Source organism: Battus philenor, unplaced genomic scaffold, assembly GCF_028537555.1.
Source record: "Battus philenor isolate CCGP_79_NKW_IND1 unplaced genomic scaffold, ilBatPhil1.0.hap1 SCAF_28, whole genome shotgun sequence".
Lineage (NCBI taxonomy): Eukaryota > Metazoa > Arthropoda > Insecta > Lepidoptera > Papilionidae > Battus > Battus philenor.
The window spans coordinates 9,766,297-9,828,711 of NW_027181691.1; the positions used below are offsets into that span (position 1 = coordinate 9,766,297).

General features: G+C 34.7%; 1 protein-coding gene across 1 annotated transcript; it reads right to left on the minus strand.

The window, feature by feature from the left end:
• Positions 1-29,068: 29,068 nt before the first annotated feature.
• Positions 29,069-60,736, minus strand: LOC137926028 (uncharacterized). Its single transcript, XM_068769553.1, has 5 exons — positions 60,521-60,736; positions 32,631-33,031; positions 30,951-31,118; positions 29,857-29,992; positions 29,069-29,383 (listed from the first exon to the last, which is right to left on the minus strand). The coding sequence occupies exons 2-5, from the start codon at positions 32,857-32,859 to the stop codon at positions 29,248-29,250; spliced, it is 669 nt and encodes a 222-aa protein (XP_068625654.1). The 5' UTR covers positions 32,860-33,031; positions 60,521-60,736; the 3' UTR covers positions 29,069-29,247.
• Between the last annotated feature and the right edge of the window lie 1,679 nt (positions 60,737-62,415).

Below are 62,415 nucleotides of genomic sequence, written 5' to 3' on the forward strand. Positions count from 1 at the left end.
ATAAAGCTCATTTGTTAGCCAATATCTTTAAAGCTATTTTTATAGACGTAAAGTCTATTTCCTATTAACTTTTATAAAATTATCACTCTGAAATATGTTGTATATTATTTGTTTCTTTATTGCAATGCTACAGGCCAGTAACTTCTGGCAGTACAAAATCTGCAGAGTCAAATAGTAAACAATGATTAATTTTAATATGTAGTAATACGAATTATAAAAATCCTTTTTCTTGTTATATTATTATTACGTTATTTGCCTTAAAGCTTTTGCAGTTATAATCAATCAACTATATATAGTTTACTAGTACCAGTAAATTGTTACGATTAACTATCATATTATTAAGTAGTTAAACATTTTTCTATTATAAAAGTAAGTATAGGTTGCAGAACAGAAGAATGTTTTATAAGTATTAAAGTCGTAATTTCGTTGCTGATCTAAATAAACTTCCATGACATTTTTATAAAGCCTTACAATTTCATAAATTCAATTAAAACTTTCAAACACACAACACAACAAAAAAATTAACTTGACAGAAATATTTTCTACGTGTTCTTCCAATTACGAATTCGTTTGTTGAATTTACTTTGATTTGTTATTATGTACCTTTTTTATAATCTGTCGGCGCATGAAATTGTTTTATTGTTAGAAAATAATGTTCTGACATGGACATCGCGGACTGACAAACACAGTGTAGCACTGAGTAAGAAAAGGACCAATATTTAGCCACTTCCGCACATGCAGTGGTCAGACACAGAGTCTGTGTTTGACACTAATCGGTGTAACATAACTCCTGAAGATGCCCCTTGGAGGGTTGAAACACGTGTTAAGTGAATTAACGGTGACAGTTGTGTAATTCGCATTGTTTGCCGCATACGCATTTATCAGCGGGCTGGCGGGCGGTGCACTTTGTTGCACGACTACCACTGCATGTGCGGAAGTGGTTAAATATTGGTCCTTTTCTTACTTAGGATGCACTTCCGCAAGATAACGCCTGATTCCATTAAATACAGTGTAGCACATCCATCCATGAGCTTGACATATGACCCCGTTAGATTCACTGGAAGACTCTGTCTGTCTGCTTCTTACTGGTCCTATTTAATGACCCTTTGTATTAGGGACCTTTCATTCACCTTTATCTTGGGACTTTATTTTTGAATTTAATATTTTTTCAATGAAACAAGTTCAATTTCTTTTCTTTCTTCCATACATCACCTCACTCTCTTCTCAACAATTTCCATAGACAGAATTATTTCTTATTCTGTAATTTTTGGTCTATTTTGTATGTCACTTTGTTTTAGAATTTTAATCATTTTTGGTATATTCTATTAAATTATTACATTCATTTCACTTATATTCTGACTAGCCATGTAGTTCTTACTGTATCACATTTATTTCTATTTATATACTCCTTGATATATCACTGTGACATCAGAGAAATGCGGGGCGATGTTCTACGTCGATCATTAAAGATGCGATATTGCCGACTTAAATCTTTCTCTCTGTTCCAATTTCGAGAACTTTCCCGTGACTTTCGAATGCAGAAAAGCCGGTGACCAGGTCCACCACAGATCATAAAATTACGAGGAACTCTTCTTGGGTTTAAACCGAAGAAGGTACTCCGGGAATCCCCCGTGCCTCGTAATCCAGCTTGACATGGCGAAGCAAACGATATGGAAAAGGAAGTACAGTACCCGGCGATAAATATGACACATCGACCTTTGCAAAGAGACAATCGGATAATTACGGCTTCGTATAGCGTTATCTCTGTCGCACAACTGACAAAACGTCACAGAGATTTCCAGTTAAAAATTGTCTGGCATACCTCATAAACTATATATTCACAAAAAGTGTTGATTTCAGTTCATATCTAACGAGATATATGTTGTTATCCTACATGATGTACCACAAATTATTTGAAAACTAATAATATATACATTCATCAATTTATACGATAACTAAATTCTGTTGAATCCCCAACGTCCGTACGCCTGGCCCTACTGTGTATATATATATATATACACTCCTAAATGAATTACATGGCAAACTAGTTCGGAGGAAAGCCGAGTGCCATATATCGAATTTGGGTCACGTATGATTATTACCTCGACAAAAATATCATGAAATATCTTATAAATATTTCCTCTTATTTACGTTATTTTTATACAGTCTGCTCGACTAGTCACGTTCGGAAATTGATCTATTTTTGGAAATAATTCCAAATGGATGCACGTATGTGAATGTAACATATGAACTGCTTACAAAATACTTATATCATCCCTACATAAGGAAAAGAACAAAAAAATATTATATCTCCAGTAAAAACAGAGTAATTTGAAAGCGGAATTTCCGATAATAATTCCGATAATATATCACTAGAATTATCTCCGGATATTCCATCCGATAACTTCTAATGATCGCTTCATTAATTTTCACGAAGATATCGGTCGTTGGACAGAATTCCGGTTACACTAATTGAAAAGTATAGTCATCTGGCTACACTTTTAGCATAATTACATGTGATTGCGTGGATTAAATTTTTTTGATGCTTACTCAGAAGCTAATTATGGTTCAGCACCCTTTATATAACTATCTTTTCTAAAGAACAACTGTTCAGTTTCTCTTTGGCTTTTCTGCGCAGAACTGCCTTTGGAGCCGGTGGCAGCGTATAGTAGGAAAAACAATGCCAACATTTAATTGACGATTTAAAAGTGCTCGTAATAGCGTATTCGAATAAAGAATATTTTGATTTTTAAATAATAATATTAACACGCAAACACACACGTTGTCTTGTGGTTATGTTTTGATTCTAGATTGAGCATTTATAATGCGATGGTTAGGTATATATATTAGATTCAATACACCATCATTTCAACTCCAAGACGTCTACTGTTGGATATAGCTCTCTTTTATAGAGATCCAATATGACCAGATGGTAGCGGCCTGTATGCTAAATCACCTTCCAACGACCTTACAAGGTACTGCTCTTGTAGGCCATTGGTCACCGCTCCAGAAACAGCAGTCATCTGTTTTATCTAATAGATTCAGGCGTTACCTCGCGGAAGTCCATCCTAATTAAGAAAGGGACTAATACATAGCTACTTCCGCTATGCAGCAGTAGTCGTGCAATGAAGTGCACCGCCCGCCAGCCCGCTGATAAATGCGCGTGCGGTATACAATGCGAAACACAACTAACACCGTTAATCTACTTTACACGTGTTTTACCCCTCCACGGAGCATCCTCAGATGTTAGATCTCCTGATTTCATCTAGTAGAGCTCTCTCCATGGCCGATGTATTGCTATATTGATGACCGCTCAAATATCTGAAACTAAAACAGATCGTCGGGAACATAGGGCGAATTTCACAAACGAGCTCATCGGGGCTGACGGCGCGACATAAAAAAGGACACAGGTGGTGTAGTTAAGACAATAAAGTTATTACTCCGCTATTGTGCGTCTCTCGCTGTGTTGCATCTATCACTGCAGCTGGAAGCGATGAGATGATATATGGTACAGACTACAATAAAGGCTCGTCCTTCAGGTGGATCTGTTTTTTCTTTACTTCACTTCCCAACCCGGTGTTGAACCATCTAGAAATACCAGCATGTGGTATTTAAGACTAAGAAAGCGGTTTATCATCTCACATCTCGTCAGTGATGCGAAGTTATAATAAAGCGAAAGTCTGCACCTAATCAGAAGTTTAAGCGAGAAGTGTTCGCAAAGTTACGAAATTGTCCGCGAATAGTCAATATTTATTGCTATGTTTAACTTCGGTGTAATGAAATAAAATGTTCTAAGTACAAGTGGCATTTTAATTAACCTCCGACCCGACACATAACAGTATTATATTATTGCTGAAACATGTACATCATGAAACATCACAATTACAAAATTTCTGCTAAATAATATATTGTAGAGGCAATATTACGTCATAATCAGCGGCGCATCAAAAAGGGGAATTCCACAGAAATACAATTAATCATTTATATTGGCATAAATACGGGCAAAGTTCAAATGAATATACACACTACTTCGGACTTCGTATTGTTACCACATTAAAAACTACCGGCCCTAGGCAGAATCACACAGTATCAAATTGAATTTGGTTTTTCTTGATACTTCTATTTTTCTAACAATGTTTGTAACAGATGGTGCAAAAGTATACTATTGCTTATTTATAAAAAATTCTTTATATATTTACATTATACTTTTCAAACTACGGTCAGATTTGATGCCATTTGTAAAAATTAAGGCATATTCACAATATGACATTAAATTTGCGCCACCTGACACATTATTTGAGGTGGTAGCTAAAATACTGAGTTGCTACATCACAATATTAATAACTACTTCATATAGCGAATAACTTTGTTAAGGTTCTGACGGAGTGCCTTCATGGAGGCTCTAACTTAATTTCTTAGGCAACGCAATATGTAACAAATTATATCATATGCTAAAAATAAACATAGAATGTAAAAAGGGATACATTTCGTATGTTTATTTTCGTAAATAATATCGAAATCAAAAAAGTGGACACAAAAAGCTGTCTTAATTTGTCTGCTTTTCACAGATCAAGGCGTGTTTTGATTCGTACCTTTAATTTGATTCAAGTTTCTTTTAAAAATATTTTTGTGACGCATATATAATCAGTGTAAATACCACTCTGAATTACACGCATCTTTTAACCCGGAATTTAAATAAATTCACACCACGTTATTCACTATGATATACATACCACATCGGGCTCCAGGAGTGCTGGTCACCACGCGTTCAAACTAGGGTAGATATGAGGGACAAGCTCTCATCCTTCACCGCCTAGAGTTCCCTAACTTCGCATCGTTTATTAGACTTCGTTCATTACACTATTCACCTACACAAGTAATATCCCTCTTCGTGCAAACGTCATGATATACACAGTAATAGATTCAAATAGACTTGAATATGAATAAAAAAGTAAAGCAAACACTAAAATATAGAAATAAAATAAATAAAGTAGTACCAAAAATAGTGCAATAAACAGTATAATATAATATCATCATTATAAAGAAAATATGCGTTAAATGTATGGACAATAAATGTAATGTTGCAAAATAAAATAGTAAGGAAACCTATAATGTAGTGGTTGAGGATGGATGTATGGCTAATGGAATGAAAGAAAAAGACTGGGAAAATTGTAGAACGAAAGAAACAGTACGACAGATAATATGATACATGAAAGAGGAGAATGATAATAATTAAAAAATTATATGAACAAATTATTAGAAATAAAAAGTCCCTGTCACACACGAGATAGGAGAGACGAGAGGTCCCCAATAAAGGGGACCACAAAAAAAAAATCGTCATGATGTAAACTGAATAAAATCGTTCAGAATTTTTTTAGTTTTCGGATCGCAGTTCCACAAGCTCGATTTTTATGAAGCCTAACAGCTAACAGCCAAAAACTTCAACACAAAATTACTGTTGTTAATCCTGTTATTAATCTCATGTGGATAATAATATAAATAAATAAATAAAAACAGCCTTCAACTTTCAAATTCCTTAAACTTCTTTACTTTAATGTTCTTTTATAAAAGTCCATGTTAAAATCTGCTATAAAATTCTGTGAATATTCAAACTGTACTTAAAGATAAATTTAAACAGCTTCGAGTAAAAGTTTCCTTCTTACTTAGCAATAAAGGTGCATAACTTAAATGAGCAACAGGTGTTTTTGGTTAACTTGACTTATGAAAATCGTTGAAACTTTGTATTAATAACGCCTATTAAGTATCGAGTGCATAATTTCAAAGTTAGGAATGGAGAATCGAACGCTCTGAACAATTATTTATTTGATACGACATGACTTATCTACCCGATGAATCTCACATCATATCATTCTAATGATAATTAGTTCAGCTGTAAGATGCTCACTGTTGGAATTGACCCCATAGATTTTCAATGGGACCTCTTGAAAGCGGCCTGCATTCAGGGGCTAACAACCTCTGTCCTCTGTCTTTATTGTGAAACATTATTACATTTATGTACAGTCAGACCCACGAAGGATTATTAAATTTTTTGTATCATTTATTCCTATGTCCCCAAGATGTGGCAGAGGGCGTCCACAGTACGTCGCCATCCCGAGCGGTCTTGAGCCTCGCGCTTTACTTTACTCCACGTCAATCCAACTACCTTCACTTCATCGTCCGCCGCCAGGCTTGCTTTGGGCGGCCACGTCTTTGCTCTCCTTAAGGATTCCATTCTAGTGCTTGCCTCGGTATGTAATCACTTGCAGCGTTTGATATGCTAAACGAAAATCTGTGGAAAAGATTTTTCTATAACGAGTTTATTTTTGTTTTTATTTCTTTCGCCATTATAACACCGTAACGAATTTTTTAAGTTGCCGCCATTTTGTGAAAGTAAGTGACAGTTCCATTTTCGAATTTCTATTTTTTAAAAATCATTTAAAAGCTGCCAGTTTTAAAAAATTACTGTGTAAGCAATGTATAAGCAAGCGACGATAAAATCAATAGTGGGCGGTATTTCGAGCGCCTCTGTCTATGTTTATTTCTGTAACGAGGGAGCATACAACAGACTGGCCATGGCTACGTTTAGAATGACAACGAAAATATATACTCGAATTTAATTATATATTTAGATACTAAGAAGTTCTTATTTAGCCCTGGGCATGATTTCTGACAAAATTTACAAATGTATTCGCGTCTCTTCACTTTTATAACTAGCCAAGTATAGTTTAGTTAGACCAGTGATTCCCAAAGTAGTCTATATCGACCCCTGGGGGTCTATGACAACCTGCAAGTGGTCTACGTCAGCGAAAAAAAAATTGGGGGTTCATGAAATGAAAATGGGGGTCCACGATAATGGATCTCAACACATACACTGATAGTACCCATTTACTTACATCATACTATCTTATAATATCAAAACATTTACATTATTTTTAAAAGTACCTATGAAGTAGAAAATTATTAATATGTTACGTATATTTTACATAACAGATACAAAATTTATATTTTGAGTAGTTTTAATTTAAATTCAATTAATTAATGTTTAAATTAACATGTGTTTTTACTTTAAGTTTTTAACACTAAACTTCACTACAGTTACAAATATACAGGAAATCAATATCAGGTAAGAAGAGGGGCCTATCCAACACGGAAAAACATGGCAAGGGGTCTACGACACAAAAAAGTTTGGGGAACTATGGTTTAGGCGAATGAACTGGCGAAAAGTCCATCATTTTAAACAGTGACTGGTCCAGATATTCACGGGTCACAGGGGATTCTCTGAGTACCTATATAGACCCAAGCTCAAGAAAAATCCCTCGTGCATCTGCGACCTGGAGGTGAACCAGACTGTGGTGCGCATCATTGTCAATTGTCCTGTATTTAGAGGGCTCCGAGGTCGAGATGAGCAGAAAGATAGAGGGAGCAGGCATCGCCTTCCTGATGGGCGACGACAATCGGCACCTTACATTCCTTTAGTTTTTTTTAAAGGTGGTGCAGATCACAATAAATAGTAATAAGATATCTAATAGATTCAAGCGTTACTTTTCGAAATCCATCCTAAGTAAGAAAAGGACTAATACACAGCTACTTTCGCTATGCAGCAGTAGTCGTGCAATAAAATGCACCGTCCGCCAGCTCGCTTATAAATGCGCATGTGGCAAACAATGCGAATTACACAACTACCACTGTTAAATCACTCAACACGTGTTTCACCCATCCACAGAGCATCCTCAGGAGTAATGTTACACCGACCAGTGCCAAATACATAGTGCTAGTAGCTATATATTAGTCCTTTTTTTACATAGTAATGCAACTTAACCCTAGATATTAAGTGTCAATAAGACACACACGAAATAAACAAGAGTGATAATAAAAATCATATAAAAAGAAATACCGGTAAAATAATGATTAAAAAAATAATAGTTTTAACTATAATTGTAAAAATATAAATAAAGTGTATTATGTAAAAATAAGTCATAAAAATCTGTTATAGGTAATGTAAAATTGTGATCAGGGAATTTAGACGAAGAAAGTCGATGTATGAAAGAAGATTTGCAAATGAGGAAAAATAGAATATGTGAAACACAAAAGGAAAGCATAAAAGATATCGTGAAGGTAGGAAATAAAAATTAAAAGCCCCAAAAATCTAATTTATCTGAAATGTAATTTCCTTGCCAACCAAATTGTAGAGGGAATGAACTAATAAATAAAAAATCTACCAGTGATCGTGGAATTGAGAAGCGTTTTGAATGTCATGCATTCGATATCTCAATACTTTATGGTGTTAATAAAACTTCTTCAGTAAGAAAAGGACCAATATTTAGCCTGATAGCCCGGTGGCAGTTGTATAATTCGCATTGTTTGCCGCATACGCATTTATCAGCGGGCTGGCGGGCGGTGCACTTTGTTGCACGACTACCACTGCATGTGCGGAAGTGGCTAAGTATTGGTCCTTTTCTTACTTAGGATAGACTTCCGCAAGATAACCCTTGAATCCATTACATATTTTGAAACTTCTTCAACAAATAACTCACCTTATTCAAAGTAATCGATCTTTCTGTCAGACTGTGGACGGAAAGATCTATTACACTGAACATCTGTTTACACCTGTCACAGGTGACCGCTATTAATGTTCTTGTGTATTATTGTGTATATCCGTTTCGAAAATCGTTTCGAATTTTATTGGACACTTAACTGCTTTTGTAGTATTATAATTAAAACGCTATAGACGGTTTGCAATCAACTAAGTACTTTTATTATTAAAAGGTTTTATTTAGTTCGACCCGTACGGAATTTGTTTATTTGGGTCAAAATTAGAAATTGAAATTTAAGCACCTTCCCGTTGTCAGATTGATCTGAAATTTGGTACACACATTTAATTTAGATGACAATACAATATAATAAAATCAATAACATTATAAATCTAAGATGGCTACAGATACAAAATGACGGATTACATATTTTTCCTTAACCCCCTCAATATGGGTATCAAATGAAAGGGCTACACTAGTAAAACACGATGATTATGTCAAAATTTAAAATTCAAGATGGACGCCGTTCCAATATGGCGGACTAGCTACATATTTTTTCACAACCACCACAACATGGGTATCAAAAAACCGTTTAACTTAAAAGTTTTTTAAAAGTATTTATTACAGATTATACATACATCGTTAGTTCACAACTAAGACACTAGATGACGCTAGTGGTAAATAAATATCATTATGTTGTATTTATTTAACAATTATTCCCGATTTTAATTGTTAAACAGTAATCATTGTATGTAGGTAAATAGGGTAATGTAATATTAGGATCACATATTCTGTAAACAATACACGTATCAGCCAAGTTCAGCGGTAGAAGACAACGATTTTTGATCGTGCGTTACACGTTTCATTCCCAGAGTACGTTGTTGTATAACTCACACTGTTTGTTAATTATAAAGGATTGTTACTGCTCACAAACAAGTTTTCAGAGGATGGGCAGCAGCGTCCTCTGGGTAACGTAATACCAAACTGCGATCGACTAACTCGTCTTCTTTTTGGTTTACCTTTCTTTTTTTTGCCGTCAAATTGTATCCACTCTATGAGTTTCCCGGCCCGCCACTTATGATTTATTATTTTAATATGTATATCATTCACTTGTGTTTTCTTTCTTATAATCTTGTTTTCTTCTAATTTATCTAATTGTTTATGAGATACTAACTTGTCATCTCATCACCATCACTCATCACCTATAAGTCGAACAGCATGCTGTCTTACCGAGTTCACAGCTTCAAGCTGATAATTAGATAAGCCAAGGAAAAGGTGGCAAGTATCAAAATGGTTCGAAATATTGTCATCAGCTCTTATCATAAAGCGTCCTTAGAATACACTGTACCGTGAATATAAATTTTTGCGTCTTAATTCGTTGTAAAACTCTGATAAAACGAAATAGAAATGTAATCCCTTGCAAGTACTCTCAAAGCAACTTAATACGGGAACACCCGTCGGATCCCAGTGCCGTTGACAATAAGGATTACTCGTTGGCTTTTAAAGATTAACTGTTTTGCATGTTTGAACTGCCACCCACACGCCATAAGAGGACTTCCCCTGTTATACGCACGATTTTCTTTTGTGTTCGATTTTCAAATTTTCTGTGGCGTTATGTTGGTACTCATGTCCTTCACCTATGCCGTAGTTTGACTATTTTGAATGTTTAGTTTATTTTGGACAGCCATTTTGCTTGGACTTGTTTTGGTTTGTCTTCGTCATTATTTTAAACGCCCACAGCTGGACATAGGCCTCTTTCGTATATTTCCAGCGGTACCGTTCGAAAGCAGTTTTTTGGCGTTTTCATTTTTACTCCTGGCGAAATCTTGCAAAGGATACCCCTCCTCTGCAGAGGCACCGAAAGGATAACGCCGGTCTTAAACGCCTTTTGTCAAAACTACGGAAATGCCTTCGCACACTACCGTAGTTTCCACGGCGGTGACCTAGTACCTCAACTCCTTACTTGCTGCGGATCACCCCGACTCCGTCGCCGAGGTCATGGTAAGGCATTTGGAGAAAGATCCAGACAAAGTCGTCTGTCCTTTTGTTTCGTCTTCGAATTTGCTCATTTTAGAAAATGGACAATAGTTATACCAAGTATTATTCCAAACATTATTTGTTCTAATATTATTTTAATTTCTATTAATAGAATATATTCCAAATTTGCTTGTTACAAATATTATTTTTGCACACATTTTTATAGAATTTAACTTACTAAAACACAGATACATTAGTAAGAAAAGGATTAATATTTAGCCACTTCCGCACATGCAGTTACACCGATTATTGCCAAACACAGAGTGAGAGTGAGAGTTAAGGTGTGATTGAGGTGAGATGCCCCATGAAGGGGTGAAACACGTGTTAAGTGGTTTAACGGTGGCAGTTGTGTAATTCGCATTGTTTGCCGCATACGCATTTATCAGCGGGCTGGCGGGCGGTGCACTTTGTTGCACGACTACCACTGCATGTGCGGAAGTGGCTAAATATTGGTCCTTTTCTTACTTATGTATCTGTGTTTTCATAAGTTAAATTATTGTTATTATTATGTGCTATAAATATTTATTATTATTATAATTATATTATTTTTTAGTACAATAAAGTTACAATGACTTGCAAGTCCCTTGCCTCCTAATTTTAATTCGCCAATTACGCGCTATGAATATATAATAGATTTCTTGAATAATTTAACGACTTTTCGAATCTATTTTAACTAGATTAAAGAGGGTCCGGAATATTATTACAGTATATTGTTACAGGCTTTAGGTTTGAAGCGATGCTCTAGTTTTATCTCAACAGGCATGATTTTCTAAGGTACTTGGTCCATCGATGCTTACCCAAATGGCATTTGAAAATTGAGCGGATTGCTGGCGGCAGGATTACTACAGTTTCTGTTGAAGCAGCTGCTGTTAGCCTGGAGGCTTTTACAGCTACATCTTCAGCTTCATGAATTGAATCACTGGGCACCCATACCCCAGTTGCACGATGACGTTCCCACGAAGGTGGCAGTTTACCACGCGTAAAGATGTGTAATATAGTGTTGTCGGCAGCTTGAGACGGCAGCATAAACCACTCAGCAATCTAAGGGAGGATCCGGATCCTCCCACTGATCGCCGATTGTGCGGGCCGCCACCACGGATCGTGGGGTGTGGTGAGTAATATTTCATTCTATTGTGACGAACACGGTATAACGTGCGATGTATAGCAGGTGCAGTGGCTGTTGATGTTGTCGGAGCGGCGCTTGCAGAGTGTAATGTGGCGGATTTTTCGTGGGAACCATGTGGTTGTAGTGACATGGACGTCTTTGGGACGCCTCTTGATCTTGAAGGAGTTGCAAGGAGAGTAGCTTGATGCGCTCGAAGTAGGCCATTTCCTATCGTTTGCTCGTAGGGTGGTGAGTGACACTGTTAATAGAAACAAAACAGTATAGATAAGTAAGTACCAAATAAACTGCACATAAAATAAATAGTCAATTAATAATAGGAAAAATAAACTAAAAATAGAAGAAGAAAAGTGTAGTAATGTATTAAGAAAGCACAACCCAAAGAAAACTGTGATAAAAAAATACGTAAGTAATAAAATAAAGAATAAAAGAAATTGAGAAGTATGACAGTGAGTGAAGAATAAAGATGAAAAATCTGAAAAACCTATTTGTAAACGAAGACCCTGATTCCAACTAATTAGGGGTACGAGAGGCCTCCAATAGCGGGGGCCATTAAAAAAAGGTAGGTCATTAGGCGGCAGCGCGCAGAGGGCACCTGGCCTAAGACTTCTTTTAAGGTTGCAAAGCTCGTAAAGTCCCGGAGCAGCCTCGGCTTGTTCCACTACAGACTACTATTTCATCGGACTAAGAACATCTCCGAGCTCTTATATCACTTCGGGGATTCTCCATTAAGTGACAAAGTACGAGGGATCCTTGGCTTCTTCTGTGTCTCGTCGATAATGCATTCAAAGGGTAACTCGACGCAAATCTCATAAGTTTACACGTTTACCACACTGGTATCACTCATTCTTTCTACCAGGTTCGCTTCGTCTTAATAGACTGCGTGCTTTGGAATAATATTCGACTTATATACCCTGCGGGACCTGTTCTAGAATATATAGACGATTTAAATTTTATTTGTATTTTTTTTAACTTTCCGTCAAGTTTTGTGTCTTTTTTTGTACCAGAATTTTCTAGTAATTTAAATGAAAGCTTGAGATATGCTTTAATCTTCAATAGTCCAGAATTTTAATTATATAGTTAGAAAATAAATTAAAGAAATTGAGGATAAAATATTAAAAACAAAATACTTTTTATTAATATACAAATAACAGAATAATTTAAAACACATGTATCTCGTTGTAAAACGTCAGGAATCCATCGAAAACAAAACCAGCCATCACAGAATGTAATCAAACAAAGAATATTGTGATAGAATGAAATAGAAAAGTTATTTTTGTCAGTATGAACTGCGATATATCAATAACTTTTGTAATCTGTCGTTGCAAAGAATTTTTAATAAAAGTTCTATATTTACAGAGAAACACAATTACGTCTATGATACATATATATATACACACATACACATACACATACACACATACATATATGTATATGTATATATACATACATATATATATATATATATATAGAGTTTGCGGACGAATAGTTTTCTCTCCGAAAATAATTCGCGTGTAAATATTTATTTACCTATTCCATTTTTTCGGAACAAACTATTTCTAGCTTGAATTGAAGAAGCTATCGTGACAGTAAATATACATATAGTATTGTAGTTAGACTTATAATTCTTGCATTAAAGTGCTCGTGTATTAACAGAATCTTGTATATGTACTCGCGTCTCAACAGAATATCCTGTATATGATATAAAATTTATTAAGTAACTGTCTTCTATGCAGGATTATGATTCCTTTGCACTTCCTTGCAATGTGAATAATGCTAAATGTATAAGTCACCTATTCTATTGTAACTAGTTTTTAAGTACCCTCAACAAGTAATTAAAAATAATGTTCGTCTATACTTTAGACAAAGCTTATGCTGCGTGATGGTGACTTGAAAATTCGAGAGGAAATATCCAAGAGTTTGTAGTCTCATCAGATTGTCGGACCAAATCCGTTCGTCACTCGTCACCAAACTTCATTCTGTGCTCAACGATGCCAAAGATAAGTAACAGATGGTACAAATGCAGACGAACATTACTCCGTATCCAGAGTATCGTGACCCTAAACATAAATTCAATGCGTGAAGCATGTAAAACATCACTGACTACATAACTATGCATTATAAAATTCTTTTTTCGTATCAATCGCCAACCTTAGACATGCTTATGCAAGATGGCCGCCAGAAAGAAGGAACCTTCAACACCGTGAACTACAAAAGTAACAAAAATAATGTCAATTGCTGCAGAACGAAGTCGGCTCTCCCCAACACCACCCGGAGGTTGAAGTGGGAGAAATTTAAATTTTAGCTCATAGATCTCCTTTCACCGATGAATCTGTAACACAAGACTAACAGCGCCCACAACCCTGTATTAAATAACAAATCTTTTCAAATTCACAGGTTCATTAATTCGTTCATAATCAATAAACGCCTACTACAAGGCAGAAATAAGGAAACTTCTACTAACTAAAAGTAACCAAAATAACGTCAATTGCTGCAGGACGAAGTCTGCTCTCCCGGAGGTAGAAGTGGGAGAAATTTAAATTTTAGCTCAGAGATCTGTGACTGATGAAGCTGTAACCCAAGACCAACAGTGCCCACAACCCTGTATTAAATAACAAATCTTTTCCTATCCAAAGGTCCATTCATTCGTTTCTAACCAATAAACGCCCAATACAAGTCAGAAATAAAGAAATTTCCACACCGAGACCTACAAAAGTAACCAAAATAACGTCAATTGCTGCAAAATAAGGTGTGCTCCCCCCAACACCACCCGGAGGTTGAAGTGGGAGAAATTTAAATTTTAGCTCAAAGATCTCCTTTGACCCATGAAGCTGTAACGCAAGACTAACAGCGCCCACGACCCTGTATTAAATAACAAATCTTTTTAAATCCACAGGTTCATTAATTCCTTCATAATCAATAAACGCTTACTACAAGGCAGAAACAAGGAAACTTTCACACCGTGAGCTACAAAAGTAACAAAAATAACGGCAATTGCTGCAGAACGAGGACTGCTCCCTCTAACACCACCCGGAGGTAGAAGTGGGAGAAATTTAAATTTTAGCTCAAAGATCTCCCTTGACCCATGAAGCTGTAACGCAAGACTAACAGCGCCCACGACCCTGTATTAAATAACAAATCTTTTCCAATAGAAAAGTTCATTCATTCGTTCATAGCCAATAAACGCCCAATACAAGTCAGAAATAAAGAAATTTCCACACCGAGACCTACAAAAGTAACCAAAATAACGTCAATTGCTGCAAAATAAGGTGTGCTCCCCCCAACACCACCCGGAGGTTGAAGTGGGAGAAATTTAAATTTTAGCTCAAAGATCTCCTTTGACCCATGAAGCTGTAACGCAAGACTAACAGCGCCCACGACCCTGTATTAAATAACAAATCTTTTTAAATCCACAGGTTCATTAATTCCTTCATAATCAATAAACGCTTACTACAAGGCAGAAACAAGGAAACTTTCACACCGTGAGCTACAAAAGTAACAAAAATAACGGCAATTGCTGCAGAACGAGGACTGCTCCCTCTAACACCACCCGGAGGTAGAAGTGGGAGAAATTTAAATTTTAGCTCAAAGATCTCCCTTGACCCATGAAGCTGTAACGCAAGACTAACAGCGCCCACGACCCTGTATTAAATAACAAATCTTTTCCAATAGAAAAGTTCATTCATTCGTTCATAGCCAATAAACGCCCAATACAAGTCAGAAATAAAGAAATTTCCACACCGAGACCTACAAAAGTAACCAAAATAACGTCAATTGCTGCAAAATAAGGTGTGCTCCCCCCAACACCACCCGGAGGTTGAAGTGGGAGAAATTTAAATTTTAGCTCAAAGATCTCCTTTGACCCATGAAGCTGTAACAAAAGACTAACAGCATCCACAACCCTGTATTAAATTACAAATCTTTTCCAATAGAAAAGTTCATTCATTCGTTCATAGCCAATAAAAGCCCACTACGTGGCATATGCTTCTCCTAAAGAGCCTTACTATACCATCGACCTACCTAGAGGGCGACCTCCCAACGCCGTATCCCTCATGGTCGCCATTTATAAGAAATAAATCTGTTTTTTTTTTATTAATTCTAATTTGTATCGCTAGTGTTTTTTCTTACAATATTTATTTTTCGCTTAAACTAAACGCAGACAGTTGGGAGAGGGTTGCCGCTATTTGATACAGATCTTTCTTCTCCCAGCTGCGAAGCACGAAATCGTTTTATAATTTTTTACAATTTTTCTTACACAATTTTCTCTTATTTGTTAATACAGCTAAAATTTATACATATTAACAATACAATTTGGAATACTCAAAAATAAATCCGTTGTAGTGATCTCACTAACACTAGTCACTTTATTTAAATTGTTATTTGCCAAAATTTTTATTTACATTTATTTTAATACAAAAGATTTTATTTACATAAACCTAAACACCTAAATTAATTTAAATTATATCTACTTGTAATTGTTTATGTGTATTCAATAAATAAATATTCTAGGGTCAAACTGACATTGTACGCAACATTTATTTTAGCAGTCTAGCTGCGACATTTGCTTGCCGGCCGGCTATGTAGGTCACGGCCCGCCGTCGCCCGCGCAAACCCCGCTAACTCAGTGCAGCGGCTGCGCCGGCGCGGAATCCAGTCTCGGTACGATTTTGACGCGGAGCGCATGTCAGTTTGCCCCTCAACTTTCTCGCAAAAATACGTTGGTTTTAGTATAAGTTTTCCCATTCTGCCCTCGCACCTTCTATTATTCTAAAAAGCTTGCTACGTACCCACGCACGCTCGCTTTAGTATTCCAAAAATTCTTTTTTTGAATTACGGTCATACAAAATTCAGGTATTTCTGATTAAAAACTTAAAATTCCACGCACGGTTTATCGAATACGGTCGGTCTCAACCCTTTTCGAAGTGTTTACCTCCCGGGATTAATTCATAAACGTACTTACTATGCATGCTCCAGTGAAAGCTCTATCGATTGGATCAGTGTCTTCGTGTCATCGTTGCTAATAAATTGCAAATGTAATGTTTAGATCTATCCTTTTGTGTTATTTAAATACTTTTATTATTTACTATACTTGAATAATAAACAACAATATAACAAAGATTGAAAATCAAAAGACACATGAAAGTTTCAAAAGCAGGTATGGCTGACTTCTTTATCTCCCAAAACGATCTCTATCCGAAGAGAGACCGTTCTGGAACTTGGATGGAGATGATATAAATAACAGTAGGGACTTTATAACGTATATAGTACGTAGTAGTAGAATATAGCATATATAGTAAATACTTACGTAAGTATACTTTCAAATAACAGATGGTGCAAAATTAATGTCATAATGTGAATGTTACTTAATTTTCACAAATAATGAAACTACAATAAATTCTTAATTTTTATTTTTGATCCTTATTTTATAATTTTTATTGAATTAAGTTTTATTTTGAATTCATTAACTTATACATTTCTGTATTACAATATTCATTCCGTTTTTTAGTTTATTCAAAATATTTATATCTCCTCCATTGACTTACGTCTTATTATTTTTTATTACTTTTCCGATTATCCTCTTGCAGTACTCCAAAAAGATCTGGCGCCCTCCTTTTTGGCTAACTAGAGTGGCGATGTAACTTTCCTATATCCTTTCCTGCACCTGAGCTCAAAACATTTCGGCGACAAAGTGATACAATCAATTATATATGGCTCAAAGATACATTTTCCATACATGCCTATGTCCATCAAAATATACAGGGTGATTAGTTATAGGCTAAAAATTTAAAAGGAGCGAATATATAGCTCATCTACTGTCAATTGATGTATAGTATGTACAATACTCAGCGATAAATATTGCACATCGACCATTGGAAAGAGACAATCGGCTAAATTCGGCCTCGTAGAGCATTATCACTGTCCCACACTACGTATGTTACGTTTTGTAAGTCGTGCGACAACGATAACGCTATGAAGCCGAAATTAGCCGATTGTCTCTTTCCAAAGGTCGATGTACAATATTTATCGCCGGGTATTGCAATGGCAGATTTGAAATTGATTTTTGAATTAAAGTTATCACATTTTATTATATTATTTCAGTATTATGCCCTAAAAGCCTTTATTGGGTTACACTGGTGATATCTATTCAATTTTATACTACAGAAATGAGCCGTGCCGAATAATATGAGAGAAAAACTTTTTAGAAAAAAAGTAAAAAAAAACTATTGTGAAAATACATAGTCCATATACAGGATGTAAACTCTTTAAAAGATTTGAGTACATAGGTCATTAGCTGTCAATTAATGTATGAATATAGAAATAATAAATAACAATATAAATATAGTAAGAAAAGTAGTTTTTAAAATTCGAGTTACTACGTATTGAAAGTAATTATTTATTATCTGTTCTACAGGTTTTATGAATAAAATTATTAGCATGTCGGTTTTGAATAGAAAAATGTAATATATTTTAGACTAATCATTTTACACAGATATTTAAAAATAGATATAAAAACTTTTTGCTGGCAAATGTGAATTGACAAATTTAAAATATGTACACGTATAATCAAACATCCTGTATTAACGTGTTCAAAAAGCGCCAGACGATAATTTTGTATTTCTTCAGTAGTTCTTAAACTAATAAAGTTACTCAATAAGTTCACTAAGTTAACCAGCAAAGCCTCCCAAAGCGGTTTCAGTTAATTCCACAGATGCTCAACAATCAACTGTAACTTGCTTAACGAAAACTAATTTAGAGTTATATATTCTTACAGATAAAGAAAATAAGTCGAATTATTGCCTGCCAGAACTGTTCTCTAGAGATATCTTCACCACACTAATATTTAACTTCGTTTGAAAGAAAACGATGAATGATTTTTTTATTCATTTATTGTCTAGTTCTTGTTTAATAAACATAAATTTATTTCACGACAAAGGAGAGATTTACACAATATTGTAATCGTATCGTATAACACAATACAAAATGAGTAAACACGTTCTTTATTTCTAATAAATTTTGTTTATTTATGTGTCTAGTAAATAGGTGATAAGTGGCTGAGATTGGAATTTAAAATTAATTTTTAATTATCTTCTTTTGGATCTATATACAGGCTCCTCCTTTTCACGTCGTTTTCCTCTCGAAGATCGTAATATGAAATATATTGTCGCTCATTGTATTACGCCTTCTATGCCGGACTTCGGTGGTATATTGTTTTAGCTGTTGTAACCAGCGCTGAAGTGTTGTGGTCTGCTACGGTGTCGTGATCGCCGTCCATTCACATTTCTGGTGACCAAAAGTTGTACAAAAACTAAAAATTGACAATTTCGGCAAAAAATAAATAGACGTATTAAATTATCTATCTTTCAATTATTAAATACATGGATAAATATGTAATTGTGTTTAATTTTTACATTTTATTTTATTAAAATAAAGAGACAACGACGAAACTTTTCACCAAAACAGTTCACAATTCATAATTACGGAACGCGGAAGCTATTATCGTGGCAGTTACAAAATGGCGGCAAATGTGGCGGATGTGCCGCCATTACCCTCGAGCGGCCATTTTGTGTTGTGCGAATAATTTTGTTAAAGGATCGTGAAATCGGCTTGTTGGCGTGCTATTTTGTAACTTGCTATTTTTTGAGTTGCTAAATTCTTTAGTATGTTAAATAACATTATCATCATATCAAACGACATTTAAATGTAAAGTGTAGCGAATAAGGTAGCGTTGCATGAGCTGAACACACGCAGTGGATGATAAATCATATACAAACAATAATAATCATGATCATCATCATTATTTCATCCTTACGATGCCCACCGCTGGACATGGTCCTCTCCCTTTGATTCCTAATAGGACCGGTTGGAAACAGTCTGCATCAAGTGTCTTCAGACCACTCTGATATGATAGTCTATCGACCTACATGAACATCCTTCACTGCGCTTGCCCATCAGTGGTATCTCTCACTGAATCTTAAGATTCTCTTGACCAGATGCTCAGAACAGATGTTCTGCGCGCCATATGACTTGCCTACTGCCATTTCAACTTGGCAATCCACGGTATTATATCGGTCTTTTTACTCATACACAATTTTTTTTTCTTACAGCATTTTATCATTTAAAATGATAGCTTTTTTAATTATGTTAAAGTTTTAGCAATTTAGCATCGTGGCTTAAAATAGCAACATATTTTAGCACTCGGGTGTTTGACTGTTATTATTTTTTATCTGTTACGAAGTGAGTTATATTACATCTGTTTATTTATTGCTAATTATTATTTGTTCGTGATAACGAAAAATTGTATATTAAACAATTTTATTATTTTATTCAAAATAACATTAAAAAAAACTAAATAAAGAGGCAAATATTAAAAAAAATTGGTTGTACTTAAAAAATATAAACCCTTTTTTGTTAATTATTCTCAGTAGAAGGCGCATTACGTTCTAAAGTTAACTTAATTTTAATCTGGTGATTAGAAATTATTAAAATAATATTATATTTTAAAGATATTTTGATGTTGAATTTAAAAAAAAATCTTTTAAATGCGTTCTTATTTCAAATATTTAAGAACCACAAATGGCATGTCAATAAAACGTGCATTGAAACGTGAAATCACATTTCTCAGATGTAAAACAAATGTCTACAAGATTTTTCCAGCGTCGCTTTCTTGATATATACGTTTAAAGTACTCCCGCGACTCGCGGTTTTAAAGAGATTCGTAAAATGAAATGGAAATCTTATCGTCTATCTACGCAATTCAGTTTAACCTTTCTTGTTCATTTACTTAATAAATGCAAACTTTTTTGATTTTTTTACAGCAAAAGAAATATAAAAAGAAATATCTAAAAATAAATTATTTAATTCAATGACGTTATCTTTTTACAACAAGCAAAGGCCTCTTTAGAAACAGAACGATATATGTATATATATATATATATATATATAAAAATATATATATATATATATTTATTTTTATATATATATATATATATATATATATATACACACAGTTCTTTGAACTTCAAAGAACAGACACCTTTGGTGGGGAAGTTCTATGCTACGCAGTGAGTTAGTGATGGGGTATGGGTTATCCTAGGTGGGATATGGTTGATCCTCCCATACCCCGCAGAGTGGCAGCCTCACGCGCGCTCCCATGGAACCTAATGTTCCTCAGCGAAGCGCAGTTCAATGAAGCTGTAAGAGCAAAAAAGGCTGACAGCGGCAATCACCAATCAATATAAGTCCTTGTGGGCAATCATCATACTAAACAAGAAAATAACCAATATTTAGCCACTTCCGCACATGCAGTGGTGGTCGTGCAACAAAGTGCACCGCCCGCCAGCCCGCTGATAAATGTGTATGCGGCAAACAATGCGAATTAACAACTGCCACCCTCAAATCACTCAACACGTGTTTCACCCCTCTCTGGACTCTGTGTTTGGCACTAATCGGTGTAACATGACTCCTGAAGATGCCCCGTGGAGAGGTGAAACACGTGTTGAGTGGTTTGACGGCGGCAGTTGTGTAGCATGCGCATTTGTCAGCATGCTGGCGGGCGGTGCACATTGTTGCACGACAACCACTGCATGTGCGGAAGTGGCTAAATATTGGTCCTTTTCTTACTTAGGATGGACTTCCATAAAATAACGCCTGATTCCATTTAACATCGGCTTTAATTTTGAACAAAAGAGGGAGCGTGTAGATCGCGTGATGTTATAAAAATTATTAAATGTGGGTGTCGGTAGGGACCTAGAGTAAACAACCCTGAACCTGGCAGCACTCGCACACGACGCGCATTATCAAACTGTAAACATATCAGAGTGTCTTTTGTGTTAATTGTTAAAAACAATTCACAATATGCACTAAATACCTTAAATTACTTTATGTACTTTGAACACCTCAGTCGTATTAACTTTAAAAGTAAAATTACTTAAGCGAGGGAAAGTAAAATCTTGAGTAATTGTAGACAAAGCTTAAAAATCTTAAAGAGAATCGATAGACTTTCACTTATTTGTGCCGGACAAAAGAAATAAATTCAGCTCGTTGATCGTACGCGACAAACACTTTTCATTGTCGTTCTAAATGGTTAGATCTAGTTCTGAACCCCTACCATTAGTTTTCGATTCAAATTTTTTTATTACTATTTATTTTTGGTATTGACCTTTTATTATTCACTAAAATAACAATATAATTACATCTAAAAGTAAATGTAATAAAAATAGGTAATTGTTAAGATTAAATAATTAATATAGAGGTGATACAACAGGTTTTTTTATGGCTCGAGGCGATCTCTACCAAACAACTTTTGGATGAAGATGTGGATTTGGATGATGAAGGAAAGGGCGGCTTAAAGTGCACATAAAAATATATTGCACCTTTCACAGTTTTATATATACTCGTGATTAAAAAAAAGTAAAATTAACTTTAAAAGCCGACGAGAACTTCGTTCAAAAATCAAGGATTTGGTGCTTGAAAATCCTCGATTGACAATAAGAGACCTCGCTGATATTGTTGTAACGTCTTGATAACTAGACCGCCATCCCTACATGAATTTAAATGTAAGTTGACTGCTAGTTTCAACCCTAACCGATCAGAAAAACCCAGCAAGAAACTCTTTAAAATTCTATAGGCGTTATTTTTATAAAGCTGTGCAAAAGAAGGTTTAACTGCTGATGACATTTACTAATCGTCATGAAAATATATCGCTGGATTCTTTTTATGACATATTCAAGTGGTCAGTGCAAATGATTCTATGTGGATGGTAAAATTATAAAAGAAACGAAGCTATTAAAGTTCTGTATAATAAAAATTAATATCAATATACTCCTGTATCATCTCTATATATATATATTTGTATCAGAATATAATAGATATAAAATAATAAGCTGAAAATTAATAATAAAACTTTATTTTCAATGACAAATGTTATGTCAATAAATATAATAAACTCGGAGTGTTTTTTTCTACAATTGAATATCTTACATCAACATTACAAAGAAGAATTGAACTTGTCACGCGGTTCATCAATACCGAGCACCGTGTTCAGCCTCTCTCGTTTCAAACCTACAAGACATAGGCCAAACTTTGAGCTGCCCGCAAGCAGAGACTTCCCGAGATCTTGATAATGTTGTCGGTACACCTAATGGCGAGCCTACAAGCCTACAAGGCATCTTGTTCAATAGATTTTGGTCCCTACGACTGTCGGTTGCAAAATGTAAAATAAAAAAAACTCTCTTTAATTTCGTTCGAGAACACTTAGTAATGCTTCACAAGCGGCATTCATTTAGATTTCCAAGCTCGCGCGCAGTTTACCTTCGGCTCGATTTATTCAGCAGCGCTCCCCTGAGACTGCAGACCTTTATGATAAAGGATATGACGTCCACAAGGCTTCAAGTAACAAATTCACAATCTAAAGATTTCAATCGAATCCCATCTACGTGACTAGATTTCAAATAAGGCAAAGCAAGTTTCGAGAATATTCCAGAATTCAAATAGAGAATACAAAATCATTTTTGATATTCAGTGTTCTTAATTCAAACATTTCGAATGTTACATTCCTTCTAATTCGCGTAGTTTTTTGGATAATCAACTCTCTTCAAAACTGCTGAGATTTACGTGCGTCTAATTATACAGGTTGATTAGTCAAAGGTGCAAAAGCTAAAATAATGAATATATAGTTCATCTTGTTATCAATTTATGTATCGTACAGCTTTTTCAAAAATCAATGGTTTCAGAGAAAATAAATCCCGTAATAATAAACTAGTAAAAAAATACGTTTTTAAAATTCGAATGAAAGATATGAGATATAATTATTTTTTTGAACTTTAGAACTTTAAACATGACTTATTGATCGTCAACTTTTTTTTTCTATTTTATTTTTGACTTTACTCTGTGTGCGCAGTATCTTTTAAAAAAAATAACAATATCGATTTATGCATACACATTTTGACAGATGCAGCCTAAATGAAATCAAAATAATTAATCTAATAATATTCTTTGCCAAAGATTCTTGTCTTTTACATATTCATTTATTGACTAATACGCGTTTACAAATTAATAAAGCGGAAATTTATTTAAAATAAAATGGATTCCGTTTATTTCTGACATCAGGCCTGAACAAATTCCAAGAAATTTTAATTATGTTATGCTCCATAAATTTAAAATTCGAATGGCACACACACATACACAGGTCCACTGTAGCACAAACGTGTATGGTGCGTGTATTTGCTTACACACACACTCTTTTCGGTTCTGGACAAATAGGCAATGTTTACATAATTTCTTTACTTTTTTAAACAGTGTTTATATTTATTTTTAATCTGTTTTTATTTACTTAGATTCGTTTAATTATTGTACGTAATTTATTATATATTTTGTGTTTACTTATTTAAATAATATTTTATTTCGTTCTGTTTTGTATTATTAAGATTTATTGCCTTTGAAAGACTTAAAGTTACTAGAACATAGGGACCTTTTGTAGACAGTTCGGAGTGTCGTTTTAGTGTTTTGATGACGTCACACATTATTACTTGGTCAGTTATACCAAATAAAGTGGAGACAATAGTAAACTTTTATTTTTTTAAATAACTTCTTACAACCAAAGCTTCCATAGCTCAATGAGGAGAATTCCATAATTCGTCTCCAAGAGTACGGGACCACATGTCACATATGGAATTCCATTATGAAGGTCATGTGAGAAATGTTCCGAAATATATTCATATCCTAGTTTTAGACTTCTGTAAATGCAGCGAAGCTCCATGACTCTCTGCGTAACCTCGGCTCAGGCCTGTACTACTATTTACTGAACTGGATCAGCAGATCTTCTGGTACAACCGCTGTGAAGTATATATGAGGAAAATGCTCACCAGCGAGAGTATAACGTCCCTCATGAGAGACGATAAGAATCTTCACGTTTTTGTGTGCAGTTTTGCAAAGTAGTGGTAGATGTAACAAGACTGAAAATAATATAGGCGAAAGCAACTATGATAAGTATAATAAGGAATAGTTTTAACTGTAAATAAATTTGTATTACACAAAAAACCTTTTAAACAATGGAACATTGTATAAAGAGCATAATAAAAATCAAAAAATACAAGAGTAAATGTAAAATTGCGAAAATTGTGGCGAAGGATGAAAGATGATGCATAAATGTCAAGAACGAAAGACGAAAAATGTCTTTGCCTTGCAGTGGGCGTTCATCAGCTGAAAATAAGACGCGCGTTAAGCTGCCAAAAGATCATTTTACCTTTATTTTAAGAACTCATTTGTTATAGTTGATTTAAATAAATATTATAATAGTGGCGCCAGTCCACGCGAACGCAGCACCAACCGTTTAAACGCGGCACAAAATGGCGCCACCGCGTGGAATGCAGCTGGCCAGCGGACCGCAGTAGGCGCGCGACCGCGGCACGCGTAACAGCCTGCATATGTGTATGCGCACACGCAGACCGCGTTATAAGTTCTATCTAGTTCTCGACTTATATACTTTAGTTATAACAAGTTTTCGTATTATAATATTCTATTTAAAATTAGTTTTAATTAATTGCAATAACTTATAGAACATAATTCTAATTAAAAAATACACGACCAAAAATTATTTTAGGTTAGTATTTTGGACAAGGCGTAAGACGCTCGCTCACGTGTGGACAAACAACCTTGTTGCCAGTAGACGCTGGATGCAGACCAGTACAAACAGGTAGTATTGAAAATTTATTGGGATGTATATGTCCAGCAGTGAACATCCCTTGAAATTATGATTTTGACCAAGGTTGGTCATCTGACAAATCGAAAGAATCCAAGCCATATTGGTATGATGATTTAAATAAAAATGCACATATAAAAAAATATTAATTTTTATTCCTTACAAAAAACAATACACGAGTTTGTATTAAAATATTTTGAATACTGTAACACACGAGATTTTCTGCGCAGTTCTAACCTAATGGCACTACTAAAAAAGAATACAAAATTAATATATAAAAGCTTTTTTCACTATTTGCAGCAATCTTACTAGAAGAAACAAAAAAGAAGACGAAGTTGAGATTCTTATCTCCTCCAGTCTTCTGAAGGAGTATCAGATGTGGAGATAAGAGAGGAGGTAAAGGAAGTAAAGCTAGAGACGGTAGTAGTAGGAAAAACGAAGATGATTGGTAAATCAGATAACAGAGAACAAATTATCTAAAAAAAGAAGTGAGAATTAAAAGCATTCTATTTCGTCTCTCTGATAATTGACAAGTTATTTTTTTTTATATTTGCAAAAACTTTTTAATATCTAATGGATTCAGGCGTTATTTTGCGGAAGTCCATTTTAACGATTTAAAAGATTTTACGGCAGTAATTGTGTAATTCGCATTTTTTGCCGCATGCGCATTTATCGGCGGGCGATGCACTTAATTGCACGACTACTGCTGCATGGCGGAAGTAGCTATACATTGGTCCTTTCTTACATTTTAATAACCTTCTTATATAAATAATTTCTTATATTTATTTGATCTAGCTAAAGTTTTCTGAAAATTATAAATAAATATACAATGGACGGAATAAAGATGTGGTAGGAAAGTAACATGAAAACGGGTGATAGTATAATTGTCATCATAAAGTTTTATTAGACAAAAGGGGGTGATAGGAAAGTGGGAGTAGGAAGTTGAAGGTGTGTAAAGGAGATAGAAATAGATGAGGAAGTGCAAGAGGTCAGAGAAGGACAAGCACACATGCTCTTTCAACTTACTTAAATTTCAAAGAACTACAGTTGAATATATACAATTCTGATGATGATATAATGGTGATCTAATTAGAGTATTTAAGTATTTGGAGTTAAAATTATATAACTTAAATTAATTAATAATGTATTAGTTTCAGTAATTTCAAAATGCAATAATACAAACGCTTGTGATGAACCATCACTAGACTTGTGATTTAAAGATGTTATCTGCGATATATTCATTTGAAGACGATCGTCACATGGAAATTTGGACGAATAGATAAAAAAAATTGACGTAATTCAAAAATTTGTAAAATCAACGTCATAAATTAAAAATATAAAAATTCATGTATTTTTAAAAATTAATACATTTAATTAGGTTAAAGGGAAAATTATATCGTATTTTAAATAGGAAGGTAATTTTTCTTTGTAAATAAAAAAAAAACATCTCAAATACCAACGAGCCGGTGGTAGCTTACTACATATATTTAATAGAATCAGCCGTTACCTTGCGGAAGTCCATCCTAAGTAAGAAAAGGACCAATATTTAGCCACTTCCGCACGTGCAGTGGTAGTCGTGCAACAAAGTGCACCGCCCGCCAGCTCGCTGATAAATGCGTAAGTGGCAAACAAATGCATGTGCGGTAATGGCTAAATATTGGTCCTTTTCTTACTTACTAAATATGTCAAAATAATCGACGATTCAAAAGCGCATGTAAATGCCTAATTAAATAAAGATATTCTGAATTTAATTGACAAGTGACCCTATCCTGCTGGAACCAAGTCTGGAAGGACCAACCAAACAAAAATAACATTTACTATGCCCCCCTTCACCTACTTTATAACAATTTTTAGTACCACATTTGAAACTGAAATTCTAGATTCGTCGAAACATAAAAATACATATGTGTATGTATACATATAAATATTAATCGGTCATAGTGATTGATTATTGACATAAAAGCGTTTAAGATGTGAAAATAAACTTCAAAGCTTCTTCTATCTATTTTCAATCATCATGTATAAAGTGATCCCAATGTTGCATTTTTTTTAAATGCGACAGGGCAATTACTTCTGGCAGTACAAAGACTGCAGGGTCAGACAGTAAACAATAATTGATTTTAATATTTAGTAATCTGAATTTAGAAAACGCTTTTTTCTTACTATATTAAAATTACGTTATCTATTATTTCTGAAACCATTGATTTTTAGATATGGTGTACACACTCTAGTAGACAGAAAAATAGCTATGCATACACTCAGTATAACCAAGGACGGAATAATTTTGAGTCATAGATATATTAGATTATCATCACAGATCGGATATTTTGTGCACATTCACCTAAAGAGTTTACTTATTTAGGAAAGCACTTCTATATTTGTACGTATAAAGAATCCATGATTTTTTAAAAATAAATCCTCATTAGGTATACAATTTAGTTCACACTGTTTGCTAATAGATGGCGCCAGTAGTAAATGTCGATACATTTTGTCATACACTAAGCGTCTTGCAACAAGCTCGGACGTATGTCAAATACGTTTGACAGGTGAGTATATTGTGACGTCATATGCTTTTATATGAATTGAAATGTCTAATTTTGTGCCAAATAATCGTCATTTGAATGAAATATTACTTTAAATGTCGCATCAGGAATAAGGAGATCCATAACCACAGATAACCACTGGAAGTGATCCATTTGTCGGAAGACACTCAGTGTGGACCGTTACTATTCGGTCCTATTGAAAATGTATAAACTGAAAATGTGTGAAGAAAGGTTCAACATTTTGAATAAAGGGTAAAAAAAATGTGAAAAATTTATTAAACAAGATAAGTGAGAGGTCCCTAAAAATGGGCTTAAGTCCACAAACCCATCAGCTCTGTGAACTCAACTCAGATGAAGCTGTGAAAGCCTTCGGGCTAACACAACACACTTTAACAGTGAATAAGGAAGTAAAAACGGGTGCCCATAAAAAATAAGGCTTAGAGACTTCCAAATGTGTTAGAGATATTTCTTTCTCGGAATAGAGGTGCTAACAATAATTTTAATAAAATTCTACCCGCAAGGGTTGAATAAAATTATGAAAGGGGTTAATTTTAATTATACAAGTGAAATAACGTGTTTCACTTTAGAAACTATTATTTCGACAGGCTGTTCGCGCGAAACGAGGTCCATGAGGTCAAAAAGGATTTTTTTATCCTTTACAGACGAAGCATTTAGCTTATATCTCGCCTGATCTTAAGCGATGACGAGGTCTACGATGGTACATGCTTGCCCAGAAACCCTTTCACTCTTGTCTTGAAGACTCCTATGTTATAATTGTGAAACCATGACGATGGTAGGCTGTTCGCACTGTATATAGCGCAAAACTCATAAAACTCGAATCAAATTTACTTATTGAAGCCGTTACTATATTTCTGTTATATAAAAACGGCTTTTTAATTTCATCATCATTATTTGATTAGTCCACAGCTGGATATGGGCCTTCATTAAATCTTTATAATACATGTCCAACTTGTGGGCAGACGTGGTGTACAATATAGCTTGACAACTGCCACTTGGAACACTTGGATACATCGCTTAATTTCACTTGTCAGAATCTCCATACAAACATCATACATAAATCTTGCAAATTATACCTCAAGTAAGTCGTTACTGGTACAAAACATTGGTGATAGACCTTTGTGTTAAATCAAATTTTACAACACGCTGTATACATAACTTATTTACTAGTAATTACTTAAACAGATGACTTCTATAGAGTTCTAGAAGCATCTAGAATTCGACTAATGTACCATACAAAATATTCAGTCGGGACTACCTAAGAACTAGTTTGAGCTGTGCACTGGATGGAAGATTTCAGTACAGCATGATGGCCCCATTGACCTTCTCCTCGAGCGCCGGAGCTATGGTGTCAATCTCCCTGCCGTCTGCCATTGCAATCAATATACATACGTTGTTTACAAACGCTGATATAGCAGCTGCTACCACCATCCTGAAAATACATAATGAAATTCATACTCTGAAAATATTATTTACATATGTTATCAAATTAAAACAACCCTCCATTACTTTGTCATGTATGTCACGCCTAATTTCTAATCTTCATATTTGCAATTTCTTGACTAATGTATTCATACAAGCATAAGAAAAGTCTATGGTGATCAAATGATCTTTTACTACTTTCTCATTGTCAAAAAAAGTTCACACTTCATTGATTCTTCTTATTCTATCCAAAGCATACAAACTTCCTCAATTAGAGATTCAGCAAAGCGGTACGTGTTTAAGAACGTTCCAGAACCGTTGGTTGAGGAATAGTTATAAGTCTCTACTACGAATTATATATATGCATGTGTGAGTGGGTGTGCGCGTGTGTATGCACGCGCATGTGTGTGTTGCGTGATTGTGTGCACACGGACCCTGTTCTCATATGAAATAAAAGAATTTGCGTAATAAATACATAGTTACCAAAAAGACAGCCCCAAGTCAGCCATGCCCGCTGATGACCAGGTGCTCGCCAGGTCCTCCTCCGACATGACATTGTGCTGCAGCCTCAGGAAGTACTCCGTGAGCCACACCGCTATCGCTCCCATGCTGAATAGCACTGAAAACACATTGTTCATCATTCAACCGAAACACGTCCACAGTTGGGCTTACATGCTTCACCTCCAAATAATTTCAATAAGACAGGTTGAAAGCCAACATCCAGCTTCTTTGGACAACTTTAAGGTCGCTTGTCCACTTTGGGGGTGAAAGTCACACATTACACCTGTAGTTACATGTTCTCCACTCCAAAACCTTGAGGTCCCATAAGCCATATGCTCTGAGCGCTACATAGCCTGGCCACTGCCACTTCAAGTTGCCAATCGGCTGGTCCACCGGTAACTTTGGTTCATCTTGTAGTGTATGTGTATGAACGCAGCATAGACAAATAGGAGGGATAGACTTGGATACTCTATATCAAGGCGGCGCACACAAGATGGCGACACGACGAGGTTGAGACAATTGTAAAACTTATAATTAATAACGTAATGAAAGTTGTGTTCCTTTAAAAAGTGTTTAATTATTTTTTTATGGAATCAGGCGTTACCTTGTGGAAGTCCATCCTAAGTATGAAAAGGACCAATATTTAGCCACTTCCGCACATGCAGTAGTAGTCGTGCAACAAAGTGCACCGCCCACCAGCGCCCTGATAAATGCGTATGCGGCAAACAATGCGAATTACACAACTGCCACCGTTAATTCACTCAACACGTGTTTTACCCCTCCACGGGGCATCTTCAGGAGTTATGTTACACCGTGTTTAATTAACTTTACAAAGACACACATGGATCTCCTGATTTCTGATTCGCTCTCGTAAAGGCAGGCACACTGCCTCCCCCCGTGTCTCGGCACGCGCATACCCAAAGCGCGGTACAGTGGTTTCGGTAGCATTATAGTTAATAATTAGTTTCTCCATGAATAGTGGCAACCCTTGTCCCAATTGACTGTGCTCAGAAAATAATAAGAAACACATTGTAAACAAAACACCTTAGCGACACAGGTTAGAATAAAAAAAATACCTGCAGAACAATTGCACACGAGAAGGGGACGGGGTGAGCAGCGATCGCGGGAGGCAGATGCTAACGCTGCAAGTACACAAGCCCCTCCTGATGCGGCCAGTGACACACCGAGCTGTGCTGCCGTGCCGCACCACGCCCACCGCCGCGCCGGGTGTGTCCCCGTCTTAACTGAAAATTTCACCGAAACATTTACTAAAAAAAAACTCACTTCTAACCTCAATGTCAAGCTCAGTCGCTGTTAAATATGGTCACGGTTCTGTTCTAGACGTTCACGGGACACGGGGGCATCCTCTGAGTACCTGCATAGGTTTAAACTCAAGAAAAGTCCGTCGTGTACCTATGACCCTGCGGTGGATCAAACCTTGGCGCAACTGATTACCAGCTGTCCCGTATTCTGGTTGCAGCAAGGGGTCGAAGAAAGGAACATCGCATCACTTATGGACAAAGAGGAGAGTCGTGCAACCTTTAGTACTGCAGAAGGGTCACAGGAGCGACTATTAAAAGGAACAAGTAGTCCAAAAACATACATAGACGACTAGTCAAGATAAATAGTTAAATCTGTGATAAATGTAAAGAAAATGGGAAAGTAGAATTTAAATTATTAAGTAATGTAAATTTAAGAATAAACCAAATAAAGAAATTAAAACAAAATTGTAAACCTAGTGTATTTTGGTCGGAAGACGACGAAAGTGAGGCGATAAATGTATATAAATAAAAAAATAAAGAATTTGTGGAGATGAATAAATAAATAACATTGAGAAAGAAAAAAGATGAGAACGCAAATAATAAAATAAATAAAAAAAACTAAAAAATCAGGGTAAGTACAAATAAAAAAACTCAATCTCTGAACGTGCCAAAAAGAGATTTATTAAGATGCCAGTCTCGCGCCAGCGCGAAATTCGGGATTTACAATGAGGGGCCGGTCTCGCGCCGGCGCGAGATGTCTATTGAACCAAATTTATTGAGTCAGTAAAATGCCGGCATCGCGCAAAGTAACATACCAAGGAATCTGCACTACACTTCAACGTTTTAATCGTTGGCGATATATTGTTCAGTTACCTTTTATTCTTTTTTTTTATTGCTCTTACAATATGAGTACGATAAAGTGTCCGCTACGTTCCAAAAAACGCTAGGCCGGCACTGATCGAACGAATTACTTTCGCAGTGCCGGTCTCGCGCCGGTGCGTGATATATTTGATTTCTTATTTTTTATTTTAATTACCTAATACATGCAAATGGTATTTAATTATTAACAGGAACCTTTTAAAACAAATAGACAACAAAACAGAACTAACTGACCTGATTTGCTCGGGATTTATCATCAAGCAAAGGGAGATATTTATAGACGTACGCTATGATCTTTATAACAAACTAAATTTGTGTTGTATTTAAAAAAGTTTCATCACCATTATCATCATTTTTTACCTTTCACTCCGGACATAAGCCTACTCTACAGATTTACAATAAGACAAGTCGGAACCGGCCTTCATCCAGAAATTTCGACAAGATCATAAGTCCATGAGTGGACAGACTATAGTTTCAAATTCAGGACCTAAAACAGCCATCAGTTCTGTTACAACTGCTACTTCAATTTGCCAGTCCGCTTATCTACTTCGACTATTCTCGATAATATATCGAGATTCTTGATTCGTTATATTCTTAGATTACATATGCACTTACCGCTAAAGTTATAATTCCTCCAACCGTACCGATAGTTCACCATCTTTTGACCTTCGAAGAGTCCAAAATTGATCCTCCCCACCGACACCAGAGGGTCTGACGTCCTCCTAGCCCTCGCATCGATCCAGTGCGTTGTCCCAAGAGATCCCACAATCAATGCGATACATAGGCACGAACCGAAGAAGGTCGCAAATATCATGGACCGCTTGAACAGGTTCAGTTTCATCATGACGGATTACTTTCACTTGGTGGTTCACAGGTCCGCCGACAGATGGCGTCAATTCACATATTCTCACGGAACGTTTTTATCGACGATCAGTTTTCTAAGCTTGTTCATTGTGGCTGATTTCGTTTTTCATAGCAGACTTTTTCTTTTCGCTGTCGCGATGGTAAAAGAAAATCTGAAAAGAGATTTTTTTTATTAATTCTTTATATTCACCAGCCCTATACTATTTAATGGATAGTAGATTAGTTAAGGACTCTGTGTTTGGCACTAATCGGTGTAACATAACTCCTGAAGATTCCCCGTGGAGGAGTGAAACACGTGTTGAGTGATTTGGCGGTGGCGGTTGTGTGATTCGGATTGTTTGCCGCATGCGCATTTGTCAGCGGGCTGGCGGGCGGTGCACTTTGTCGCATGACTACCACTGCATGTGCGGAAGTGGCTAAATATTGGTCCTTTTCTTACTTAGCCCTACACTAGACTCCCACTACAACACCATAGGTCTCCTTCAAAGACCGGCACGATGTCCATCGAGTCTCGCGACTACCTAAAGGGATGTTTACCCACGCCATCAAGAATCTTTCGATCTCAACTGCCATCAGCTGCAGTGAACTAGACACTTATCACATGTTAATTACCTTAATTGAAGCAACCCAGGCTTATATTATTATCTATCGTACGGCATTAGTTCAATATTTTTAAAAGTAACACACAAACGAAACAAAATAATACAAAGCCTCTATTTGACAGGATATATAAAGGCTTTGGTATATCTGAGGTTAACAACCTGTAATGTCAATAACATTGCAAACGGAATAACAGTAAAATGTAATCGATTTAAGTTTGTAAATTTTTTGTATATTTATATATATATATATATATATATACATATATATATAAATATATATATATAAATGTGTGTGTGGGTGTGTGATTATACGTTGTCTGAACTCCATTTGGTGGTGTGTTTATATGGTATACTGATTAGCTTAACACGGTTTTTTAAATTAATTCTAATTTGAATCTCTAGTGTTTTTTAACAATATCTTTTTTCGCCTTTACCTAACGCACACAATTGGGAAAGGGTTGCCGCTATTTCATACGGATCTTTCTTCTACCAGTCGCGAGGCACGACAGCGTTTCCGGATAGAAACAATAAACATTAGGTTATTTAGTGTTTTTCCCGTTAAATATCTTTCTAAAATATAAGTAGCCTAAGTTACTCCTTATTACATCGGCTACCTGCATGTATAATTCCCTTTAAAATCGGTTCAGCCGTTTCAGAGACATAAACGGAACAAGTAGACAGACAGAGAAACATTAAAAAATATATTTTGGTATATCTAACATGTATATTATATGCATATAGTAAAAAACATGTATTTTAATATTACAGACACACCAATTTTATTTATTTGTATAGATATATGTTACGTTATGTATCGACAATATATTCTCAAAATTTTTTTCTCACAATCTTTTTTTAAATATTCTGTGTCAGATTATAGCTTGCACGAAAAACTTTCTTTTGAAGCACAAAATAGATACATGTCATCAAGCATCATCATAAAAGTAACCCGTAAAACGTCATTTTTATATAGCCCCCGTTTCAGGAGATCTCTCGTTCACCACAACATGTGGAACAGGGTTCACAAGAGTAAAGGATTTTGCTAATTTTGATTTTTTATCTCATTTTATTTATGTTTTTTCATACATGGACATTGATTTCACTAGCTTTTTCAGTATAGATATAATTATTTTTATTCTTTCATCCTTCCTCTCTTCTTCCTTCCTTCGCATTCCGTCATTCTTATTGATTTTATTTGCATACTGCTTCAATGCAGCCTTCCATTCTTCGCCACATTTTCTCACAATTTTACATTTTTCTTTATACATTTTATTATCATTTTTCTAGAATCATTTATTTACAATTACTTACTAACTTACAATTTCCAAATTATTGCATATTGCAAGAAAGTTTCGCGACATCAAGGATCCTTCATCAGAGAGTGAAAATAATGTTGTGATCATACAAAACTAGAGGTAATTATTTAAATTTCGAACACGATTACAAAACCGAATAATCTCATAATAAATTCATAGTTCGTAACCGTTTTAATGTCAAGTTTGCGTTACCTAATATCGAATTATAAGCAGAAATATTCATTAGGAACCGGTGAAGCAGGTTTCGCATCGACACTGAGGTCAATTCTTTTCACACGCGAGCCGCGAATACACCTATCCCCCGATTTACACAGTACTCGTTTTACACGTTTTCGCTTTTACACGGTTTTCCAAATAAGTTTTTTTTTTTGTTTTAGCAACCGATTTTATTACCATCTCTCATAATGTAAATATTTCTGCTTTAAACATCGAATCGGCACAAGTAACTTCGAGTGATGAAAATGAATTCGAACCTTCGATTCCGAAAAAAAGAATGAGTAATTTCTGACAGTGATAAAGGATAATAACGCCTTTAGTTATATTTTTTGTTCTTCTGTTTAATTTATTGTAATTAAATAAAAAAAAAACAGTATTTCCGTAATATATTAAATATTTTAACTTGTCAATGGCGTTTTATTTTTATTTCTGTGTACACCTAAAAATATTGAAAAAAAAATCACAACTGTTAAATAGCAAAATTATGCATTTTCTGCAAGCTTTTCGATTTACAAGTTTTTCTCAGGGAAGTATCTACCGTGTAAATCGGGGGGTAGGTGTATATACAAACACGTATTTGTATCAGCCTTGTAAGGGACCATCATAATCGTCGTTTGTGCTGTAGGAGGTCTATTAGATCTCCTACATAGATTCCTAACAGGACCTGTTGGAAACTGCCCACATCCATCGACTTTTCAGCCCCAAAGACCGTCAGCTGCAAGAGCAAATGCCCCACCCACTGCTGCTTTTAACGAACAATTTTTTTCTTTTTCTTCTATCTCTCTTTATTCTTTCATAGCCTTCTACATTGTTCTCTGAATGACCTTAAGTCTTCATATGAACCCCATCGTAAGCGACCACGTCTGGGATCCATATATCGTCACTGGCAACACATTGATCAAACCTTCGTCTTTACATTGCGGTATTTTGTACCAAAAGATCTACTAGAACTTTTTGACCTGTACATTAAAGAGTCGACCATAACGGCCGCCCGCTCCCTAACCGCGAACAGCTAAAGCTAAAAGTGAATGTAGAGAACATCGCCTTAATGATGGGCGACGACAATCTTCGCCCATACTTCCTGTCCTTTGCACGCAGGGTGACAGGCAATGCAATTGATAAGAATAAAACCGAGTAGGAACAGAAACAAGAAATGAAATAACAAAAGCATGTAAACGATTTTAACAAAATAAAGAGAAATGTATGACAAATTATGTATAGAACTGTTATGTATTAATAATGATAAAAATAAAATGTAAGAACAAAATAAATAAATAAAAAAAATAAAATAAATGTACCTAGCCACCTTAGAGTAAGATGATGGAAGAAATGCGAGGAAAGAAAGAAGGTATAAAAGAGCAAAACGAAAGATATTGTGAAGGACGAAAGTAAAGAATGGAAGATATTGTGACGCGTGAAAGAGAGTGATTAATAAAGAAAATACTGAAAAAATTATTGAATAATGAAGTCCCTGATCCCAATAAGTTAGGGGTACGAGAGGCCCCCAATAGCGGGGGCCATTAAAAAAAACCGCGAACAGCATGGGCGAATCGAGGATGGATCCAGATCCATCCTTGGCTCGCCTGTGGTCCACCGTCCCAAGCCGCATACACAACATCAATACTAAACAACTCTACTAGGGTAGAGCGGTTTACTACATACGAACAACTTCGTACAACTAAAATGCCTCCAGCTTCTGTTTTATATTTGAGTCCACGTACCCTTCCGCTCTCGCGAAGTTCTGATGAAGCTGTAAAAGCCCCCGGGCTAACATCATCAACTTCAACTAAAAGCAAGCAAGCATAACGGTAGAGATGTAAAAAATATACAAATAGAATCAATTTGTTATCGAAATAGAAAGTCGATGTCATCGACAAGTCGCAATGATCATTAAAAAGTAAAAAATACCTATTGTTTATGGTTGAATACAACCGACTTTTGTTCGAATTTTTTTATTCATTTTATTCCATTTACAAGCATTGTAATTTGCACACGCATTTATCAGCGGGCTGGCGGACGGTGCACTTTGTTGCACGACTACCACTGCATGTGCGGTAGTGGCTAAATATTGGACCTTTTCTTACTTAGGATGGACTTCCGCAAATTCCGCTGATTCCATTAAATATGAATTAAATCGTTTTAAAATTTCATTATGTATTCTATTTCTGTTTATATAGACTTGAATGGTATGGTATAAAAATGTAACCAATAAGGCACAAGACAGAGAGTATAGAGTGCTTATAAATGTCCGAATAAAATTATATTTTTGGAGTGCCTATTTATATGTTTATCTTGAAGTATAAATGATATATGAGCAGCATAGCGGTAGAGGACTGAGATGTGCGAACGTAAGTCGCGGGTTCGTTTCCGGAGATACAATCTCATATAATTTACACATTATTAATTATATACCTTTGCTACTATTCACAAACAAGTTTCCAAAGGATGGGCAGCAGCGTCCTTTAAGGACGGTCCTTAAAGGACGCTGCTGTCCATCACATTGCGGTCGCCAACACGCTTACCCAGCTTGCAATTATGGTATATATGGAGGGATCCATAGATAGACTTACCATAATTACGAAGAGCCAAACCGGGACGCAGAAGACAAAGAGGCTCATTTTAATTTTGCTTTTCGCTTAATTTGTGTTTTTCATATTTGAAATGCAATGAAAATTATTATGAATTGAAAACATATTATAAATGTGAATTTATTTTTTATTAAAAAGAAAAAGAGACAAAGTACAAAATTCACTGCATGACATGTTCAAGTTGAGTTTGCATGTAAGCAAGGCTTCCACAACGCATTCTTCCATCCTCCCCCGATCGTCAGACCACATTTTTTTTATCTGTGAAAAAATTCTTTCCATTAGCGCTGAAGTACCAGGTAGACACATAGCAAACTCCACAATTTTTTTTAAATTTGGCACCTCAATACGCTCGCGCACGCAGTCGGTATCACTCGTTCTCGCTCGCTTTTGTTTCGTCTTTGGCGCGGGTGGCACGGGGGAACGATTGGTTGGGGTGTCGGTGCTGTTCAAGTATGACCGGGACGCTAATGCAGACCGGCCGGGACAGGGATCTCAAACCGGGACTATCCCTCCCGGTCAAACCGGGACGTATGGTAAACCTATCCATAGATATCTCTGGGAAGACCTATGCCTTGTAGTAAATGCATATATGTATATATGCAAATAGCATGTTCAAATACGCCGCGTGATGTTAAAAGATCGCTACATCGTCGACATAGATAAAAGTCCAGGGTGACAGGGTTTTGAAAACAAATGAGCTAAATGCTTACTCCTTTAAAGCTTTTACACCTTTCAATAATCACCCTGTATAGATCCAAAGTAATAAACTTGTATCACAGTAAGTAAATCATTTATTTGCCGAGACGTTCGGCGAAAGTGGCCGAGCGTTTAAGAAAACAAACGAAAATCATTACCCTAGCTGCTATAAACTACAAAATAATATTACTAAATTAAATTCAATTTAAACGCTTCAATAATAAGGTCCACTTTCTTTTGCATTAAAATTAATATAAATAGAAAGCATACGATTATATCGCTTACGTCATAATAATTATTTAATGGAGCATTTATTTTGCAGATTTTCACGGTTACAGTAATCAACTGTGTAAATGAAAATTAAACTCAATTACAAGCCCGTAGAGTTGAAATTACTTTAGCAAATTTCTAAATGAACATTTATAAATTTTAATATAAATACTACAATATAAATTGAACCTTGTACTGTAGTATATAAAGTTTAATTTCACAGAGATTATATGTAAGCGTGAAATGTACACCATTAACCCGGTACCACACTGACTCGTTTCCGTACCCGACGACATAGTTACATAGCATAACGTGTATCGACATTCCAATCGTGTGAGGCTACCTTTACTTTTTTTATACGAATAACGACTTTTCGCGTTGATTTTAAATATGGAATATTTAGGACACGGTGTTGCTCATGGTAATCAAAATGAGATGATATAGTTGGAACAATTTTAAAACGTTCTCTTTTTAAAAATTAACATGTTCTTTTGTATTTTAAATTAAAATATACTTAAACGTCTGCAAAATTATTAATGGCTTCTTTGTGCAATAAAGAATGATAAACATCTATTTATTTATACATTTCTGTACAGGTGATTTAAATGAAAGAAAGAAAGAAAGTTTTATTAGGTGAATGTATAGTTTATTTATCGACAAAAAAACTTTAGAGCTTTCACACCTATTACCAATCATCCTGTATACTTTAGCACTAAATATATGATGATTTTGATAAAACTTATTCACCTTTCTTCCGTCGGACAACAAGACGCACAGATTCACTACATCCATACACTTGAAACTTGAACATCGAAGGTATAAAAATCTACCGGAGTCGTTGTGTGTGTGTTGAGTGATTTAACGGTGGCAGTTGTGTAATTCGCATTGTTTGCCGCATACGCATTTATCAGCGGGCTGGCGAGCGGTGCACTTTGTTGCACGACTACCACTGAATGTGCGGAAGTGGCTAAATATTGGTCCTTTTCTTACTTAGGATGGACTTCTGCAAGGTAACGCCTGATTCCATTAAATCGTTGTTTCAAGCTAACTATAACTTGGGAGTCTTCAAGTCAAGAGTGAATAGGTTTCTTCTAGGCAAGCATGTTCCTTAGACCTCGTCATTGCTTAACATCAGGCGAGACAGAGGTCAAATGCGTCGCCAAAAGGATAAAAAAAAAAGTTGCATCGCGCTTGCTTGACGTCTGTCAACAAAACGATTATTTTGCCGTCGGTTCAAGTGGCAGCTATAATATTAAGGATATCGTGAATATTTATATATATATTTATATATATATGTTACACTTACAACTACTCTATGGAATTTTCCTAAAGTTCAAAACGATTTAGACATATTAAATTGTATAAATGTGTAATTTTGGCAATTTTTTTTACTTAATTATAGACCCTTACAAAAAGAAGGAAGCTAATAAAAATAAAGAAACTTTCTTTTTTTCTTTTCCAAAACAAAGGAAATTAAAGACTTTCGGATGCCAGAAGACAGATTCTGGCAAGAGATTTTGGAGAAGTTCCTATCTTTCATCATAAACATCATTTTAAACAAGGTGTGCGAGAGTATATATTCTTCCAAGGAGATGGTGCAACCGCTGAGCAGACTTTTTTAATCTGGAAACATACATGTCCCGAAACAGAGAAACACCCTGTACCTAACTCACATCCAAGCCAATTAACAAGCTCTCATTAGCCAAGGCTACAGTACAAAGGTGGGTTCAAGGATGTTCACCATCCACGAGGTTCAGAGGCTAGAGAGCGAGGCGGTCAACATTATCCATCGAACAACAGACACCTTCAAGCTGTATAACAGTGTCCAACATGCGGCGGTAGCAATATCACGTCGCACGAACTCGCGCGTGTATTGCACGGACGAGATTCAAGATGCGATCGCAAGGTTCATCGATGTGAATACGGCAACCGCCGCACAACCTGAGGATACCAATATGGAGTAAGGACGAGGAAGTGGTCGCACAAAAAATAATTTTAAAAACAAGACATTGCAAGGACGTCGTTAAGATAAATATTTAACCACTAACACTCAAAAAGTTGAGCAAAAAAATCGGAAATAAAAATCGTGAATGTAAATAAAGACACGGACGCTGATGTCTGAGGAACATCGATTCTAATAATAGATTAAAAAAAAAAACAAAAGAAATATATTCCCGTCTCATAATTTAACCTTTCGAAAATGAAATGCGTATACATTAAACCAGAGTTCCCCAAACTTTTTTTTTGTCGTAGACCCCTTGCCATGTTTTTCCGTGTTGGATAGACCCCCTACTTACCTTATATTGATTTCGTGTAAATTTCTAACTGTAGTGAAGTTTAGTGTTAAAAACTTAAAGTGAAAACACATGTTAAATTAAACATGTATTAATTGAATTTAAATTAAAACTACTCAAAATAAAATTTTGTATCTGTTACGTAAAATATACGTAACATATTAATAATTATCTACTTCATAGGTACTTTTATAAATAATGTAAATGTTTTGATATTATAAGATAGTATGATGTAAGTAGGTACTATCAGTGTATGTGTTGAGATCCACTATCGTGAACCTCCATTTTCATTTCCTGGATCCCGAAATTTTTTTCGCTGACGTAGACCCCTTGCAGGTTGTCATAGACCCCTAGGAGTCGATATAAACCACTTTGGGAATCACTGCATTAGACGTTAGAGTTTATAATTAGTGACGTCATACAAGAGTCATATGGCAAGTAACAGTGACCTTACAGTCTCGCGTATGACCACGGTACGCGGTCAGCCGTACCCGACCACTGCCCACCAGCGTGACGGCCGGATGACCACTCTTAGAGTTGACTGACTGTACGAGAATTTTGTATATACAAATTGTTTTCCGGAACACAATCAACTGATTAATGACTTCCAGGTGCCAGAAGACAGATTTTATATATTCCCAGACAAGGAAATAGAAAAGCTTAATATATTTATTTCAGCGTCCACCGCTGGGCATAGACATCTCCTATAGATTTTCAACAGAACCAGATAAAAGCTACCTTCGCCAAGCGTCTTACGATGACCTCTACTGAGGTCTTGTAGGAACCAGAACAATAAGATTTTAGCAAACAACTTTACTCAAGATTATCATATAATCAAAAGCATAGTTTACAATTCTATAAATGACATACAGACAAATATTTGTTTATACATATATATATGATTTCTATGATAAAGTTCCACAACACATCTTAGACATTTCGTTTCTTAGCTGTAACTCTAAAATTAAAACTATATTGTTAAATAAATCTAATTATAGCATACAAAAGTGTTTAAGTTATCTAAATGTGTGGAATTCAGTTTTTTTAAATCAAAATTCATTTAAAATAAATACTGTTAAGTATCATATCAGCGTTCCGAGCCGATGGTAGCTTACTACTTATAATGTTAAAAAATAAATAGTAAATGCCTACTTAAATAAAGATATTTTTAATTTTGAATTTAATTATTATACTTTCACCGACTAAAATCATCTCCACACTTAAATTTTTAATCATCCTATTCCTTCATACAATCAATTGTATCACCTAAAAAGCCTTCTGTAGAAAGATCAATAACTACATTTTATTTGATGAATTTTATGATTGCTATAATTTTTAAATTCATCTCTACCACTATACTTCAAGTTTAACTCTGTATCTATATAAGAAAGTTAAGTTTCATATAGATCTGCGACTTGTGACGTAAGGCTTGCTATGCGAATTTGTGCAACACATTGCCCAACATACAATCCACTTCATCGCCGATCTGCAATGGGTTAAACCAGTTGTGAAAACTAATACAAGATAAATATATAAAGAAACTAGTCTTTAATAATTCTATTTTGTATTCTGCCGCGCTTATTTGTGTTATGTCGGTAAAGCAGCGGCTGTTTAACCTTGACACTACATAGATGGCGCTGTTATTAATGGTTATAATGTCCATTGCGGTCTTCGGTCGGTAAAGCAGTTGGTATTTAAGACATTAAAGTAATTATATAAAATATCACGTTTAATTTTAAAAGGAATCGACAATTCAAATAATAAACTTTGAATGTCGTTTCTCTGTTTTCATAACAACGCATTATTGTTTATTTGAAGAATATCCTACTACCTACCTACATAGTCGAAAGAAATTATCTATATATAAAAAGATATTCAGTTACATTATTTACAGATAAAGACCAGTTTAAGCCGCTACAAATGCAACAGCAACGGGACACAGAGCACACATTTGTGAATGACGTCACAATAAACATTTGTGCACGTGGGATACACCAGGGAGCTCACTTCAAACCACATCTTGTAATTAAGAAAAGGTCCAATATTTAGCCACTTCTGCACATGCAGTGGTAGTCGTGCAACAAATGCACCGCCCGCCAGCCCGCTGATAAATGCGTGTGCGGCAAACAATGCGAATTATACAACTGCCACTGTCAAATCGCTCAACACGTGTTTCACCCCTCCACGGGGCATCTTCAGGAGTAATGTTACACCGATAAAGAGTATTTGGCACTTATCGGTGTAACATAACTGACTACCACTGCATGTGCGGAAGTGGTTAAATATTGGTCCTTTTCTTACTTAGGATGTACTTCCGCAAGGTAACGCCTGATTCCATTAAACATTTTGTAATTGTTCAATTGAGAGACTGGGCCAGAATAGATATTATCCAGCTTATTTACAAATAATTTTCGAGATTAAATATCCGTTTATTGACTAAGCCTTTTTCGTCTAATTGTTTTTAATATGTTCATTGAATTTTGCAAACGGTAGTCCAATAATGTACAATAATCTAATTACTTTGCAATCGTAACTTTGGTACAGTCAGTTTTATCACTCTACCACCATAATATCTTGTAAATACATTATGGAGGTAGAGTAGTGGAATTTGAAGCATAGTTCAAGGACAGTGTCATTAATTTTGCATTAAGATGCATTCGTACGACGATCTTTTTGATATTTTAACACTTGCGCATACGCTTTGTTCGGTGTAAAAATTTAAGACGTTCACTGACCTTGTTTTTTAATATGCATACAATCTTTTAAAGACAAGATGCAAGTCAAATAGAAACATAATATTGTACAATTGCGATGTGGTTTAATTAAAAATCTGAAACTGTAAGATAAAGATTTAGATTTCCAATGCAACAATATACTCAGGCCATATATATTCACTACAAGACATAGGCCTTGCTTATATAAGCCTAAGGGTGGATTTACCCTATTCCCCACGTCTAAGCAGGTTGGTGATCGCAGTGTGGTATTATGGTACATAGAACGCTACTGCTCATCATATAGAAACTTGAAGAAAGAACATCTTGGCTTGTCACTGTTCGAAAATACCTATTCAATCTGATGTCTTACGCTGCAGGTATTGGGTCTCCACTCACATAAAAACCACATAATGGTGCTTAAATCTAATATATAAAATTCTCGTGTCACGGTGTTCAAACTTAAACTCCTCCGAAACGGCTTGACCGATTTTTACCAAATTTTATATGCGTATTCAGTATGTCTGAGAATCGGCTACTATCTATTTTCCATACCCCTAAGTGATAAGGGTGGTCCACCCCTAAATTTTATTTTTAATTTTTTAGACAAATTTTTTTGGTTTTTATTTTATTATGATACAGCATACAAAAATACATACAAACCTAAATACCCTTCTACGATCAACCCTTATTTTTTATTTGTAAATTAAAATATCATTTTTTTTTGCAAAACAACGTTTGCGGGATCAGCTAGTACTATATATAGTGGAACCGGAAAGTAATGTCGTTTCCGTCGACATATTTTATAGAAAAACCGATTGATTTCCGCTCCGACATTGATTTGTATACTAGATGGCAAAAGTTTGTTGTTAACGAAGGAAAATATATTGTTGATTAGAAAAAAAACTTGTTAAAAATTTAAGTTAAAAAAGCGACATTACTTTCCCCGCTATTACTATATTTTATTTTATTATAAATAAGTCCTTTCAATAATTAAACATAAATTTAAATTTATAATTAATAAGATAACTATTAAATAAATCTTTCAATTAGTGAATGAACTTGAAAAGTAACCGATACTTGACTAACTACGGTATCGTAACAGAGTAATTGCACACGCTCCGTTAACTGTTCGCGTAACAGTTAACTATTAACTATACGGTTCAATTTAACCGCCGACCAGTTAGTAAACCTGCCAGTGCAACCTTCGAGTAGGCTGCAGCGCTTGTTCTGACTCATTCGGGGTCAAGAGTTTCTTTGTGTTAAACACGCTATATCAAATTTTGGGTTAATGGAATATGGTTAAGATAAATTTAGAAAATACTGTGAGGGTCATTCAATCTATACAAATAAACAATCTCTGTCTGTATGTAGTATTAAAATAACCGCTATAGAGAATCAGTTGTCAACAAGCGATGGAGTATATCTATATTTCTACATAACAAACGTTATCACTTAGGGGTATGAAAAATAGATATTAGCCGATTCTCAGACCAACTGAATACGAATATAAAATTTGGTAAAAATCGGTCAAGCCGTTTCGGAGGAGTACGGTAACTAACATTGTGACATGGGAATTTTATATATTAAATTATCATTACAGTCGCCTCGTGCGCGATATATCCTCGTCAGGCAGGGAAATTTTCTTAAGTTCTATAAAAGCCTTCGAGCTAACAGCTCCAACAATAACAGAGAATAAGTAAGTCGTTTCCGTATGCGACACAGCGCTTATCACCGATGACTCGATCCGCTCCTCTCACAACTGCGACATCAATTCAGCTAAAATGACTTCGGAGAAAAGGATCACACCTTTCTGCGAAAATTGAGTAGATAATAATTAGTCGATACTATTATAGTTACAGAACCCTCTAAACAATAAACACGGAACCCTAGGATCAAGAAGTGACGCAAACATACGTGACCTTAAGTTATGTATAGATTTTTGTGTACTGTTCTCGGAAATTCTAACCGGATGCTATCTCGAACTTTCTAGAAACTTATCCGTAGTATAAATAAGTGTACTCTCTATAACGACAGTTCTGTATTGTTTTTACGAGTTACAAGATTAAACCTACTATCAAGTGATACAAAGATACTATTTGGCAAGTTATTTGGACAGTCATTTCTTGAGCAATTGGGAAGCGTAGTTTGGACTAAGCGAAAGTATACTTTGTGTTAAAGTAAGGTGACCATCTGATTGGTGAATAAAGGACTCCTTGTGTACCAGTGGTGTTTCATTTCGAGTCAGAACTCACAGTACGTAACAATATCGTAATGGACGCATCATGTGTTAAAGTAGGGTGACCATCTGATTGGTGAATAAAGGACTCCTTGTGAACTAGTGGTGTTTCATTTCCCATAGTAAGTAATAATACTATGTGTAATATACTGTACGTAGTATAATACTATATGTAACATGCTATGCGAAGGACGCAAATGACTTAGATTTTTTTAATTTATAAGCTCTAGGATTTTGGATCCGCGAGCCCTGAGTCCAAAGAATCTGTAAAAGGTCGGCTAACGGCGTCAATCACCAATTTAATATAGCCAATTTGTTTCAATGTTTGGTTTTATTGTTACGTAATGATCAAAAGCGATGCTAATTCACCTCTGTGACGGATTCTCGAGTTTACCTTACCGGTTATAAGTCGATCGACGAACAATTCGACTCGAAAGCGCACCGACCACAGAGATATCGTGGTCGACGACCGTGGAATGCTTTCCCATGGCTTTGTCATAATTTACAATTGGCCGAATTGTAGATTTTAGAAATCGTAATACCTTCTTATTTTTAACGACGAGAAAGCTGATAGACGCACACTGTTATGGAGCATTCATCGAAACCATCTAATACCTTAACAGCCTCCTAGTCCGGTAAAATTGTAATAGACAGCACAAGCCGAGGCTTCACAGGAGTCCACGACCTCTGCTACTTTAAAAGAGGTCTTACGCTAGACGCGCTGCAGCAATGAAAGCTCATTTAAATCTCTAGGAAGCCAATATATGACTTAATAATCTCATATTATCTGATAGAATCAGGCGTTACCTCGCGGAAGTTCATCCTAAGAAACGGACTAATATATAGCTACTTCCGCTATGCAGCAGGAGTCGTGCGTGCGATAAACAATGCAAAACACAACTACCACCGTTAATCTACTTTACACGTGTTTCGCCCCTCCACGAGGCATCCTCAAATATTAGACCGACCAGTGCCAAACACCTAGACACGGTGTTTACCGCACGCGCATTTGCGCATTTATCAGCGGGCGGTCCACTTCATTGCACGACTACTGCTGCATAGCGGAAGTGGCTATATATTAGTCCCTTTCTTAATTTCATATAACTTAAAGAAAATTATAACAGACTTATCTTTATACTTCATATTGAACACAATTGTCTGACGAGGATATATCTTGCAAGAGGCTCCAACCCACCGCTGGGTCGAACAAGCAATGATACCAATGACTGTATTGATAATATAGTAAATATTAACATTACTTTATATATAACTTGTGAAACCTTTGATTGTTTTATATACAATTTGTAGGAGATAGGTCTATCGTCGAAAGTATAAGAAACACACTAGTTAATTGTTGCTAATTGATTTGGTTCTCGATTCTCTTCTGGCTTGTTCTTGCGCATCTTTGTTCTTTGCTTCATTCGGCTTCTATGCTATTGTTTCGATCATGTTATTGCTGTTAGCCTTGAGGCTTTTACAGCTTGATCTGACATGAGTTCACGGAGCGAAAGGGTCCGTGACTTGAGCGCGAGAGATGATTTATTTGGCAAGTTATTTGCACAATCATTTCTTGAGCGATTTGGAAGCGAAGTTTGGACTGAGCGAAAGTATGCTTTGTGTTAAAGTAAGGTGACCATCTCATTTGTGAATAAAGGACTCCTTGTGTACCAGTGGTGTTTCAATTCGAGTCAGAACCCACAGTACGTAACAATACTATACGTAATGGACGTATCATGTGTTAAAGTAGGGTGAATATCTTATATATATCTTTCTTCTTTAGGCTTCTATTCTACTGTTTCAATGAAGTTAATGCTGTTAGCCATAAGGTTTTACAGTTTCGTCGGATATGAGTTCACGGAGCGGAAGAGTCCGTGAACTGTACTAAAAACTAAAGCATTCGTGTTACAGAACGTACATTTGACACTCCGTTGGAGGTTGAGGCAGCTAAGACGAAACTTACCTGATCGCGTGTAGTGAGGATTAGAATATTTAATGGAATCAGGCGTTACCTTGCGGAAGTCCATCCTAAGTAAGACAAGGACCAATATTTAGCCACTTCCGCGCATACAGTGGTCTTCCGCTGATGTCGACCGTCGACTCCTGAAGATGCCCCGTGGAGGGGTGAAACACGTGTTGAGTAATTTGGCGGTGGCGGTTGTGTGATTCGCATTGTTTGTCGCATACGCATTTATCAGCGGGCCGGCGGGCGGTGCATTTTGTTGCACGACTACCACTGCATGTGCGGAAGTGGCTAAATATTGGTCCTTTTCTTACTGAGGATTAGAAGACAGCGTCGACCACTCGGCAATCTAACGAAGGATATATTCATTTGAGCTTCGCTCGTGTTTATTATATCGACGTAAATAAATAATTTTATTTCTTTGGAATTTCCCATTTCGATGCCCCGCTGAAAATTACGTAATGTCATACAACCTTTTTTATAATTCTGTTACAGTATTTAATGAATTTTTGTCGGCATTTTTTATTTCTCCTCTGTACTTTTACAATTTCGTCTATGTCAGGAACTAGAATTAATCTTGCAAATTTGATATCTAGTCTGTCTAGAGTAAGTTCCCCAAACTTTTTTGTGTCGTAGACCACTTGCCATGTTTTTCCGTGTTGGGTAGATCCCTTACTTACCTGATATTGATTTCCTGTAAATTTCTAACTTCTCCAGCACTCTCTAACAAAATAACACTGAGTCACTATAATTTGTGTGATATACTATCTGTTTATATTTTTTTTAATATTTTCTTAGTACTTTCCTTTTCACGATTCAGGAAACGAATAAACGTTTTTGTCCCAACTTCGTATTTATACAGTGACGAATTGAACAAGTCAGTGCAAGGTAGCGAAGTTCCGAGACTGCGACTCTCAGGTTTTTACAAGTTCAAAATGTATTGCGACTACAAAGCGAATACCAACATCCTATAACTTACACAGTTTTATAAAAATATATAATGATTTTTTTACTTCATAGGTACTTTTATAAATAATGTAAATGTTTTGATATTATAAGATAGTATGATGTAAGTAATATATACTATCAGTGTATGTGTTGAGATCCACTATCGTGGACCCCCATTTGCATTTCATGGACCCCCAAATTTTTTTCGCTGACGTAGACCCCTTGTAGGTTGTCATAGACCCCTAGGGGTCGATATAGACCACTTTGGGAATCACTGGTCTAAAGCCTAGTCTGAACACTGTTATGAAACCACTACCTCATAAACCATACATTTATATGTAATAACTTTATCTACTTCTAGTAAAACAAGTTATATGACATCAATGTAGTTTTTTAGGTCAGAAAAGAGGCTGCAATCTCAAACCATAACGTGAGACGGGAAGCGAGATCACATTACGCATGTATCTTGAAAAACTGGTCCGATGAAACAGTTCGAGAATTATTTCAAACGAATTTAATCACTATGTTCTCGTTCAAACAGGTTATATTGCTGCAAAGCGCACATGTTGATTGGTTGTTGAAATAATGACATACCTATCCATGTTTAGATTTCCTGCCTACTTTCAATTTATTCATAAATTTCTTTTACGTTAATGGGTGTTTAGAAGTTATAGGCTAGTCACATTTAAACAAAAAAAAAACAACATATTTCAGATATCTTTATGTAGTGTGTTTTGAAATACGCGCAAAAGATTCAAAGCTATTTGTTAAAACGATCTATACGTCGATCTCTTTGTATTTTACTTCGATAATCAATCACTCGCTGTTCAGAATTTATCCCTTTTCTTGATAATTTATCTGTAGAGATACATCAGAATTAAAAAAAAAAGTGGCATCAATTTTGAACGCAAAGTAATCATTTGTTGTTTAGTTTAGGTAATTTCTTAATTTTCGAACGCTTGTTCAGTTTTTTTCTGTTGGCATCCTTGGGTCTTAAAAGTCAAGTGGTATGAATATTAATGTAATATTTAAATAAAAAGTTTAATTTTATTGTTATTTTTAAAAAAAAATATCGAACGAACTTGAAATATTTACAAATAATTTGAATACAGAGTAACAATTATAATTAGTAGCATCGGTGTTTATCAAAACAAAAAAAATCGCACGTAAAGTGTGATACACATACAACAAGCGTTTGATGTTTTTGGAGAATAAATCAGACAAGCACTATCGCGCTTCTTGGGCACTTTAATACATACATACCGTCCAAAAAATTTTAAGCGCATCTGTTATTGGCCAAAACGAAACAACATCTGCTATAGGCGTTAAAAATTTATAATGAATGTTATCTATGCAGCTTTTTACTATTGTTTACATATTAACAAAGGGGTGGTTCCACATGTTTCACACATTTCTTAGATTTTGACGAAACAGGTGTTTTATGACTCAAGACTGCGGTTGCGTTCTTTTGTGGTTCGAAGTGTTGCTGTCGGTGTTATTTTTTATATTTAACTTCTTTGGGTTTAATCGCACTTGAGTATTGGCACGTGTAAGTTAGATGAAGATTATTTTAAGAAGTAATTGATAGAATGTCTAAAATTTGTGCTGAAATCATTAAATCAAAAGGTTGTTAATTTTCTCTTCGGTCTAAGTTACTTATTGTTAAATTTTTAAGTTTATATTTAACAATAAGTAACTTTACTATAATAAAATAAATACTAGCTGATCCTGCCAACGCTGTTTTGCAAAAAAAAATAAAGTTTTTAATTAACAAATAAGGGTTGATCGTAGAGGGGTGAAAATTTAGGGTTGTATGTATTTTTGTATGCTGTATCATAATAAAATAAAAACCAAAAAATTTATCCAAAAATAAAAATAAAATTTAGGGGTGGACCACCCTTATCACTTATGGGTATGTAAAATAGATAGTAGCCGATTCTCAGATCTACTGAATACGCATATAAAATTTGGTAAAAATCGGTCAAGCCGTTTCGGAGGAGTACGGTAACTTACATTGTGACATGGAAATTTTATACATTAGATAAGTAATAGAAGATCGTTATATTTTGTTTTATTTGATTTTAACTTCGCTACTTCCAAACTTTTGGACGACAGTATATATAGGAAAAGCGCGATTGCACTGCTTGTGATTCTTCAACAGTCTTTTTCAATTCCGCCTGGGACTCCATTAAAAAACGAACTAAATAAAAGTCAATTACGGGATTTGTCGTTATTGCGACGAAATCATCTACTCAGCAAAACAAAGAAAGCGACGTAATCTGAACCGTGGACTCGGTTACGCTTATGACATCGGAACCAAGAGAAACTGGATGTATAGGTTGTCCAATTATACTGTACAACTCGGACAGTCCTGAAATTTTAAGTACCTAATTTCTGTCCTAAAATTAATATCATAGTATCATCGTGTGAAGCGACAAAATTCATGTACTATGGGGAGTACCGATGAACAAAAAGGCAATGTCTACCATAAGCCGAAGGCTTTTCAACATCCTACTCTGGCTAGTGGCAGAGATAGGGGTATGGTAGGTAGGAGAGTATTTTTAACAAAATTCTGTTTACTTTTGGTGTTATAGATAGTCTTCTGTGTAGGACGTGCCTGAAAGAAGAACGTACTACCTTCGGTGTATAGAGGCACCATCTCGGATCACCGAGATGCTTTCCTGACATCGCCAACGATATCTGCCGAGATTCTTCTAGAAGTTGAGTTGGCTTGAGTACCAGCTAACCCAAGCGCAAAATAGGCGCAGCGCCGCTTGGTTGCAGAACCCAGCACACACAAACAAGAGAAGATGCGACACTGTAAAATATTCCTGGCAACGCGTCAATGGGAAAGTCAATAAATACCAGGGGATTGGCGTACTGCAAAAAGATTGCGTAGAATATAATAAACATGAACAAGACAGGATAGTAAGAGATATGGTAAGACAAAAGCGGAATTATTATAAACTGTAGAAAATTCGGAACGAAAAATAAAAACAAGTAATGTTATGTATGTTAAAATATAAAGCGGAAAACATAGAATTATAAATTAAGTATGTAATACTCCAACGTGATATTACAAAGTAACAAAAATAAATTGTGATACCCTAAAAATTGTGATGAATGATAAAAGACGATGCATGGAAGGTAATGAAGCATGGACAAGAAAGACAGAAGAAAGGCAGATGAATAAAAGAGAAGAAAGAAAATAAATAGAACGTGAAAAACACTGGCCACCCACAGCAAGGGTAGTACGATAGACCAACATCGGGACCAAAAAACAAATACCACGATATCCACACGAAAGGAAATACTGATTACAGTGAAGGATTCAAATTACAGAACTCACAATAGAATGTAAATAGAATATCGTCGGACGTCTTTGATATATAGCTATGCGAGTTTCTAAAATGAGCATCGACGATGAAGTTAGCTAAAGTTGATTTTATTTATATGTATATACATGTGGGAGTGAATCACGCAGGCGAATAATAGATGTTTTTAGATATTTTTAAACACGTTAATTTTTCACTTTTTACATAGTTGATACAAACCGGCCCATCGCCATCTTCCCAGAGAATGCCATAATTCATTCCTACGCTTCATTCATTCATCAATCAATCGCTCACTTCCTTCACTCTTACGTTCCATTCCCACATACATAAAATATATATATGTGGGTGTACATTGTACACACTTTAAATAAGCGGTTGCTAAGTAGAATGTAAGTAAGTTTGATTCCCATTACCATGAAACAAAGTGATGTAAAATGCTCGAGTGAAGATGAATTTGATTTTGAATCGCTAGACGAGGAAAATTCACAGTATTCCGAAACGTATTGCACTATCTTACGACGTACCTATCGACGGATAAACCCATCACTAATAATAGTAAATCACCGACATAATCATCGCGTTGAAATATAATCTATTTCAATTATTCATTCAATAACGAATGGTCACCCTACACGCAGCTGTTATGTCTGGTATGATCTCCCAACAATAGCTCACCGGACGAGTAGAGTTAGCAATTTCATTCAAATTAATTGTTAAATAAAAACTCATGGTTATTATAGTATAGTTAAATTATAAGTTGGGTTAAATTCCTATATGAATCCTATATGATAGTACCTATTTACTTACATCATGCTATCTTATAATATCAAAACATTTACATTATTTATAAAAGTACCTATGAAGTAAAAAATTTATTATATATGTTTATAAAATTGTGTAAGTTGTAGGATGTTGGTATTCGCTTTGTGGTCGCAATACATTTTGAACCTGTAAAAACCTGAAAGTCGCAATCTCAGAGTTTCGCTACCTTGCACTGACTTGTTCAATTCGTCACTCTATAAATACGAATGTGGGATAAACAATTAAATTTACAGGAAATCAATATCAGGTAAGTAGGGGGTCTACCCAACATGGAAAAACATGGCAAGGGGTCTACGACACAAAAAAAGTTTGGGGATTTCTGAGATACACCAACACCGTAATAAATTATTTTTCATTCGAATGAAATAATTTTTACATAAAACTTTCACCACTCATTTGTACATAATAAACATTGATTCAAAATTAATATAAGATAGTCTTTAATTCAATATTCCATCAAGCACTAAAGATATAATACAAATTCACAAAACAACAACACATATGTCACTTGACGCCGTTCGCCATTATTATATTTCATAATATTTTTCGGCGCGAAACGCGGTTTTGACAACCGCCTACAAATCATACGCCGCGCGTCCTTACATTTTGCGCATGCGTAGACCGATGGATCGACAGATAAGCGAAAGCATTTCGACAACTGTGATTATTTCGCTACATATTTAATATCGATATAAAAACAATAATCACTAGACAATTTACGGATAATAATATTGAAACGCACAGCCCTACCTCGGTTAAGGCGTAGCATTTTAGAAAGTGACAAGTGAAATTTAACTCTCAATGGCTACATTAAATAGACGTATGAAAAAGAAATTACGACAGAGAGGCAGCTCGATTGTGCTGCTCGTAATTATGAGAGCGCCGTTATATTACTTAGCCGCGACGCTGCTATTAAAAACAAATACCGCTAGGGATGTAACAAATAAACCGGTCATTTATTATTCCCGCCAAATTCTTCGATAACTTCGCATTACCGGTATAATACAACTACATAGTTAATGACAAAGTCATTATTTTTATTTTATTTATTTACTTTATTGGAGATAAACAGTAACAAAAGGCAGTAAGAAAGTACAAACTTAGAAGCTTTGAAATATAAAATTAGTTACAATTGTTACCTTATAACTATCTCTCAATTAAACAATGACATAACAAATAAAAACATTACAAAACAGGGATCAAAGATTATGGTTTATACATTTATATTATGTTTGTTTATTTATTTATATTATGCTTTAAATTGTATTGTGTGTACTTAATAATTTGGAACGAAATTGTCTTTTCAAATATACGAGAGAGCACGAGAATATATCAATACCACTAATATATGAATTGTGGATATAAAAGACATTAATATAATAGATGTCATTAAGATTTACGACATGGTTTCGAATCGTCTAATTAAAAAAAAAAAAAAAACAATGCTTACGTCCACACAATCTTAATCGCGTTAAGGCAAAAACTTGTAATGACCCATTCTTTTATAAGTCACCTATTATTGTATAAATTATTTTTAAGTTTCCTCAATAATTAAAAATAATAGACCCCCTACTTACCTGATATTGATTTCCTGTAAATTTCTAACTGTAGTGAAGTTTAGTGTTAAAAACTTAAAGTAAAAACACATGTTAATTTATACATTTATTAATTGAATTTAAATTAAAACTACTCAAAATAAAATTTTGTATCTGTTATGTAAAATATAAATAATGTAAATGATTTGATATTATAAGATGGTATGATGTAAGTAAATAGGTACTATCAGTGTATGTGTTGATATACACTATCGTGAACCCCCATTTTCATTTCAAGGACCCCCAAATTTTTTTTCGCTAACGTAGACCCCTTGCAGGTTGTCATAGGCCCCTAGGGGTCGATATAGACCACTTTAGGAATCACTGGTCTAAAAGTTTGCGTCCTCGTATCGAGATAACAATGCTAATACACACAAACAATGACTTTATTGCATCACAAACAACTATTTGGTTTCGGTTGAAGTTGATGCTGTTAGCCCGGAGGCTTTTACAGCTTCATCGGAACTGAGTTCACGGAGCGGTAGGGTACGTGACAGTGGCGTAGCTATGGTATTTGGGGCCTGGGGCAGATTGGGGCTTAGTGCCCCCCCCCCCCCCCCCCAAGAGTCTAAATAATTTCAAAATTCAGAACAGAATGTAGTTAATAAATAATTTTTTTTGGTTCAAAATAATAATAAATATATATAAAATAACATTAGATGTTTTTTTTTAACGTTCTTATTATTTAACAACTTTTTTAGCACAAAAATAGTAAAATTCGATATTCTTTTTATGTTATTTACTTTAAATTATGGTTTTCATTTTTCTTTTAACATTTTATTATTCATCATTCAAAAAAAAAAAAAACAAAAAAATTATTTTCAACTTTGGTGCCCCCCCTGCTTGTGGTGCCTGGTGCGGCCGCCCCGCTCGCCACCCCCTAGCTACGCCACTGGTACGTGAACTTAAATATAAAACAGAAGCTGGACAGTCGCGTTCCAGTTGTACGACGACGCTCGTAGTAAACCGCTCTACCAACAAACTACTGCAATAAAATCATACGGTTCAGCAATATACAATGAATTTTATGTATTCATACTTTCTGTTCCTCGTCACTATCGAAAGTAGAACAACATGGATCCTCGCTTACGAATTGTAAACACAAACGTAGTAGAGATGGGAATCTCACAAGCTAAAGACAAGATATACATCTTTGCAAAAGATATAATCACTCTCTAGCGCGCGTGTGTTGCAATTTTATCTCTATACCTTTACACTTAAGACTCAATTTGCGTGACGAGTTACTGCCCAATCAGAGTTGGAGAGAGATGGGCTTATATAGCAATGCACAAGTAAAATAGAGAGAGACAAATAACTTTTACATGTTTGTATTAAAAATGTAAACTACGGATTTTCGGAACGACAGCATCACACGCGCGGGCGTTTAGCTTTTTTGTGCTTTATGACAAAGACATAAAATGTTTAATAGGAATATTTCACACGTTTTATTCCGCCTTACTGAGTTCAAAATCTGAGCTAAAAAAGTCGAAGATATAAAGGATATATTTTTAATCTCAGCTGCCTTATTCTCTCTCTGAGCCGTTCTGAGCTAAAGATATAAAAGAGTGATATATATCTCAAGATCAAAAAGATATAAATCATTCTTTTTTTATCAAGGATTTTACCCATCTTTACAACGTATACTACGGTTGAATCTTCCGTGGACCCCTGGAGCTCCACCAGGATCTTAGAATTTAAGCATATGTATGTTTTGTCCAAAATTGTTACCTCATATTTTGACAGAAGCTCAAAAACGCCATCGGATGGATGGGTGTAGATTTATATTAATTTAAAGGAAGCGACAGCCAAATATCAAGGTTGTATTAAAAAAGGACAAAATAACTTAAATGTGATACAGACCAGCTATAAAAGTCAAGGCTTGCTAAACTAAATAAAAACCTGTTCATTAATTTTGTCACAAAAGAACATAAGAGAATGTATTACTAAAACAAACCGCGGTATAAGCAGTAGTAGAGGACTTAGACTTGAGATCGTTGGTCACGAATTCGACTTCCGGGATACAATTATGTATATAGGGTGGTAAGTGATGCTATTAAAAGGAACAAAACCAAATAGAAAAACTGGAATCAAAAATGAAATTAAAGCACATGTAAACAAACTTATCAAATAATAATAGAATATAAGACAAATCTAGCAATGTATCAAAAAGTTCAAATCCAAACAAATCTGTGATATCAAAAGATAAAGATATAGGAAAATAAAAATGTACCTAGCCACCTAAGAGCAAAAAGATGAGGAAAGGCAGGCGATGAGAGCAATAAGGAATGAAAGAACATAAAATTGCAGGATATTGTGAAGGATAAAAGGAAAGAATAAAAGAAGTATGAAAGTGAGTGTCGAATAAAGATAAAACTCTGAAAAATTATGTGTAAATAGCAGGGGCCATAAAAAAATATGTATATAAGGAACTGTGCTCGCTTTGCCTGCGTGAAATTAAAAATAAAATAAAAAAACTTGTTTGAGATTTTTTCTAAAATAAAACTAGATCGGAAAGTAATGTCTTTTTTGTTGACATATTTTACAGAAAAACCGATTGATTTTTGTTGTTCCGGCATTGATTTGTATACTAGATGGCAAAAGGTTGATAATGAAGGTGAATATATTGTTGATTTCAAATAAAAACTAAAAAAGAACGCGTCATTACTTTTCTGTACCTCTAATATATCAAAGACACTAATAAAAAAAAGTATAAAAAGATTTATGTTAATCACCTAATTCTGAATATTTATTATCTGTATAACATTCTAAATAATCTGTTCAAGGTAAGTTGATTTTGTGCACAGATATGCTAATTTATTCAGTCTATCCAACTATGACATCACATGATTTAAATAACTGGTTCCGTTACTAAAATTTAAAAAAGTTTGGTCATGTCAACACAAACATTGCTTCTGTCTTTCAATTTTTTTCTTGCCTTGTACATGTATGTTACTTTACTATGTATATACATACATGTATGTTACTTCACTATGTTAACACTATTTCAAAATAAAATGTGACACCTAGGGATCCAAATTTTGTGCTTGTTAAGAAGCTATTCCACTTGAGATCACTATGAGACTATTTTGAGATGAAGCTATTTACTGTGACTTTAATTTAGGACTAACTATTGTCTTCTGTCGTTCTTCACATTTTCTTATAAATATTTATTTTAAGACTAGGTGTGCCCATGACTTTGTATATGTGAAATTTAATAAATAAATGTTACTCCTTATTACGTCAAAGATACCTGCTAGTATAAGTCTTGTCTAAATCAGTTCAGTAGTTTCAGAGATTAACCAGTACATACAGGCAGATACACCAAAAATTTTAATTATTTTATAATTTTATTGCAGATATCAAGGTGGTTACAATTACATTTGATTACAGTCTATTCTTTTCATATTATATAACACACCAATATCTCGCTTTGCAATGTTTCAATAATTTCAATAGTAATTTCTCTGTGTATCATCAAATTTTCAATGTTGCGTTGTTTTGGGTTCAAGTTGTAATTTTATTGTATTTTATGGAGTTTTTTTTAACCATTACAGCCGACGGTGTTTTAAAGCATCCCAAACGGCTGCTACAAATATCAAATGCTATAAGGAAATTTATTTTAAGTTGAAAAAAAAAAGCTGTTCAGTAAATATTATGACAACAACCACTATGACCACTCATTAATTTTGATTTTATTTTTCATAAAGAAATTTAATAGTTTATTTTGGGTTTTTTTGTATGTTACATGCATAAAATTTTATACTATTTTTGTTTTTAAAATGTTCAATTTGTTCAATTTTCTTTTTAAAAAGTAGTATTTTCGTAACCCTGGAAACTATTTCAGATCTTTACGTGGTTTGCTATAAAAAATCCTAATCCACTTTGCGTCGTGTTTTTTTTTAAACGTAACCACGACAAAAAGTGGAGGTATTTGTGTACTTTCAAAAAACAATAATATAATTTGTGGAGTGTATCTGTATGACAGTGAGTAAATGTACTTATTTGTATGTGTATGCATTTATGTACAAGCATAGCTGGAATATGTGTTGCATTTGTTGTGTATTGTAAATTCTTTTTGTATTATTGTAACAATGCTAAAATTTCTCAAATGATTCCTATAGTGACAAATACACATCTATTATTTTGCCATACAATAGTCAAGTACATTTGTTATCATATTATACCTAAATTTTTTTCAAGTATGTTAAAGAGATCATATTACATTTTATTTCTACATTTATTTTGCTGAAGATTTTAATAACATAATGTCTTCAATATTATTCATATTTTGCATTATACATAATTATTCTTATTTTAAAGTTATGGAGAAATCCTACATGGAGTTATATCAAACTCCTACTGGCAAATGTCACAATCTTCTGAAATACTTCTTGTCAACACTATTGTCTATGTTTTATGGTAGAGCCAGAGCTCATGTCAGTCAATAGATGCTTATTTCAAGACATCGGCCTCCCAAAAAAAATTAGTGAAATTACTAGTAGTGTTTACACCTTTCAACTTTCTACACTCACAACAACAACAACACTACACTTGGAACAACTAGCCTAAAACTAGACCTGAAGCTGGTTTATACCTGGTATATGTTATAAAAGGAATGTCAGAAGAATAATATGGTAAAAATGTGAATACATTTAGCACTCATATAATCACATTGTTTAAATTATAATTGGTTAAGACCACAAGGACTTCAATCTTAGAAGGGTCCAAAAAGTTCTGATGGGATTTTTATTAAAGATCACTCTCAAATGTTTAGTGTTAGAGCATTCATTCACAGGATTTTCTTTTGTATAATTATTTACAATCTAAGGAGTTCTTATATGATTTGTTTAATAACTTTTAAATTTAATATGTGATAATTCAGAAACATTGAGAATATATTGTATAAACATTTACAAAGTGACTGACATTAGATGTAAAATCTTTAAAGGGGTGATTACATAGCTTATTTAATGTTTATTAATATATTGTATACCAAATTGAAAAATCAATGATTTCAGAAATAATAAATAATATTATGATAATGTACTAAAAACAATCATTTTCAAAATTAAAATTAGTTATTGTTTATTATCTGTTCCTACACACTATGTACTGACAAAAGTTATTGCCTGTGACATTCCAAAAAAAAAAACTAATCCAACATATTTAAGAGTGATCACTGTATGTAGGTTGATTAAAATAGATGGAAAAGCTTTTTGCTGACAAATAAGCCATATAATTAAAACTATAAACAATCAACCTATGTATGGTAAAAAAATTCTCATAGGATCAACATACTGACATATGATAATAACACTATTATGTAAGCAGGATGTGGAGAAAATGTACACCATTGTCATCTTAGTGCAAATGGCAATTTAAATGTAATAGTGTTACAACATTCCCACTATGGGAGTTGTAGTGTAAAAAGACCATGATAATGTATAGCAATACAAACAGACAGTTATTTTAGCTTTTTTTTTTTCGAAACTTGTTCTATTCAAATACATCTTTGTTTCATAATTACTAACCAAAAAGATACATTGTGCTAATGTCTGTCTGACAAAACATTCTTTTCACAAAAATAAAAAAAAAACAAATCGAATTTATAAATTGTCAAATAATATTTTTTAAAATTATGAGAAAATAAAAATTATTTTTCTTATAATTATGCTGGCAGAGAACATAAATAGTACAATTGACTGTTATTTTACGATAATGAATATAAAATATAAAGTACCGAGGGTGTATGATTGCATGTTACTTTATCCAACATTTAATGTAATATTAAATGAACTAAAAGCAATTTAAAAAAAAATAATATTTAAAAAAAGAGAGAGATAGATGTTTGCACATGGGACTAATCGGGTTGATATAAAATTTATATATGAAAACGTAAAATAAATTATTTAAAAATTATATATAATAACACTATGCCAATAAGTAAAAGAGGACAAGTCTCCGTCTGGAGTGACATTGGGCGTAAAAGTATATGCATTTAAGTTCCTCGTTCGTTATTAGTCACTATTATTTTTAAGCTTTTTCGTACCTGACAAGTAGCACGGCCTTGATGAACTTGCAAACAGGACACAACTAACTTTTGACTTCACACAAACTAATAACAACACATCACTTATTTAATTGTATCAATACAGTCTCACACTTAATCTGCGATTACCATTAATAAAATTAATTGTTGTGATGAATTTTATTTATGAGTACAATATTCTTTGTGTACTCTCACTATACACGCAAGCCTGCTGAGTTGACAATTCACAAACGTCTGCGAGCTCCCTATTGACAGTTGACATATATCCCTACCACGAAAATCATGTAGATTCGTTCTAAAATTGAAAATAAAGCGTTATGCTATCTGAAAGAATTACTATTTTAATATTATTTATAAAACAACTTTTGATAAATTGTTTGCAATGGCTAATAAATGTTTTATGCCATAATTATATCAGTTGTTAGATGACCACTGCAAAGACCCCCAAAGATCGATTGAAGATTATTTTGTACATGTTATTTAAATTAAATCAAAGCTACCGAGAGGAGGATCTAATCGATAGCACTTGTTTCCTATTTTTTATCATCTAAAATATACTTTAAAACTTATGAAAAATCCTCTTTTTAATTTAGGCAACATTTTTAAAATTCTGTCATTGTACAGCTTTCTTTAATCGATTGTAAAAATTTAAAAAACGAGTGATGCATTATTTATTTGTGTCTGGTTAGTTTTGATGACATTAAAATGTTACATTTTAAATAAGTAATGAATTAGGAACATTTTTGTTTGGAGCTATTTCTTATTTGTGATTCTTTCTGTCGCTATGAGCGATTCTAAGGAAGAAATTCGATACCTTTTAAAATTTTACTTCAAAAAAGGAAAAATGCATCGCAGGCTACGAAAAAAATTTGTGACGTTTATGGACCTAATGCAGTTTCAGTTAGAGTAGCGCAAGGTTGGTTTAAGCGTTTTCAATCCGGGAATTTTGACGTTACGGATAAAATAGAAGCGATTTTAGAAAAAGTAGATCAAGATCGGCATATCAGTAGTCATGATATAGCAGAACAATTGAGAATTGATCATAAAACAGTTTTGAACCATTTGAAAAAAGCGGGGTATACAAAAAAGGTCGACACGTGCGTATCAGACGAGCTCCCTCAAAGAAACCTAATAAACAGTATGCTGATTTGTGATATTTTATTAAGACGTAATGAAACCGAACCGTTTTTGAATACACAAAAGTCATGGTACAAGACAGGCCATGGTTCACTGACTGAAAAAACTCAGCCAGGTTAATTTGCAATTAAGTGATGCTGTGTGTAGGATTATTTATTATGAGCTATTACCACTGGGCAGTACCATTAATTTCAAACTTTACTCCAGAAAACTGATGACATTAACCTATTGTGGTCAATGCCACCACAGTAGCAGCATTAGCAAGTCGTAAAAGTGGATGCTGTAAGTATGGCAGCAATATGTGAATAAAATGAAAGAAGAGTAAGAAAGAATAGAGTTGATACCGAAAGAAAGCTAACAACTGTACATATGTAATTTTAAAATGAAAAATAACTGTGTATATCACTCAAAATGTGTTCAAATTAAATTAATTTTAAATGTAAACAGTGTAATTCCTAAAAATGGAATGTAGGAATTATTGTGAATATAATGAGAGTAGTGATAATGATTTGTAGTACATAATAAAACTATGAACAATGATAGTGATAATAACGATGATTACATAGTTTTTCCTAAGAGACAATATACTAAGAATTGTAAATTGGATAATAGTGAAGATGATGATGAAGAACATTTAGAACAAATAGGGGGCTCAAGTAATAGTTAAACCAAGAAGTTGGGAAAAAACAGCTGTAATTAACTAATAAAAGGGTCGAGGTGTTTTATCATGACAATGCTTGGCTACATGTGACCAAGAA

Excerpts from the sequence above, each read along its gene's own strand:
- LOC137926028 (XM_068769553.1), bottom strand. The coding sequence starts at position 32,859 with ATGATGAAACTGAACCTGTTCAAGCGGTCCATGATATTTGCGACCTTC. Across the intron at positions 31,119-32,630 it reads GAGGAATTATAACTTTAGCG|TTAAGACGGGGACACACCCG; the intron begins GTAAGTGCATAT and ends TGAAATTTTCAG. Across the intron at positions 29,993-30,950 it reads CGTGTGCAATTGTTCTGCAG|TGCTATTCAGCATGGGAGCG; the intron begins GTATTTTTTTTA and ends ATGTGTTTTCAG.